The sequence below is a fragment of the Rhipicephalus microplus genome, chromosome X (assembly GCF_043290135.1).
Source record: "Rhipicephalus microplus isolate Deutch F79 chromosome X, USDA_Rmic, whole genome shotgun sequence".
NCBI lineage: Eukaryota > Metazoa > Arthropoda > Arachnida > Ixodida > Ixodidae > Rhipicephalus > Rhipicephalus microplus.
The window spans coordinates 397,693,561-397,765,649 of NC_134710.1; the positions used below are offsets into that span (position 1 = coordinate 397,693,561).

The 72,089-nt window shown below is 46.1% G+C and overlaps 2 protein-coding genes across 2 annotated transcripts; both read right to left on the minus strand.

The window, feature by feature from the left end:
* Positions 1–927: 927 nt before the first annotated feature.
* Positions 928–19,419, minus strand: LOC119177934 (uncharacterized). The gene is made up of 8 exons (XM_075880177.1): positions 19,149–19,419; positions 17,298–17,392; positions 16,377–16,587; positions 13,856–13,914; positions 12,151–12,255; positions 7,677–7,982; positions 3,060–3,291; positions 928–1,097 (listed from the first exon to the last, which is right to left on the minus strand). The coding sequence occupies exons 1-8, from the start codon at positions 19,222–19,224 to the stop codon at positions 988–990; spliced, it is 1,194 nt and encodes a 397-aa protein (XP_075736292.1). The 5' UTR covers positions 19,225–19,419; the 3' UTR covers positions 928–987.
* Positions 19,420–32,148: 12,729 nt separating this feature from the next.
* On the minus strand, positions 32,149–57,100 carry LOC142775444 (uncharacterized). Its single transcript, XM_075876842.1, has 3 exons — positions 56,630–57,100; positions 56,282–56,542; positions 32,149–32,211 (listed from the first exon to the last, which is right to left on the minus strand). Exons 1-3 carry the CDS (start codon positions 57,098–57,100, stop codon positions 32,149–32,151), a joined length of 795 nt encoding a protein of 264 aa, XP_075732957.1.
* Between the last annotated feature and the right edge of the window lie 14,989 nt (positions 57,101–72,089).

Below are 72,089 nucleotides of genomic sequence, written 5' to 3' on the forward strand. Positions count from 1 at the left end.
ATAATGCCTCGCCATCGTGTGGGGTGTCCAGAAATTTAATGTGTACCTCTACGGCAGGCCATTCGTTTTGCAATCAGACCACCAGCCACTGAAATACATCAACTCCGCCCGACAAATCAACACACGAGTGCTACGCTGGAGTCTATTCTTGATGGACTACGACTTCCACGTAGAAAACATTCAGGGCTCAGATAATGTCGGTGCCGACTATCTTAGCCGAACATCTCTTACTACTGACTAGGCTGTCCGATTACTCGTATAGACACACAAAGAACTCATGACGCGGGTAATACGTTGTCTACTTCCCTACTGAAACGTTCCGTAAGATGCGGAGACTGCAGGTACGGAATTATTGGAATATGGAAAGACGTATGATACGGACTCCGCATGATACGTCTTTCCATAAGATGCGGGCTCCGCATCTTATGGAGAGACGTATGATGCGGACTCCGCATCTTATAGAAAGATGCGGAGAATTACTGAAGATGCAGAAATTACTGAAATGTGTGCATGTTACGGAAATATGTGCATGTGTAAACTTCTCAATATTGCACGAATTAAGAGGAAATAGGAAAAATGACAATTATGATGGGTGAAAAAAACTATAGTTTTCAAAGAAACAAAAGTATTAAATATACTGAATTAACATGCTGGATGTCATATCCTAGCTGCATATTCAAATATTGCAATATATTAATGCAGTGTCCTATAATTATATACAAAGATATATATATATATATATATATATATATATATATATATATATAAACTTAAATTAGTTATCAAATAAGAAAACCACTCACAGCAATTATAATATTTAGTATTCACTTTCGAGCTAAGTCTATTGCCATTTCTCAATGTTCACAGCACTGAAATGAGGTGACCCAGCACCATCATTTCACGAGTTGGATCAAAGTGCAACAGGAATCTTAAAAAATGAAAAATTTTATGAATCAAGAAAAATTACAAAATGCGTGCTTTTGTAGATTAGAACTTCAGCACTTTGAGGAGGTCAGCAAGGTGCCGATTGAAATTTCTGCGTCGCTGCGCATCCGGCACCAGGCTTGCGTGCGCCCGGAGGTGCTCTTCATAGGCATCTACATACAATAAATAATAAAGGCTTGTTATGTAAGGTAAAAGCATGCCTATCGCATAGAAAATAACTAGGTAGTCCCAACTACTTTGAACGGTGTGTACACGTTATCAAATATCTTTACAAAACAAAGAAATGTTTACCGGATACTAACTAAAAATTTAAGAATTGCAAGTGAAAGCAATAAATGTAACAATTAGTGCTGTGCACACGTACATTTACTGCCATTAAAATTTACAGTTTCTCTACAGTTATGGCATCTTGCACGAAGGCTCGGCGAACAGCAGTGGAAGGCTGCCATGCTCAGCTAAAAGCCCACACTTCAGCAGGCTATTCCGAGCTGTTAGAGTTGCTTCATCCTGTCACAGCCCTTTTCCTTTAAGATGGGATAAAGTTGTTTCTCTCTCTTGTAAACACTGTGACTTATGCAGCATCCAGCTTCTGCAGCATGCAGATGCTAATGAAGCTGCATGGCACCAAGAAGGAAGAGAACAATTAGCAAGATTTAAAATTAATCACATCATACCCCAAAATATTTAACTCTTTGAATAATGAAATGCAGTTACTATCACCACCAATCTTTTTTCTAGCGTATTCAGAATATGAGAAAACGTCATTACACTGCACACAGCTACATGTGCAGTTTCAATAAAAGCATGATTAAGGCATCACAAAGAGACAAATATTGCGCATATATTCAAGACCAGTGGCATGGCCAGTGGCATAGTGGGCTCACGCCCCCCCCCCCTTCCCACAAAATATTGCAGCTTATGCCCCTGTTCAAGACATAATGGAAAGTGAGAACAGCATATCGTAAATTAAAAACTTTCTACAACAAAAGCAATTTTTGATGTGATCTTTGGCCACTAGAATCAAATTCATGACAGCCTTGGAAACTCGAAGAATCAAAAGGTCTGTGCATTCATGAACACTCATATGATATACCCAATAAAAAAGTTGACTATAGTAATAATAAATTACTTATTCAAGTGTCTTTCAACACCACTATACTCAATCAGCACTGATGACATAGCAGTGCAAAATAGCAGGAACACTATTGCAATTTCCAAATCACAATCTTAACAAACTTCGAAAAAAATGCTAAAAATATGATTTCTTAGGATGCCACCTTCACGCTGGATTGAGAGCATATGCAGTAGCTACCAATTTATTCACAGCAAAGAATTTGGACACACTTGTTTAGTTCAGTGCCTTTGAGTGGCATCACTATTCATTCTATTGAAATAATACATAACCACGACCAATAGTTTTGAATGTCATACACTGTGTCGTTTGATTTTTCCCTGATTGGCTGCACGATCAAATGCAATGTTCAAGGCCATTGTAAGTGATGTCTGCATTTCACCAGGCTGCCAGCACTAAAATGAGCTGGTAATGACTGAATAGCTGGTGCCAAAATCAATGCATCCACGTGGCAATAGTCAATCAACAGTTAAGCCAATCAAAGGTTAAGGCGTTGTTGGCTGCACGTAATGGTTGTAGTATTTTTCATTTAGTCATCTCTAACCAGCTATCCTAAAGTTGTTTGTAGGGCTATGCCTAATCGAATGTAAAATATTTCAGTCTTTCTACTGTATAAACTGCTTCAAAAGTAGTCAACTTCCCCTGAAGTTTGTTCGTAAGCACTTAACCATACATAACACTATTTCAAATCCCAAATGGCTCTTCACAGACCACCGACATTCGTTGCATCAACATTTACCTGCTGGTATACTACTTTTTCACGAAAATTAGTGCACACCATGTTACATGTTTGGAGTGAGCTGTGTTGTTGGTATGCCGCTGAAATTACAGCTCATAAAGGTCACGCTGAACTGTACAATAAAATTGCAAAATACTATAATAATTCAAAAATAACACATTTTTATGGTGATTTAAGGACATTGTGAATTACACACGGCTAACAGTTTTTTACAACAAAAAACAACAACAAAAACAGGCTTACTCCTCAGAACATCCAACTTCCTTGGGGTCAGTGCCCGCTTCTCCACGCTCGGAGGACCGCCCTCCTTGTGAAGGAAACGGTGACATGGGGTGCCCGCTATACTTCTGTTGTAAAGGTTGTGGACACCCCATATCGCCTTTGCAGCTTCCCTTACAAAAAGGGAATCCTTTGGCTGGGCCATCAGATGTTTCCATCTTTCTTCTGGTATGGTTATACCATGGCCCAGGTTTCTCTGCATAAACAAATGAACAGTGTCCTAATGCTGAGAATTCTGCAAGCAACACTAGTTGTGCAAGATCATTTCAATGTTCGTTGAAAAAACCGAGCTTCTTGCCAAAAATATTTTTGATACAGAAGTAGAAACTTTCATCTGACATGTATGAAAACCTGGAAATTGCTCATCCCAAAACTGTGCAGTGAATAAAATGTCATAATTTCTGAGCAGTTCAGTAACACATGCCTATAACAGGCCAGAGGCAACCTTTATACCCTGAACAGAAAGAGGGGAAGCAGGTCTTCGAGACTAAACGTTGGGGGGGGGGGCGGTTCACACTTTGAAAATATGTTTGGATTTTGCCACCTCTGATGCACCAGCATTCTTCACAAGTCTTAGATCAGTATTTCAACTGATATCATCAAGCTGAACTTCTAGCGATGTGCGCATAAAAAACGGGCCTTTTCAGGGCCACATTGTTGCTGTACGTTATACATTCTCTACAGCAGCCACCTCAGTCCGATATGAAAGAGCCACGCTTTTTCTAGAATATCCTCCTGCATTTGTTTACTAGACTCAAAAATCACACCGTGCAGATGAACTCATCAACACTGATGCCAACTGGAATTTCAATTGCCATGGCAAGTGTCATCAAGAGCGCCTACTAAATATCTGTCCCATACAGATACTTAATAAGGATGGGGGCACTGCGACGACCCCATTCCCCCCAAACTGGAACCCTGTGCTTGCCTTTGATTATACTGCTCTCTGCACGGTCATTCAGAACAGGGTTTTCCCCCCGCCAGACATTTAGTGGGTCTCATTCCTGTTAGAAGTCATAATCGGCAGAGAATAGCTGATGTGCCTTGTCTTTTTTTGTTCTGACATCTACCGTCGAACCCCGCTACAACGAAACTGATGGGGCGCGGAAAAAATTTCGTTGAAGCGAAAATTTCGTTTTAGTGAAATCGAACAAAATATAGCTGATCTGAGCTAGAAAAACAAAGAAACATTCATTCTCAAAATTCAAAAAATGGCCGCAGCTTCCTATTCTTTCCCAGCAACATCGCGACGCGATTAACACCCATGCATAGCGATGCCATGGTGAAAAGCAAGCTGAAACAACGCCTAAAACCGCCTTGGTGAACGAACCAAACAGTTGCATTAACACGTCAACACCAGCAGCTGTCCGCTGTCAAAAGTGCCGTAATTACTCGAATCTAACGCGCACCTTTTATCCGGTTAAGCGAGTTCATAAATCGCACGCGCATTAGAATTGAGTATGAACAAAAAAATTACGGTCAATCTATTGCCATCGGCAAATCCAAAATGGCCGCCCCCTACGTGCGTCGGCATGTCGCGTCGGCCATTTCTGCCTGTGTTTCCCCTGTGCGGCACTTCGTACGTGTGCTGAGGAGTTCGTCATCTAGTAGTGCATTAGCATCGACGGCGTGGAAGGGCCGACTCCAAAAACTCGAGCGCACCACGATGCCGCTTTTAAAAGAAAAGTCATCGCGTGTGCAGAAACGGACGGAAATCGGAGCGCATCGCGGTCATTCGGAGTTCCCGAAACGTGCGTGCGGGACCGGCGGAAACAAAAGCAGATTGTCGACAGCAAAGCTTCACGCAAAGGCTTCAGTTGACCACAGCAGGGTCGGTTTCCGCAAATTAAAGAGCTGCTCGGCGAGTATGTGCTTGAGCAGCGAGCGGCACAGCGGCCTGTGACGACAGAACTGCTCCAAGTGCGGGCTATGCAATTAGTCTTAGAAAAAGGTCTAACGCGGAGCCAGTTTAAAGCGACCAGGTGCTGGCTAACTAACTTTATAAAAAGGAAAGGCTTTTCCCTCCGAAGGGGAACATGCATATGCGAAAAGATTTGCGGAGGAGTACGATGAAAAGCTTCACAGTTTTCAGAGGTTCGTCCTAAACTTGCGGCGCAACAACGGCTACCTGCTTGGACAAATCGGGAATGCCGATCAGACGCCTTCTTACTTCGACATGCCTGGCACCACAACCGTCGAGAAGAAGGGGGCGAAGCAAGTTAGCGAGCTGACATCGGTCCACGGTAAACTACAGTGACGACAATGCTCTGTTACACGTCAGATGGGCTCAAGCTTCGCCCGTACCTCATATTTAAATGGAAGACGCTCCCGAAACGAGTCGTTTTTTTGAGTGGTGTGATCGTGCGGGCCAGCGAGAAAAATGGGTGCGCGTCGCAATCAATGTCTTACGTTTTTTTTTTTTCGCGGTGGAAATCGGGTGCGCATTACAATCGAGGGCGCGGTAGAATCGAGTAAATACGGTATCTGAGAACGCCGAGATGGAGGCAAGGTATCGTGGAGCGACGACTTTTGCATTGTTCTATGCCATTCTTATCATCCATCACCCGCGGTTAGCAGATTTTGTTGATAATGCAGACGAACAGCCACTCTGATTAGTTACCACCCTGGCTAAGCGCGAATATAATAAGCTTCGAAATTGCAAAAAGCATCGTTCCGCAGTTGCACTGAGCAGCTGCACGGCAGGAACCATGAACTGAGCGACTGAGCTTCAGCTTCGGATCGTCTGCCGCTAGGAGCAAGCCAGTGGCAAAAGCAGGGCAGTCTTATTGCCATCGCTATCGAGCAATGGCGGTTCCATATGCTTGCTGAACAGCGGCAGTATAACGGCGGTTTCTAGCGGTGCCAACGCGTGTTCTAGACTTTGTTAACGCATTTTCAGGCTCTGAAAATGCATCGAAATGTTAAAAATTGGGTTTACTGCATAAAAGTAGGTGCCCGAGCCTGGAATTGCATCGTGAACTTCGTTGAAGCGGGACGATCGAAGAAAAAGTGTTTGTTATGGCGACAATATTTATGCATTGACTCCTATTGACTGCTGACAGGGAATTGTGAATTTTTCGCTGCAGCAGAAATTTCAGTGGAGCGCCGTTTGTTGTAGCGGAATTCGACTGTATAACATAATTTTAATCAGTGATGGCAAGACACTGCTGGCGGTCATGAATACAAAACAAGTTTTACTACATGCCACGTACATTGGAAGTTTGTGCACACAGTGTCAGCAGGGAAACATGACAAAGTTCTTTCTCAGTTGTGGACATGTCATTAGAACGCAATATCATTTTGCTGTAGTACTAACATGTGTTAGACACTGAAATGATAACACGTGAACGCCTATGCAGCATGTGGTGTAATGGTCGTTTTCCCCTTGAACAGCTCACTGGTTACAGAAACTCATTCACTAACTTTCTTGCTAATAAACTTCACGCTACTTGCAACAATTTATGAGATAAAAGTCACTTGTCATTTATTTGGACATTTTTGTGGCACTGTCACTCATCTTATTGAAGTACAGGGGGGTCAAAAGTTCCGAGGCCACGCTCCCATAGGAATACATGAGATAGCGACCTGGAAACTTTTGACCCCCACCTTCGCCCTTTACATATGTAAACTCACAACAAAAATTCGGATGCTCCACCGTGTGCCATTCAATTTTTTTGGACTGCGGCTGCCTGATATAATGTGATCTTTCATGTCATGACAAGCAGCCAGCGACGCTTACGATAGTGTGGCTGACCCTTTGAACTTAGCGGGCACTGCAAAAGAGCCGAAATGACCGAGTCTGAAAAAAGGTATTCACAAAAAAGCCCCTTTTTCAGCTCAGTGGCCAAAAAATCTTGTCCATCTATATTTTTACACACGCACGCTTTGCACAAGTCGGTCTTTATTTCAGCCAGTGTTTGGCCATCCCTGTAGAGACTGTTACAACTTCCACTCTAGGTGGACATGATGGTTGTGGAGTGGACAGCACATCATCATCATAATGTCCACCTATGCAAGTTTGAGTACTTGACAAATGATCGTGTTTTCAAATTGACAAACTCCCGAACAATCTTAGATTTAGGTCAGCTGTCGTTCACCAGATGGCCAAACACAGGCTGAAATACTGGCAGACTTGGTAGTGCATAAGTATGTGTGCCAGAAGCACGTGAGTGCAGTGACACATTTTTCCGGTCAGTGGGCCAATAAATGTTGAACAAGGGTGTCAATATAGGATATAGTTGGTATTTCATTGCGATGTACAAAAATGTCTTTCCTAGTCATCTTCACTCTTATCAGTTTCATACATGGGCGTTACGCCCAAACCTCAAATAAAGGTGCTTTTTGTGGTGAATGACTTTTTTTTTGACACTTGGTTATTCAAGCTTTAAAACGGTTCCCCCTCCCACCCTAGTTGGCAGCAGTTATGTCTCATGCACCTGCACAATACGTGGCATTTATGTTTGCAGAGTTGCATGCAAGGACTAACAGGAAACAAAGATTACAGGCAGTCATGCTTGATAAGTGGTTATGTTCTGTGAACTCAATACTAGCCATCTATAAAGATATGACAGAGAACCTTACCTCAGTAGCCTCTGTTTCAAGTACGCACTGATGCGCAGCACTCACTGGTGGCTCTGCTACCAGCAGCATGGCTTCAGGTTGTGCCACCAGAGTTGGAGCTTGCGGTGGTGGCATTACAGCTGCTGGCGGCCCTGCTACAAGCGGCATGGCTGTAGGTTGTGCCACCAGAGTTGAAGCTTGCGGTGGTGGCATTACAGCTGCTGCCGGCACTGCTGGAAGTGGTGTTGGTAGTGCCGCCGCCGCTGCTGCTGGAGCTGCTGCCGCCACTGCTGCTAGTGGCAGCACTTGTTTAACAGCAGGAGGCGTCTTTATTGCAGTGAATATTGGAGATGATAGCGCTTTAACATAGTGCAATACAAATACACGAACTTATAAAAACAAAGTCCTTTCAATATTCATAGTTTTGAAAGTATAAAATACTTCACACATACAGATCCAGTAACGCCAATAGATTTTTCAGACTTGTTCGATATTTTGGACTTCATTAAATGTGTTGTCAATATTACCATAGCACAAAACATTTTTGCGTCTAATTTTTCAAACAAATTTTACCCTAAAGTTTAATTTTTTTGACAAAATAGCTCGTTTTAAAGTGCCGCTCGATTTTGAAAGCCACCATGTTAGATTTTTATTGGCTTGGTCAAGTTTGTTGACTTCCAATGGAAAGTTGCATTGCCTCCAAACTGAAAATGTGCACATCTTCCGATTTTCGAGGCAGTGTCCTATCTTCCTTGGCAAGCAAAACTGCATAGGGAAAGAAACTACACCCATAGGTTTTTCTTTTTTGAAGGATTATTTTTCACATCAAGAAAGGAGAGTAATAGTTTTTCTGGTTGTCTTTGACATGTGGTCCTTTTGGAGATTTTTCAAGTTTTTGAGCCGTTGTGTGGGTCACGTGTTCTCAGCTAATGCAGCAGCTCAGTAGAAATGTAGTTAACGTGAATATTCTGAAACATGCTGGTTCAATCGCGGCCACGGCAATAGTAGTTAGATGGAGGTGAAATAGTGAAGGCTTACACAGTATGCAATGACAGTGCTGGTCAAGAACCCTGACTGCGTCGCTAAATCTCACAAAACAGACAAGACATTGCAAGCACCTCTTTGCGGCCTGCATCAAGTTTCGTTTGCTTGGTGGGATGGAACTGCCAACTGGGTTGCTCACAACGGTCAGCGGCAGCAATTGCCAATGCGCTGACATTACCGTAGCCCAAATAAATCCAATTCTGCTTGTCCCGAAGCACAGCATGAAGCCTGGTGTCATTGGGGGTCTTTTTAGGCTATTCTAATCTAAATAACTTAATTTTCATGTATTAACTATTTTTCAGGACTGTTTGATATTTCACAGACCCTGCAAGGTCCAGAAAATTGGTCAGAAACTGAACTCGGTTAACAAACACCTAACCAACTAAAACCCACACATCGATCAAGAATGACTGAAAGCAAAGTATGGGGTAAGCTAAAAATATTAATTCTGGCAAAGAGCTAGAAACATGAAAAGGGCAGAGGAGAGATACGTACAGCGGTGCACTGGAACAGCTCTGCCTCTTCCTGTTGAAAAAGACTGTTCCCTCAACCTCTCCTAGGTTTATAGCTTTGCAACAAAATCACCATATTCATGGAAATCTCGACAAAGTCTTTTTTTCGAATTTTTTTGCTATAAACTCCACGGTCGGCTTAAATATGAGGATTTTCGAAAACGTGGCATTTTTAATTGAGAAAAGTGGTGAACAACTAGCAGTACCTAGACGGTAACATAGCTGCTAGTAATCAACACCCGGCTTATGTACACACGTGACACACATACATACACACGTACACACATACACAAGTGCCTCAAACAGGCTGGCTGACGTTTTGATAGGAGAACCTATCTTTGTCAAAGGCACTTTGTCATCCTTGGCATGTTAGTTTCAAGGGGGTTAGTAGTGACGTCATCTTTTGGTGGTAGCATATGTCCCTGTTGGTAATCTCGGCCTGAAAAGAAAAAAATCTATAAAGCAGCAGAGTGCAGCCCTCGCTTTCTTTCAAGTTAGGTTGCGATGTACCAAGTGCTCGCCTGTCAGAGGTGGGGGCCGGGAAGCAAAAAAAGAAAGTGAAAGAAGAAAAGAAAAAAAAAGGAAGAAAAGGGGGATGCAAAGTAGGAGCGAGCGGTGGGCTACAAAGCGGCGGCCGCTACGACTAAAGGAAAGAGCATGAAATACTTCGGAACCAGAAGATGGGTGCCGCGTCTAGCCGCTGCGAAAGGTTGCCGACGACAGCGGCGTACGCCTATTCTCAAACACTTATAAATGGGAAAGACAGCAACGAAGCAGTTACTAAGAGGGGGACAAGCAGGCAGCATACATTTAAATGTCAAGATGATGACAGTAAGCGATGCCGAATGGAGTCTGAAGAGCACGTGTTTAATGGAAAAGGTCCTTTGCAAAATAGGGGGGGGGGGGGGCAGGTGTCCGTATAGGTAGCCCGCTCAGGGGAAACGCCCTAAGAATTCGGCCTCACATTGGCTAAGGAAAGGGGGAATTGAGAATGAAAAGAAAATGAGCCATAAAGAGTTAAAAAAGAGGAGGAAAGAAAAAAAGCGGCATGGGGGAAAAGTGGGACTTTGGTGTACACAGATGGAAAAAATGCTAAAGAGAACTTTCTGGATTGATAATGACCTTGCCGACGCGTGGTATAACTGGTTTTAGAAGCAAGAAAAGAAAAAAGAAAGCCTACATATCATGCTATCATTGATTCTCTTTTAATTTTTAATTTTAAGTACAGATATACATGCATCCATCCATATATCATTACAAAAAATTTTATTTTCAAGAACCTTCAAATCACTGCTTCCTTTTTTCTTTCCTCGCTTCTAAAACCATGATAAAGAGTGCTTACCAGGGCAAAGGACGGGGCGGAAGGGGACAGGAGAAGAAACGAGACAGAGCGTCAGCGCTCTGTCTCGTCTATTCTCCTGTCCCCTCCTGCCCCGTCATTTGCGCTGGTAAGCACTCTTTATCATGTTATACCAACATGCCCAATCCTACTGTTTCTAAAACCAGTTCTACCATGTATCCTCAAGCTCATTGACAATAGAAAAAGTTCTATGCCCCCCGCCCCTTTCGCTAATGACCTTTCCCAATAAACACGTGCTCTTAAGACCCCATCCGGCATCGCTTACCATCTTCATTTTGACATTTATATTGTTACGGGGAAGATTTATTCACCGAGAGCTGGTCTTGCTAACGGCTTAAAGAGCGCACAGTCATTACACGTATCAATATGTATGCCGCCTGCTTCTCCCCCTTTTAGTAACTGCTTCGTTGCTGTCCTTCCCATTTATAGGTGTTTGAGAATAAACGCACGCCGCTGTCGTCGGCAACCCTTTGTGGTGGCTAGACGCAGTGCCCATCTGCTGGTTTCGAAGTATCTCATGCTCTTTTCTTCGGTAGTGTCTGTAGCGGCCGCTGCTTTGTAGCCCACCACTTGTTCCTACTTTGCATCCCCCTTTTCTTCCTTCTTTTTCTTTTCTTCTTTCACTTTCATTTTTTGCTTTCCTGCACCCAACCTCTGACAGGAAAACACTTTGTACATCGCAACCTAACTTGAAAGAAAGCGAGGGCTGCACTCCTACTTTATAGATTTTTTTTCTTTTCAGACTGAGATTACCAAAAGGGACATACGCCACCATGAAAAGATGACGTCACTACTAATCTCCTTGAAACTAACACGCCAAGAATGACAAAGTGCCTTTGACACAGATAGGTCCTCCTATCAAACCGTGCCAGCCTGTCTGAAGCACATGTACTGTTCACCCCCATTACCCCACTACCTGTTACCATCTGTTGGCTCCCATCTTGATTTTGGATACAACAGGACTAGCGGCTTATGTTTCTTGAGTTCTTAGCATCATGAACCAACTGCTTTCTTTCTTCTTCAGGTTCAATCAATGTTTTCCTTTTGTGAACGCCATCTTCACCGTTTCATTCTGCTTACATTCGAAGTAATTTTTTTTCCTGGGCTTCGGACTTTAGCGGGTAGACTTAAAATCAGGGCCGGCTTAGATTGGTGTAAACGCAGTAATACATATGTTCAGCAAATTCAGGCAAGAATTCGCTCAAGAGCAAGTTCTTTAGAACGGGCTATGTTTGTTTCTTTCTCTATGCAAACTCATGAATACAGCAACTTTGCTATGTGCAAGAGTTGGATGAGCCAACACTATTCTCATGCACATACTTGGTTAAATACAACACTTGCGCCACAATGCCTGTTTGAAGGACCATATTCTTGCAGAGGTTTTGATGTGCAACTAACACTGAATGAGCCAGTGCTTGCAGTGATGGCATATTATCACTGTGGCAGAGAGACAGTCATTTATAAATGTCAGTGCATATCATGCCACAGTCCCATGAAATCCGACAAAAGTAAACGTATGAGCTCTGTGGGCATATTTGCCCCAGCATAAGTTCACTTTTGAATAGCCAGTGATGCATACCTGATCTTGAAGACTGTGTGTCACCATCTGTCGCACCTCTTCAAGATGAAACTGGTCATCTAAAGGCCCTCTCAAGCACATGGCTTCAAGATTTGAATCCATTTCCTGTAATGAGGCCTTGCAAGCTTAAAAGAGGTACTGACATAAAAATTTAATTGTTCATTTGATTTTGTTACAATGAGCAGCTATCCACCCAATTATCAGTCTGGAAATGTTCCTTGCAGTCTGTTAATCGGGCTGTTATTGTTGAAGACAATTTTACTGCACCCAGCTGCAGTTTCAGTCAAACAGCATGTAGAGGGGCAGAACCGAGAGTGGTTTGTAAATAGAGCTGGCCACGTTAGCACACAAAGCAGCGACCGACTCTCCATACGTGGCCTCACCAGCACACGACCACCAAGTAGGTGATAATGCCCATGAGAAGCATAGCAAGTAACCCAAAGTTGTGGTGCAAGAGTGTCAGTTGTTTCGATTTAGGCCAATTTAATGTCAATGGGCCAAGTTGCTTCACTATGAGATGCACAGTACACCTGTCCTGCAGAACTAGTATGCAATTCCTTTGGCACATCCACTGCAGCTTTACGTGCAATAAAATGAAAATCAGTGGGTGTGAAAGCTCGCTTTATAGGGCTAGTGAACAACCCCAAGGTCCAAAAGTTGTAAAGAGAAATATGTTTGCTTTTACTTCGTGAACATGCTGCCGCAAGAATTTTGTGAATAAGTGCTGTATTAAGGAAGCAAGAATTTTGTGAATAAGTGCTGTATTAAGGAAGTTACAGGGGCTAGAACATCGCGTTCAGCTGGTTTAAAATTTTCGTGCAGTCTCGCCACCCGTCTCCTTCAGAGGAAGCGGAAGGCGTGGTCTGTCGTAACTCCGCCCACTTCGGCATTCCGACAACCCGTCAGCGATTTACGTCATCAGCTAACTGGATCAGTCCCAATGCACTTCCAATTGCTGCGACACCTGGTTCTTTCCCGCTTACCCAGGCCGATACTTCTCCGCAGCTAGCCCAGTCACTCGATTTGCAGCCGACAACTATTTGCAGCAAAACTGCGTTCCGAAACCCGGACATGACATCTGGGAGCAGCAACACAAAACACAAATAATGCGCTTAATGTGGGTGTGCCTGTCAAAAGGGGGCGCGACGATTTGCTTACTCTCAAAAACTGGGTCAGTGAAGTGTCCCGGTTACGTTGCATGGAGCCTAAGGGCAGTTTTGCAACTCATATGATTAAATATCTCTGTCTATGCTGTGGGTGGGAACAGGAACTGTCGTTGATTTCACTACTGTTTGTTGAGACCTGATTTAGACCAATTAACGAGCTGCATGCTGCATCACATCGCTGATAGCCGAGTTATTGTTACTGTGTGTGCAAGGAGATTGGTCAAGCATAGGAATAGAGGGCGGGAATTGTTTTTCGAAATGAAGGCTGTGCGCGGCACGCCGCTCTGTAATACTCAGAAAACGGGATCACTGCGGTCTACTCCACGAATTACCGAGATTGTTTGGGGGGTTGTAAAAAAAAGTCTGCGCCTGTTGACTGGCCCTTTAAGAAAAGTCTGTTAGAACACCCATTTTTTCGAGGCCCTGGTAAGTAACTTTTTCAGGCAATGAATGCTTCATCCTTTCGTCTCAACACATGCGAAAAGCACACTTTTCAATGATCTTGAATGCGATTTCAGAATTACTGAAAGTGCACATACCTCTTGAATCAGACTGGCCGCCCGATGGCTGCAGCAGCACGATTTCTCCAGCAATTTTTCTGCATAAATATTTCATAAACATAAGTAGGATAACATCATTTCTGCACATACACAGGGTTCATAAAGGTTTGAAAGGAGAAAATTGAAGGATATTTATGGAACTTCATGGCCCTGTCAAACGTTTCTCAGGGACTTAAGGGAACAGAGTAAGCCCTGTATTTGCCATGTAGTCGAGGTGAAGTTTATGTACTTTTTTCTCCATAACCGTAAGAGCTGGAGTAATTATTTTATTATTGTATTAATGAGCCATTCTTATTTTTACTAAAGCAAATTTTTCACTGAAAATTGTAATGCTAACTTTTGGGAAATTTTTACTCCAGGTGCCTCGCTATCACACAATAGCTATTAGATGTCACACTGCACAAGAGCACTTTCTCATACAACAATTATTGTGCTTCAGCATATTCCCTTTTACGTTACCTAAATACTAGCCGAAATCTAGGATTCTAGATACGGTGGTTGTTGCGAAAAAGGAACTTAAGTACGAAAAAAGCATGTTTTAAGTAATCGCATAGGAAGTTGGAAATCTACATTATTTCAAGAGTATACAACGAGTAACAGCAAATTGACGGACCCGTTCAATAGGCATAAGTCAGATACACATCACCAATATAATTTTTTTCTTTTTGTGCTGAAACGTCTTGGCTGGCTACCTTTACTTGTCTCCTGGTATGCAGTCGTGTTGTCAGCACAGTACTGTCAATGCAGTTCAAGGGTGCGTGGGTCCTACGTTGTGCACTGCCCTGGTGAAATTCTAAAGTAGTTCAACACATTGACACGGGCTATATTGCCATCATTAAAAGTGAACACGTACAGACTCAAGGGTGCATATTTACAGTGTTTGATGCCCGAGGAAAACGTTTTTTGGAGTCCACTCTCACACGACAATCCACTGAATCATTATGGTTTTGAGTTTTCCCATAGAGGCATTGAGCAAGTATTCTGGATGAGCTAGTTCCAAATAATTTGGCTTAACAGCCTCAATACAGATGCTGGAAGGTGTTCTTTATCAACCAATGGTTCACCATTCAACTGCGCTTTGTTGATATAACACTAAGTTTCGGCATCGTTCGATAAGGCCGTGTCAGTGATTGATATTTTGAAGCCATGGAAAAATATGTGAACCAGACAGCTTTTCGCATGTCCTCTAAACTGGCTCTATTTCTTTTAATGACTTAACGACAATAGTTTTGGTGCTTTCCAATGATGACACCACTAAGAAGTCTCCAACTAGATATGTATTTCCCGACAGAAAGCTTGATGCCTTTGTTTTCTTGCGTTTTCGCAGTTCCGCACCCATTTTTTTTTCTCAATGTGCCAAATGCACTCTGGCTTGCTAACTGTAACTTCTCCATATAGCCGTAATGTTTGAACTGCAAGGAATCCCTCGCTACGTAAGATTGCGGGCATGGCAGGCCTCCACCGAAGTTGTGAAATATTGTCATATTTAGAATGAAAAAAAATTGCGCTAAGACAAATGACCGATTATAGTTCAGAAAAGGCTCCATATTTCAAATAATGCAAAAAGAAACAAATAATTTTTTAAAAATACTTTTACTTACCCTGTCCCCTACGGTACCCAAACAAGAAATTTTTTCTACAACCTTTCAAATTATCACTAAATTTGCTACACTTATAGAGTTTAACACAAAGCCCAAATTACTTTCGTAAATAGGGAAGTTTCTACAATCAATAAAGGGGTGTTACAACCCTTTAAATCCGAAATTGTAATAGACAACCAAAATCTACCGCACCGCTTTTGCAGCTAACCCATGCCTGCTCTGGTGAAGTCTGTTTAGGAGTACTGAACATTTATTCTCACACATGTGCTCCAGGCAACACAGGTCAGGTAGAGTCACAAAATACATGACATGCAATTGAAATCTAAAGACAGGGAGAACAAATGCAGTGATTATGAGAAAAGGGCTACCAAGAAAGTTGACTGTCAGTGTAACCTGTCATGCAAATAAAAAGTAGTGTTCTTGTGGGAGCATTGTTAGGAAGGATAAGCAACCACCACTCGTACATTGTACTAACCACATGCACCACTCGTTAAGACAGGGAAGAGAGAGGGAATACAAATGGAAGGGTGATCAACCTAGGCCGGCAGGCAAAAGAAGCATAAATGCAACAGGCATAAGTTTCGTAAGGAGATAAGTAGAGAGAGTAAAAGCAAGACATGATGACATGACGATTGAGGAATGAAATTAACGATAGTAGAAAGCATAAACAAACAGAATACAACTAAACTCGCACAGATGTATTAATTCTGAAGGGGGATCGAAGCTTGCTGTATTAATGCTAACCTACAACAAATAACGGATTGCACTGTGGACCTGTCTGCACTGGTCCCAAATTCAAGTGTTTTCATCACCTTTAGGAGCCTTCAGAATGAAACTTTCAAATTCAAGGGTTTGCAAGGTGTTCCAATTTCCTATACAAACCCTGCACAAATGCTTACCCATCCCTTTGACCACGACCTCTTGTAACTCCCGGTTCCGTTTTTTTTCGTCAGCAAGTTTCCTTCTCAACGATACAATTTCTTGCTCAAGCCTCGCCACCTTGTTGTTTCTTTCTTCACCTTCCGCTGCAGGCAATTCGGAGAAGGCCACCATCTCCTTTCGTTTGGCAGCCTCCTTTCTTTTCTTTTTTTCTTTTTGGCTCGGCTCTCCCTGCAAAATCAGACTGCATGACAACTCTGCGTGGCTGAAGAGTACTGCCTCGACATGCCCACATTCTTTACTATGAAAATGTGCTTGCTCGAAATTATTTCGATTCTATTAACACATATACAACATATGTTGTGATGTAGTCCAAGCCACCTATAATGAATTATTGAATGTATTGAGCACTTGTGAAATCCTTTGATTTTTGATATACGAAATATTTTATAACATATTCACTTAAATACCTCATTTCCTTCTGATTGAATATCATTAGAATACTACTTGAACGAACATCAGTTCAGAAAACTGTGCAAGCGAGCATGCCGAAAGCAATGGAGAGAACTGAGGTTGACAAGGGTGCAAGAAGGTACGCTTTTTATTGTGCGTCACGCCCTCAAGCCGAAAGCAATGGAGAGAACTGAGGTTGACAAGGGTGCAAGAAGGTACGCTTTTTCATTGTGCGTCATGCCCTCAAGCACTTTTGTTCTCTTTCCTCCTTACAAGACACAGCTTACTTTTAGTGCATGTGATCGTGAGGCAGTGCACAGGTATTTCACGGCATACCATCATGGCCGCAATAGCTATGCAAGAAGCTTTGAAGAACCTTTCTAATAGACCTAACATGATGATCGAGTTTTTTAGGTCAACTTACGAGTCTAAAACGAGGTACAATACATTTCATCAGAGTTGCCAAAAAGAAAACAAAATTTAGTTACCCGAGAAGGCGCAGCTTTAGGGACGTCGTCAAAGACGTGCTCTGGGAATCGAATACGCCTTCTGAACAGCTTCCGGGCTAGGTCTTCTTTGGACTCTGTAACAATAGTTCAATGAAGTTTCTCAGAGAGGAAGTGATGAGGTCATGTGCAGTTGTTTCAGGCAAAGTAATGTACAATACCAATGTAATGATGACACATAAGTGGCCAAAAGTCTGAATAATTATGACATGCAAAATCACAGTCAGGCACAAAGATGGATAATTTAAAAATAATTGGCAAGGGCCACTATGCAGTACAATTGTGGATTATGGACTTATTAAACAAGTGTAAAGGCAAAATTAACTGTTGCACAGTGCACAAATATTCCAACTTTTAAGCATACACACAAGCACAGTTTCCCTACAAATCATAGAGAAGCTGAAGTGCTCTTAGTGGTTCTCACCAACATCTCTATCGATATGACCATTTACCTACTTGCCAAGCTGTCTAACAATAGAGACAAAGGCAAGAAGTGAGACCGGCAGAATGAAGTGACATTCATTTTTTTTCATGTTGCACGAAATCCATACCTTTCTGTCAGACCCCTGTCCTTTATTTGTGATGGTCATATCCACAATGTAAGGGGCTTAGCACACCAGGAATATGCACACAACAAAGTATTCTTACATGCCCCTGGACTTGTTGCCCTATAGCCTGTTTCAATATGGCATCAGAAAAATATTGCTACAAAGGAATTCTTTTTTATATGTTTTCTTTCCTGTATTCATTTCTTACAGAATTTGTAATCAATCCAGTATATATAAAGAAGAAAGAGAATAACGATATGAGAGAGTAAAGTTGTTTCCAATGTGTGGCTTACGTGCATTCACTTCAACTGCCTTGATTGTCACATGAGAAAATTATTTGGTTTGGAAGGCAGCTTAGCGTCGACATGCACTTCATAAATTTACTTTGCAACTGTGGAGCATGTAATTATGCCTGTGTGGTTGGTGTGTACCTTGCACACAACTTAGCACTGATAGCTCACTGCGACATCATGCCCAAAAACGACAACATTTTAGGTCGTAAAGAGAACGATGTTGTTGAAAATGCGTGGTTACGAACGAATTAAAACATACCTATAAGTAGCAAGGCCCGGTTAGAGGTAAGGTGCATTTAAAATCCCACGCGATACGACTGCACAATGGGTTAGACAAAGGTGATATACAGAAATCTATTAGAGGTAAGGTGAATTTCAAAACCCACGCAATACGACTGCACAATGGGTTAGACAAAGGTGGTATACATAAATCTATAATTCACCAAATACATAAAAAATAGCTGACTGACGAGTCCGCGCTTTGTCCTGCGGGCTTACTAGCATAACAATGATCTGCGATTGCCCAACTTCTATTGGGCACAGGTATACGCCACTAGCCTTGAGAGTTTAAATAAAGGGCCTTGAATTTGTTTGTTTGTGTGTGTGTGTGCGCGCGCGTGCGTGCGGCACAGCCAAATGTTTCGTGCATGCACAAGATTCCTTGTAGAACATAGCGCGAACGGTGACGAGATTGACCAAACAGGACTAGCACTGCCTATTTGCGTTAGCCCAGTTAGGGCTTTCTCGTCATCGTTGTTTACGCTGTGTTCCACCACGAATCTGTACTAACAAACTCAACTTCGTACGCTTCTATTGCACAAGGCGTTAGCGCAGGAACCAAGAATCCACGAAAACAACTTGCACCATACAAGTAGCTGTTACAGTCGCAAAGGGCCGCTATAACTCAATGCACGAAGAGACGGTAAACAAAAAAATAAACATACAAGCAGTAATGAACAGCCACGCTTTACAGCAAGCTGCACGCTTCTCACCTGCTAATTCCACGACATCGCCAGGAAAGTAATCTTCAAGCTCGCCTTCTTCCTGCTTTTCTCTCCAATAAATCATTTTATTCTTGCCTGAGGCAAGGTCCGTTTCAGACGACGGCCTGAATCGCGTATCAGTGAGGCCGCCACGACGGCTTTCGCGCCATCTTTATATGCGACGTACGCATACATGATAATAAACAAAAAAAACCGACTGATCAAACAAAACACGCACCACCAGAGTCTCGGCGGGAAGAGGGGCTTGCAAGCAACGGCGTGCGCCAATAGGCCTAAGAGGCTATGGATGGCTTCGTCTGCTTTGAGCTTTAACGACTTTTGGCTTTTCTGGTGTCGTCTGCTTTTGTAGCTGCACCCTCTTGAAGAGAATGGGGTGCTCGAAGCGTTCGAATCACGAAACATTGATAAATATGAAACAGTGCCGATTTCTTTACTGCTTGTAATAAGTTGTAGCACAAAATGAAGTATTGTATTTCGAAGGTGAATTAATAATGCCACTCTTCTCATTCGCAAACCAGCAGAGCAACATGAAAGGTTTGCATCATTGCATGTCTTTCACAAGGCCGGGCGTGACAAGTTACCGGAAAGACGCAATAATTAACAATATACGAGGGCACGCATAAGTTGCATGTTCATTGTTAACATACTTATTCTTGCGTCGATAGCTGACCTGAAGTTGGGGCGACGAAATGCCGGCTGCAAGGGCAGTGGTCAATGGATGCGACATGCTAGAGCCATGGATCCATGTGCTTAGATTTAAGGTGCACACTCATGAGCCCAATATGTAGTCAAGACTTCTGGAGCCGCCATCTGTGACATCCCTCATAACCATATTGTGGTTTTTGGGCGTGAAACCCCAACATTATTGTATTATAAATACTTACAAGAAAAGGTACACTGAGACAGGGCTGAGTTGAACATTCCTGAATTGCACAGTTTAGCTCTATTACTTGCAAAGTGTCATTCGATTTCAGTTTCACCTTTGAGGATGTCTGACCAGACGTACAGTGCGGACATGTCTGTATACGTTGCACCAAGAAACTCCAACGTATCATATTATGTTGGTACGTAGGTAGTAAACTTTACTGATATCCTGAGTAACTCCCGTATTCATAGAGCAAGGACTGTGGGCTGCTCCTACGTTGGGATGGCAAGGCCAAGCCTCACCGCCACGTCGTGGGCCTGCTGGACTGTCTGAATCTTGGTTCGGCCCGCAAATACAAAGTGTCTTGCGAAATCTCTTCACCCGCGTGGAGCTGTAAGGAGGGACATGATAGAAGATCTCCGTGAAACGTCGACTAGATCAAAAGATAGCGATACGAGTGCATTGCGACCGCAGTATAACCGACTGAAGGCGTTATAGGTTTCAGTGGGTCAAAAGAAACACCCCACAAGTGAGCTAATGCTTCGTGACCCGTCGCGGGTCCAGCCCGCTTCGACTTTGGAGAGCCCGAGCACGACAATTAAGACTGCAATCATTAATTGCGAATTGACGTCGCAGCACGTTTATTTATAAGTGTTGAAACAAAAACAGAAAAAAAAACAAGTAATGTTACAGACGGCATTCGACAAGTGCTACTCATCTACAAGATCAGCTATAGTCAATGGTCAAAGCACATCAGAAGATCATCGGTGTTTTCTACCGTGGTAGAGACTATCGACGAAAACTGGGAGCTGGTACACGCGGGTGAAAAAAAAACTTTATCATCAATTCTGAATGATAGGATCGAAGTTTGGTTTGGTCGCTTGAATACATTCTGACAGTGTCTCAAAGTGGCGAATTCTATTTTCTGATAGCTGTGCAACGAGAGCAAGCAGGTATGCATGTATTATTTCCTCCCCTACGGCCCGCTCATTTCAGTAATAAAGCTTAGTTGTTCATCAGGACGTCTTGGGCGGCTAGTTGGTCCATTACTTCAAAGCACGTGCCTTCCTCCGTGCTTCGAAGGAAAATTGCGCAACTGAAAAAAAATGAAACACCACAAAGAAGGAACATTTAAACAGGTCGAGAGCAACAAAACAGTTTGCGCTCGACCTTATTAAGTGTTCCTTCTTTGTGGTGTATTTTTCTTTAGTTGCGCAATGTTTACTTTGAACTTAGTTGTTCAGTTACGTCAATAATTTAGAGCCTTCGGAGGGCTCTCACACAACCATTCAAATGTGCTATTACAAATACACCGTGATATGGTCGATTTATTGCGCCTTTCTATTTTAATGTCTTAATATATACATCTGTATGCATCCTCATTTTTGCCTGCACGCGCCATAGTCCGCAACGTTTAATATTCACTAATGTAGTTTGCCCACAGATGCGGCACATCTGGGTACTTGAGTCAAATAATCTATCCATTTAGAGTAGGTCGTGCCTTATACATCCACTTATCTAGAGTCCCACTAGAAGGCAGAGTTCTTGAACTGCACGAATTGCACAACTGCGTTCAAAAATATAGACACGCAGTTGGTCCAACTTTTTAAATGTTAGCTGATGTTCGCGTCACCTAGACACTGCAATACAAAATGCAAAAAAACAAATAATTGTACAGAATACAAACAACAGATGGCGCAAAAATTGGTAATTACTTGTTAAAGGTCTTTTATTTGTTGAAATTTCGATACGTGTGAATGACGGGAGTTTTGCAACTAAAATGTACACTCTGCAAGGGCTTCACATGTTTTCCCGTGTGTATTTTCCGAGGCAGTTCGAGGCATTTGAGGCAACATAAAATTGACTGTGCGATGGTTCGGTCTCCTGATTTTAGTAGCAAAAGTGTCACAGGGACAGCCACTTAGTCATTTCTCTGCTGTAGCTACTGCTCCCAGAGCTCTCAATGAGCCCGCGCCTTTGCCTTTAAAATGAGCCAACGTTCACCCAGGATTCCTCGGAAGCGTTACCTCGACAGAGACGAGCCATTCGTACTGCCGCAGTCGACTGCGTATTGGAAGAAGCAACGAGAGCGCAGCCGCGCTCGTGAGTATGACTCCCAGGATGACCGATTTCTCGCAGAAACTCAAATATCCTCTGGTGACCCGTCGTCGTCATGTGACCCTGCATTGACCGCTGACGACGTGTCGTTAAACTCACATTTGAGTTCTACATCTGATTCGTTCGGTCCCGACAACAACGCCGGCTTGAGTCCAGAGGACGTGCGTCCGCCACAGGCCGATGACCTTGTTGATGATGACAGCTTCGACGCCCTCACTGATGCGGAAGGTGACACAGACTCCGAAGCATCAGAGGGAGCCCAGGATGAGCCTTCATCGATGGACGAGACATTCAGCGACTGTAACGACAGTTTCCAAAGTGATGGTGACGCTGAAATCGGCGACGAGTCTGAAGAAGTGCGCCCCACCTTTCTGGATGAGTCGGAGTTGTTGGCTGAAGACTTTGCCCACTTGGAGTCTCAGACTCTGCCAGGCTCGACGACAACAAAGGCAGCTGCAGTTATAATGATCATGGCCTTTGTCATAACGCATGGCCTCAGCTGGGTGGCCTTGGATGACCTCCTGAGTCTCATTGATGGCCTCTTTGGATTCGGAGGAAACACTCTTCCACGAACGAAGCACTTGTTCCGAAAGATGTGGTCGTCCAGAACGAAGAGCCTAGTCAAGCACTTTTTCTATTGTGATGACTGTGGCAGCCTGCTGAACTCCCAAACTGGCGCAAAAACCATGAGGTGTCCCACTTGTTGTGTAGACAATGACGTCTCTGCATTGAAGGCCAAAGGAAATTTTTTTATTATTCTAAATTTAAAAGAGCAGGTAAAATCGGTAATTGCTCGAACCAAGGATGTTCTTTTTAGAAAACTCACGCAGTTAAATGATGAGAACAACCTAACATCTGGGGCTTTCAATGACATAACAAGTGGGACAATGCTCAGATATTTGCGCAAAAATGGGCAAGTAGACAAGATGGATCTGACAATCACATTCAACACAGATGGAAGCCCTGTGTTTAAGTCATCAACATCGTCGATATGGCCCATTCAGTTCTTGATAAATGAGCTGCCACCAGATTATCGTATGAAAAACTGCTTAGTTGGTGGTCTTTGGTTTGGACGCCATCCAGACATGTCACTGTTCATGGGCAAGTTCGTGGAAGAAGTGAACAACTTTGGCCACCTAGTCTGGAGGACGGCATCCTCAGCCATCAAGTCTACAGTTCATGCAATCTGCTGCTGTGTCGACGCACCTGCCCGTGCCGCAGTTATGAACATGGTGCAGTTCAATGGCATGTTTGGCTGCCCCTGGTGCTACGCTTGTGGAGAGCATCATGAAGGTAAATTATTCTAGTAATGCACAATACATTCTATTAGATGCATAACTTTTGTGCCATCATAACTGGTGGTAAAGCTACTGTTACAATATAGGGAGCTTGCATGAACGGCAGCGACGCTACGCGCTCTGGTTAGGCAGCCATTTTTCGTCAGAGGCGGTTGGAAAGTGCAGCAGCGCAGTCGTGTTTGCGAGCGTTGGCGTAGCTTTCAGGCGTGATCGAGTGCGAGTGTGACGCAAATTTAACTCCAAGAAAAGTCGTGCACGATGCCAGCCTAACCAAAAGACTACACCCCAACGCTGTGCCAGGAAGACCTCGAGCGGTACCAAAAAAAGACGAGAATTTGCTCCGAGTGACCCATTCACGCTTTGTGCGGGCAACTGTGTAAGCAAAGTGCACTTGTGGCCGCGCGTCGACAGCTCTGATATTCATAAATTTCTCGTTCCGAGGGCGAGTTTGATTACCCGGGGGCTATAGTCGAGAAAGGAAATCAAGGGCCACAACTTTGTGACGAGTGGCTGGTTGTGGGAGTCCTAATTAAAGAAATTCGCTGCCGATACCGTGGTCGTCGACACTCAAGTAAGAGGTGTTAAATCACTTGATTTTGCCGCAGATGCTAATGTTTGTTTCCGTGCAGATTCAACTTCCAGTGTGTTAACAAGCCGCCTTCAAAGTCTTGTTCATGGGAGAGTGATGGTGAGGTCCTTGCCGCGCACTGCACATGCATGACCAGGAACAACGAAGCCTGCTCTCATCTCACTGTGCTGTTATTCTACGTACGTTATTCGATGCACATGCACGAGAATAGCGCTCCTCAATTGAACACGTCTTGTTTGAGTGACGACGACCGTGGTGTTGGCGGCGACTTTCTTCACCCACGGCTCCCGTGCCCGACCACTCTACACAAACTTGTGACCCTTGAGGGCTTTTCTGGGCTTAATCTGCTCCAGGGTTTTCAAACTCGGCTTCGGAACGAAAAATTCATGAATGTCGGAGCTGTCGACGCGCCGCCACAAGTACATGTTGCTTACACAGTCACCCGCACGAAGTGTGAATGGGTCACTCTGAGAAAATTCTCCTCTGTTCTTCGTACTGCTCGAGGTCTTTCTGGCACAGCGTTGCAGTGTAGTCTTGCGGTGACGCTGATATCAAGCACGACACTTCTTGGAGTTAACTTCGCTTCGCGATCACACTCGATCACGCCTGCAAGCTACGCCAACGCTCGCAAACACGACGACGCTGCTGCACTCCCCGGCTACCTCTGACAAAAAAATGGCTGCCTACCCAGAGTCCATAGCGTCGCCGCCGTTCATGCAAGCTCCATTCTGTATCTAGGAGTCTTCTGTCATTGAATACTGAAGTCCATAGGCTTTTTTTTTCAGTTAAGCTTCATTTGCAAAATTAAAAGTGATCAAGCTTAGCTTATCTAGTACACAGAAAATAAAATTGGCATGATGTGGTTTGTGGCTCAAAATATTGTTATGAGCCTGTGTGTAGATTGCATTATTTATATTACGTGATTAAATGCAGGCTTAGTTCTTGCTTAAACTTTACGACATGATTTTTCAGGAGGCCAGAGGTACATGAATGTTACAGCAGAGGAGCTGCGGACAGCAAAGGGCATGCTTCGAGATATGAAGTTCGCCATCGACGTTGGAGAGCCAGTGAATGGTTTGAAAGGGCCCTCACCACTCTCGTGTCTGAAGGGTTTTGACCTTGTGCTTGGTCAAACAGTCGAATACATGCACTGTGTTCTTCTGGGCGTCACTAGGTGTTTCACTGATACTTGGTTTGACTCAAGTAACAATCAAGAGCCTTATTACATAGGTTAGTATTGCCTTGTAGATTACAAGGTGGTTTGAGTGTAGCCTTGTGCCTTTGACTAAGTACAATGCATAGCTCATTACCAACAAATTCCCCCAACTAATCTGATTTAATGAGCAAGACAGACACAACACCCGTTCGTCGGGCAAGCTGTTTTATTCTGCCTCTTCTTTCTCCTCCTCGCTCGCCTAGCATGCGCGTCTGTGCCTGATAGCCAGTTTCGGTCTTCGTCATCACACTGAATATTTCCTGGAATTTTTTGAAGAAGCATGTATACCTGTTGCTAAATTAGCTATAAAAATGAACTGAGGATGTATGATAAATATCTTGTTTACTGGTTTGAAGTATGAATACAGATTCTTGAATGTAATTGTTTAAAAAAATGGCTGGTATAAATATGAACATGCTTTACAAGAAAGATTGCGTGGCTAAATCATTGTAGGTTAACAGTTCACGTGATTGCAGCAGTATTTAGAGAAAAGCTGTTGCTTTAAGTATTTAACAAAAAAGTAAGAGCATTTTCAGTTAATGTCTTATCGGAACGAGATATCGGTTGGTTATTTAATATAGCCTATGCATGGGCACTAGTTACACACTTTGCCGTCTATTAGCAACTGAAGTGCATGCTCATTTTCTTTTTAGAGGGACACAAAGAGGAACAGTGATGTTGCTTGAATTGACAAAGTGTATTCTGAGAATGTTAATGGCATATGTTTGACCACCATGAGTTGATTATTAGCGGAGAAAATCAAGGTTGAAGTATTTTTAAATTGTATTCCAAAATCTCCATGCGTCACATAAAAAATTTCAAAATGTACTTTAGGTATTTTCGTGGCATTGGCTCAATGAAATTTTCTCATACTTCATATGCTATGTCTGTGGCACCCACAGATAAACAATGTACTTCATTTTTATCTCTTGGAAGCTATGTAAGGCCCAGAATATGCTTACGAAATTTCGTATATTATGGAGTTTAGTGTGGGAATCTCAAGGTTGCATCGCCACCCCCATTTTCTCTTTTCAGGTTTTCTTACTAAGCGTCGTGTCGTAGTACGAGTGACATTTTTGGGATTGTGAAATTGTATTTTACTGATGGGCAAAAAATTGTTTGGCTCTTCAGTGTCCATATAAATTATTTGAAAACTTCATCTTCGTTGACATATAGTCATAAATAAAGCATATATTTGTGAAAAGCAACTTCAAAGGCCAACAGAATTGCTACTGTGACATGTTAATGTGTGTCCTTTCTTGAGATTTTTCTCCATTTATTTTCTTGCCACAGACATGTACATATAAATTCTGTTAATTGTTTAATGTGAGGTACACTGGTGCTGTGACATGAAATGGGGTGGGAAGTAAAAAAGAGATAAAAGTGACATCAACTGGACAAACTCTCTTACAGCATGTCTCTGGTGCCTGCAATTATTTGCCACTCATCCTTCTGTAGAGGGCAGTGTCCCCCTTTGTCCCTTTGCTTACAAAATCATCTGCCACATATATGAAATTTTATAATAAAGTATATAATGTTACACTGTATGCAGGGCGCCCAATAACTGTGGCTCAAGTGGACAAGAAGCTGCTCTCCATCAGGCCTCCTCAGTGCTTCACCAGACTTCCACGCTCAATCAAAGAGCGCTTCCATTGGAAGGCAAGTGAATGGCGGCACTGGCTCCTGTTCTACGCTGTGCCAACCTGTACAGGGATCCTGCCCCAGCGCTACCTTAACCACTTTGTGCTCCTCGTTGAAGCTGTGCACATACTTCTTTCAGAAGAGCTAACTGCGCCACAACTGCAACGTGTTGGTGAGTTGCTCAGATTGCTGAACTATAGAGATTGTAGGGTTGTCAGTTTTCATGTAGAGATCTTCAACTCCTCAAACAGCCAACCGTCGCTGGCCACAGTGCACACGATGGGTCGAGCTCCATCGAGTGCACCCTGCAGAGCACACCATCGGGCAACAAAGATGGAGCACATGAAACGTTTGAGGTGTGCTTCGTAACATGTCGCCAAACTACAAACCGTTCTTACTTACTCTCCTGCTCATCGACAATGTGCAAAGGCATGTGGAAAAATAGAAAGTATTTGACAAGCAATCACCAATAATCATAAACTTGGGCAATGTAGTTGTGTCTTCAGGGGTAGAGTTACAGCCACTGACGCGTGAATTCTGGCATTATAATTGATAGCGCGAGCCCGACTCTCACTGCAGCGACAAGCTGAAGTGATTTCTTTCACAAAATGCCTTACGATTCTTACACGACATTGCAGCTTACAAGTCTCCTATAGCAAAATTTTTGACATACTAGTCAGCTAGGGCAATATATGGTGTGCAGCTCACATTCACACAAAGCATATTGTAACACAGGCAGATAATGCATGCTGTCTACAAGAGGTTCAGTGATATAGACTAGGAATCTGATTGATATGTGGGGTTCAACATGTTAAAACCACCTTATGATTATGAGAGATGCCATAGTGGAGGGCTTCAAAAATTTCGACCACCCGAAGTTTTTTAACGTGCACCCAAACCTGAGCACCCGGGCCTACACCATTTTCGCCTCCATAGAAAATGCAGCCGCCGCATCCGGCATTCGATCTCGCGACCTGAGTGTCAGCAGGCGAGTACATTAGCCACTAGACCACCGCGGCAGGGCAAGACTAGACATCGAGTTTGATCAGTCACCGGTGCTACGTAATGTTAAAATAAAAGGTACTACATATTGTGAATGCGGGAAGTTGCCATTTCATTCGGTTGAGCCACTGTGATCTGTTGCAATTCGCATGTTTAAAGTATTTTAAATAGTAAATGCAAGAAGTTAAATAGATCTGTCTGTGAATGATTCTTAGGACTTGCTGTACTGGCTTAACATGTTTATGCGAAATCATCGAAATCGTTTCAGGGCCGAAAATGATGTAAAGTGAAACTTCCATCTTTCTGCATCGTCTCTGTCACTGTCGGTGCTTTCCAAATCTAGAACTCGGAGTGAAAAATCATCGTTGTCAGCAATGCTTTCAGCCCTAAAAAAACAATCTGAAGAAGCGCCTCCTTTGAGAGGCTCAGACTACACCATGCTGCCATGCTTGCACTAAGAGAAATATGCATGTGCTCACAGAACATTCTATTTTTTACAATGATTTTCTTTCATAACTGTGGCCGCATATGTTCATCTGGTGTCAAGAAAACCAAACAAAACAAAACCGGTTGCAGTATACAGTGAAATCTCGCTATACCCAACTTCAGGGGACCGTAGAAATTTGTTCGTTATTTTGAAAGGTCGTTATAGCGAAAGCTCGAAAATTAATCATAAATACTTATTTCTCACCGACCAAAACGACTTACCTTTACAACAGTGGGTCCTTAAACTCGTTTTCGTGAGAAAAAAAAAACAAATGCACAAGTAAACACCAAAAAATGCACGTTTACTTTAAGGAAGTCAGTTTTTTTTTTTAACGCGAGCAGCACAAACTTTGCAGCGCGAAGGCCTCCAGCTCATCCACATTTCTGTGGTGCGATTCGGTTCTTTGGTCACAACAGCCTGCTCTTTGCCTTTCAGTTGCCGAAGAATATTCATTGTCTCGCTTAGTGAAAACTGCTTCCGCTTCTTCGTCGCAAGCTGAGATGAACTCATTTGTAGTATCATCGCAGCGTAAACACCCACTTGCTTTGCGGACGCGATAAGTAATCACCAAAAAGAGATGAATACAACAAAAAAACAAGGCTTTTGAAAAACAACTGAAGTGTCATGGCTGTCATTGTCTCTTTCAAAGAAAAAAAGTGCTAAAAAAGAAAATTCCTCTCGATTCGCTTTCTGCTTTTTTGCTGTCTCAGGTTTTCAGTGCCCATGCTTCCTGCTCCGCAACTCCCACTTTGCGTCGCTGACCTTGCCTTCCCGTCTTGCCCTCGCCTCTGCGCCCGCCTGTTTGTAAACCTGCAGTGTCTCTGTTTCAACAAAAAGAAAGAAAACAGTCGTCCTTTTGTTTTTTTTCCTCGACACCGTCGCACGTCTTCCGAAAAGCAAGGCGTCCGTTCGCTTTCTCGTCTGCTTGCATACCACTCCGGTGGTCACGACAGATTCCAGAACACAAGTTCGTTGTACTGAGGCATTGTTGATATAATGTGGAACTAAATTAACGCTCGTTATTCTGAAAAGTTTGGTATTCTGAAGTATGCACGTAGTAGTGAAATAATTTTACATTGAAACTATTAGCAGTCGGCGCGGGATATTTTAAAAGTTTGTTAATCTGAAAAGTTCATTAATGTGGGGTTCATTCTACGAAGATTTCACTGTATGCTGTTGCCACACAAAAACAAGTGCTTTCAGGACGGCTAGTGCAGTGCTGGTCACTGACACATCGGCCTCCTGTTGCAGCCAACTTAATGGTGGCTGTGAAAGTAAATGGGTTAAAGATTGTTCCATTGAAAACTTGCGGAATCTATAATCTTAGAAGAATTTGTGCTGAAGCTGCACGTTACAATTATTTCTAAGTGTTTCAGTGCAACCATTGTTTTCACTTCCCGTTACGACTATACGACAAGGTTTTTTTATAGTTGGTGATGATTGCACCCATAATTTTCTTAGTTTGGTGCTGTCACAGTGTACCTAAAAATTTCTGAAAATGATTTTACGTGCATGATTGTTTTACAGCAAAAAATAGCAGTTGTCAATTTAGAGTTAGTAGAAGATTGTATGTATGTAATTATTGCTGAAAGCTGAAAAAACACACCATAGTTCCTGTTTTTCCATGAATAAGTGTAGATACCAATGTAATTGGCATTACAGAAATGCAATACCTAAAGTTAGTTGAGTATTTCAATTTATATTGTTTGGCTGATGAATTGCCCATTGCATCATCACACTAGGCTTTTTGCAGTGTTTGGTTTCATTCAGAACCATGGCTTACATTTAGTCTTGCACATTTATTATGCAGGTCGTCTACTGCAAGAGTTCGTCTCTCGGGCAAAGAACCTATACAGTCCACGCCTCATGACATTCAACTTGCACCACTTGCTACACCTCGCATCTGCTGCCGAGAGCTTTGGACCGCTATGAGCACATTCAGCGTTTGTCTTTGAGAGCGGTAATGGACGGCTTCTAAAGACGATAACAGGAGCCAAAGGGGTACCAAATCAGGTCGTAGAGAGGCTAGTGATGCTGCAGCAGCTTCATCTCGTATTAACATTGACTTCTTTTGAAACTAAGGTGAAAGATTTCACCTCCTCTCTTCTTGGTTATCCAAAAACCTCGGCAGTCACATGCGTTGATGGGGTATCATTGTTTGGAAATGCTGATCCTGTGCCCAAGCTGACAGCTGAAGAAATTGCTGCTTTACGCTCAGTGTATATGCCTGTAAGTGCTTGGTATGAATATTTTCGTCTTTCATTCAAGGGAACCATATTACACAGCAGGCGTTACACAAGGGCAAAGAAAAGTGATTCCAGCATTGTGCGAACTGCTGATACTGAATATTTTTCTATTGAAAGAATTTTCGTTGCGATACATGACTCCTTGCAGAATGGCGAAAAATTATTGTTTTTGTGCAAGCGAATAGTATGTATTGAAAGTACTGTGAAGCTGCCTAGCCACATTCAGGAGTGTTTTTTTTCACTTGTGTCTACTCCATGTGTGTTAAAGGTTTCAGATATTGCCTCACCTTGTTTGTTAATGGCTTTTCCAGCTGATGAAAAAATGTATGTAGGTGATTTGCCAAACTCTATTGAACGTGACTGATGACAAACTGAATATGCCTCGACAATTCCCAGGGCAAGTGTTGCAAGAGTGTTAGACGGACACTAAAGGCAAATAGTACATAAAGCCAGTGTGTACTTTTGCAATGCCTTCCAGAAACCTCTCAAATAATAACAATAATGTCACAGAGTCGGGATGTCGACAAAGAAGCAGACAGTACGATGACGGTTAAACTGTTTATTTGGGCGAACGTGTGCCTGGTAAACGGAAAGTGGGATCACAGTAGCAGACCTGCACTGATAGCGGTAAACGAATCGTCAGCCATCGATCAACTGACAAGCGGCGAAGCGCGTTAGCATTTATACACTTGCCATCCAATCGTCTAGCGTTATCGCTAGCAGTGACCAGGCTCCAGAATAATCTGTGTAGTTCGACGAGCGGGCGTGATCTTATCAAAATGACCTACTATAGTCTTGAAGCTTCTCGAAGACTGCAAGCATGATTGGCGCTGAGAACTACGTAGTGTATTGGGGCGATAACAAAACTTGAGAAAAGGAAAGTGGCATTGCCCCCCTCTGAAAAAGGCATTGTCCTGATGCTTTAATGGAAGATGAAAGTACAACAATGATGCAAGAAAGTACAAGTAATAAATTACGGTACAGCAATAATACAACAAGTTACACTGTTTCAGTTCGTTAACGCGCATGAAATGGCTTGAGGCGCGCGACATGGATGACTTCAGGTCGGGATCGGCGTCGTTGAGAGTTCGTGATACCGTCGGGGACAATTTCGTAATTGAGTGGGCGGAGACGTCGAATTACCTTGTACGGTCCGAGGTACCGTCGCAGAAGCTTTTCACTGAGCATGTCAGCGCATTGGCGTCCAAACCCAAACACGTTCACCGGGCTGGTATTCCACGAAGCGTCGTAGAAGATTGTAACGGCAGTTGTCGGTTGTCTGCTGGTCGTCGCCTGACGACCCATAGAACGTTGGAGGTCCCTTCGGCTGCCGGAGAACAACTGGGGCAGGCTGCACGGGGGCGGTCGATCATGGTTGCTGCAGTTGATGTTGGGATCCGGGGCTGCCGGATCTTGACAAATGTATGTAGGTGATTGATGTATGTACGTAGGGGAATGATGTAGGCTGTTTCAAGAAGGGACCCCTACTCTGGTTGCAGTCCCCTCTGCCTGCAGCTTCTTCACTGTTAAGGGTTGCCGTTTTTGTTTTCTTTGCCGCTTGGGCTAGTTTCCTGGCTTGAAGGGGGTGTCTGAAACACCAAAAAGCAGCACTTCCACCAGATGTCACAGGGTTGTGACGTCGACAAAGAAGCAGAGAGTACAATGAAGGTTAAACTGTTTATTTTAGCGAACTTATGCCCGGTGAACGAAAGTCGGATCACAGTAGCAGACCTGCACTGGTAGCGGCGAACGGATCGTCAGCCGTTGATCAACGGACAAGCGGCGAAGCGCATTGGCATTTATACATTTGCCACCGAATGTTCTAGCGTTATCGCTAGAGGTGATGTAGGCTCCAGAATAATCTGTATGTACTGTTTGGTGTATTGTTTTGTGTACTGTTTGGTGCTCATGTGCATTGGTATTTTTCACCAGGATCTATATGCAAATGCTGCCATAAATATAGAAGGTTCTAATTAAACATGTTTTTTTTTATGTGTGGTATGTGTTAAATTGCCTCATTTGACTGAATTCTTGCTTTCCTATTATTTTCATTCTGCAGTGGTACTTGCAATAAATGATTGTGTTTGACATTTGTATATTCATTTGCACAAACTGTGAACATCAATGGCAGTGACATTCAGAAAAATTGAATTGTTCGTGCAAACAAATTTTTATTAAAAGAGCTATTATATCTTGCTTACGCTGCTAGACGTAAATTTAGATGTATCTTCCAGACGGGAGTTAGTGCATGTTGTTTGGTCACTGAATGAGTCTGCTTGTTTAAGCTCAACATGCGTATGTGTGTACGTTTCTTATACCCCTATCACGCAACAAATTTTATGTAATTTACAGCAAACACCATTGGTTTTTCATGTCATTAGATGAAAACATATCCTGTCGAATGAGTTTATGAAATATATTTGCATTCGATTTTGGACCAAATGCATAGTGCCCATGGCAGGGACCAGCAGAGACATGGCTGTTAACTCCTATAACGTAACTTTTATAATTCGTAAATACCTTAGTCTATATTAGATCATCTTATTGGTGGTTTTATTTAGAGAGATCAAGGTTTTTAAAAGAAATCTACGACACCCTGCCGTAGTGGTCTAGTGGCTAAGGCTGCTGAACCGCAGGTTGCGAGATCGAATCCTGGCTGCGGCGGCTGCATTTCTGATGGAGGCAAAAATGATGTAGGCCCGTGTGCTCAAATTTGGGTGCATGTTAAAGAACCGCAGGTAGTCAATTTCCGGAGCCCTCCACTACGGCGGCTCTCATAATGGTTTTGGGACGTTAAACCACACATATCTATCAAAAGAAAGCTACGTACTACAGTTGCTTACGCCTGTCATATTTTTTTGTGTTCTTGTGTCGTGAGTGGTAATAGTTTGACTGCTTAAGTTGTGGTGATTGAGTGGCTACATGAAATTGCTGCCAGTCTCATTTCTGCAGCCAGGGGTTGGTTGTTGGCCATGCAGAGGCAGCACCATGATTACTTTACCAGGGGGGCACCCATGATAAGTGAGTTTTTTCAGGGGGTAGGGAGATGGAGAACTTAGCCATTCTCTGTGTTCCCTCTTGGGGGTGGGGCAACAGGGTGGGGGGAGGCACACAAAAGTTTTGGGAAGGCTCCAGCCACCCCATTCCCACCCCCAGCTGGCATATATGTTCCTTTTCATCTGGTACGTGTCTCAACTGTGCACCCCTGCTCATGTTTCTTTTCAACCTCGTTTCTGTCGTGAAGCGGTGGCAAGTTGTGTATAGCTGTATTTATATTGTAGGAGCACATTCTATCAATAAAAAATTACTTTCAGGCTACATGCAATTAGTTTTCATAGATTTTCCTTTCTTTTGTCGGTGCTCAAGAGGGCTAAGCTCATGGTCGATATTTTAAAATGACCTTTCTCTTCCAATATTAATGAGAACAGTTTCATTAATATTGACAAGTTCATTCGCATTGAATTTAGTTCTCATTAATATTGTATGTTTCTACCAAAAAACGAGCCCTTGAAGTTATGCTTTTTTGCTTGATTTAAATCAATTGTTTTCATGTGACAGCATGCAAGTAAAATGAGTTATTGTTAATCATTGTGAATGACTAATTTTCCGTGTGACAGAGTTTAGCACCTGGTCATCTGCAGAGGTTGTATTCATTCTGGAAAAGGGCGAACAGCGGTGACTGACAACACAGGCTAGCCTGCGTTATTCTTTTGTACTATATATGTCACTGTGCATTAATTTATAACTATATAGAGCTCGGATTTCCTGATGAAAATGTGAGAACAAATGTAGATATTTCACATTTTTGCAACAATCCACATGCCTTTCATACACTATGACACGTTTTCGTAAGCACCTTACAAAATCTGTATATTTCTGTAAGACCTTACATATTCTGCATTTTCCTTGAGAAAGCTTCTGTACACTCCATACACTTTCCTTATCCTTCCATATCTTCCATAAGGAACTCTCCGTATGTTCCATAAGTTTCCTTATTTTTCCTTATTTTCCATAAAACTCACTCCATCCACGCCATAAAACTTCCTTATCCTTCCATATACTCCATAAGAAGCTTTCCATATATGCCATACCTTTTCCTTATCTTTCCGTATACTCCATAAAAAGCTTTCCGTATACGCCATACAATTTCCTTATCCTTCCTTATACTCCATAAGAAGCATTCCGTATATGCCATACAACTTCCGTATATTTCCATAAAACTCCATATTTTTTCCGTATGTAGCATAAGGAAATGGTTCGGAGTCTATATATTTTCCGTAAGATTTCATACGGAACGTTTCAGTAGGGTTTATGAACATGCCTACCCTTCCTATCCCACCGTTTCGCTGTTCTTGAACTGGGGGGAAGTTGTGGTAAAAAAACGCTGCCCTGGAGAGTGTGCGTCATTCTTTGACGTAGAAAATCGGTGTGCGGGGCCGATTTAGTATTTCAGGGTGCGCGGGAATAATCATGATGGTGATAGCGGTAAAACTATAAGCTCGCCTATGCGCGTGCTCGTGCGCGTACCACGTGAAAAGCTCCCGAGCCACGGGGACAGCTCGGCTAACCCCAGAGAGCCGAGAGCAAGGACAAGTTCGGGCCACGCCCCGGCTGCTCGTTCTGACCCTCCGTGTCCGGGCCTCGTCTCGGCGTTGAAGTCCTCGGGTGCGTCTTGGACTGGGCGTCGCCCCACCTCACCCCCACGTTGGTCTGAAGCAACGTTCGTCACGGCCAGCTGCTGTTCTGGTCCCGGAGCGAGACGCTGTCCCAGGTCTGTTCGCGGCAGTCGGCGGTACGCTGTTCTCGGTGGTGTACAGGCAAGCCCAGGCGTTGACCACCGTACTGGGATGCCCGTTGCGGTTATCTTCTAGACCGGGCCCCGCCTCGGTACGAACTCCACAAGCACAAGGCACACCGCCTCCTGACTACCCGGGAGCTCAAGGTCAAGCGCAACGTTCACGCCCCAAGAGTAGGATGTGAGTGGACGAACAAGAACATTAACTCCCTTTCGCGTAGGACCGTGAACACGTGTATATATGTGGGAGTTTATGTTGTGTGTATCCCTTTGTCCGTCTTCGTGTATATAAAAGTCTCTCGTTGTCCTAGAACGTCCTCTGTCCTCATCTGGCTAACCTGGTCCCACACTTGCCCACAGCCTACCTTGATGACCTCCTTGTAGCAAGCTCATCCGGCCCTGAGCATGAAGCCCACCTGCGCACCCTGTTCCACCGCCTGGATGATTACGGCCTCGTAATTATTCCCAATAAGTGCCTCTTCAGCGTCGCTACAATTGAGTTCCTAGGCCACCTTGTCACTCCAAAGGGTATCCAACCACACGCCAGCAAAGTGAAGGCTATTCAAGACTTTCCACCCCCGACTTCACTGAAGAGACTCCGAAAATTTCTGGGCCTACTAAACTTCCATCGCCGCTTTCTTCCAAAGTGCGCCACATTCCTAAAGCCCTTGACCGACCTATTGTCTAAAAAGGAAGACCCGGCTGCGCCACTGGAGTGGCCCAAGGACGCTGCATCTGCCTTCAGCACTACCAAGAAGGCTCTGGCAGACGCTACCATGCTCATACATCTCGTCCCTGATGCCCCAATTCGTCTCATCACCGATGCATCAAGCGTGGCAGTTGGCGCCGTTCTCGAGCAGCACGTATCCGGTTGGCAGCCCCTTGGGTTTTTCTCGCAAAAACTGAAGCCACCAGAGGCAAAATACAGTACATTTGCCCGAGAACTCCTCGCGGTATACCTCGCCATCAAATATTTTCGTCATTTATTGGCGGGCCGGGACTTTTACGTCGTTACAGACCACAAGCCTCTGACGTTTGCCTTCCATCGCAATCACAGCAATTACACTGCACGGGAGATTCGTCAACTATGCTTTATTTCCGAGTTCACTGTGGATCTCGGACACGTACATGGGCCGGAAAATGCTGCTGCTGATGCACTATCCCGCATCGATGCCTTATCGACCCAGCCACCACTAGACATGGAAGAGCTAGCAGCTGCCCAAAGCAACGGTCCTGAGCTGCATCGTCTTCGATCTTCATCCACGTCTCTATCGTTCACGGAGTGTTCGCTTCCATTTTCTACCTCATTAATAACGTGCGAAACGTCTACTAGTGTCCCTCGGCCCTTCATGCCTTCAGCTTTTCGTCGTGCAATTTTTTGATCGATTGCACAGTATGAGCCATCCTGGTATTCGTGCGACCGAGAAGCTAGTCACATCTCGTTTCCTTTGGCCAAGCATCAATGCTGATGTCCGACGCAGGGCGCGAACCTGCCTTGAGTGCCAGCGCGTTAAAGTTCACTGTCACACTGTCACGGCAACACCCCGTTTCGGCCTCTAGACGCAAGGTTTTCTCACGCCCATCTCGACATCGTCGGTCCTCTTCCATCATCGCAAGGACTCTGTTACCTGCTGACATGTGTGGATCACTTCACCAGATGGCCGGAAGTGTTTCCCATTACCGATATTTCAGCACCAACAGTTGCGAAGGTTTTCACAAACGGCTGGGTGTCGCGCTTTGGATGCCCTTCTGTCGTCACCACTGATCGCGGTCATCAGTTTCAATCGGCCCTTTTCACCGCACTTGCTAATATCCTGGGCATTCGACACATCCACACAACTGCCTACCATCCTTCCGCCAATGGCATGGTCGAACGGCTTCATCGACAACTGAAAGCTGCCCTCACTGCTCACCAGCCAAGGGAAAGTTGGATCGACCACCTCCCCTTTGTACTTCTGGGCATCCGATCAGCATTGAAAGTGGATCTCGGCTGCTCATCAGCCGAACTAGTCAATGGCGTTTCCCTGCGTCTTCCAGGAGAATTCTTCGAGCCATCATCGCCACCTTTCACTCACGATGCCTCCACGTACATTCGAGAGCTGTGCACCACGTTTCGGGACCTTGCTCCTGTGATTCCTGCCGACCGACACCCCCAGTCTGTCTTCGTCAGTCAGGATCTGCATGACTGCAGTCACGTCTTCGTTCGGCGTGACCAAATACGGCCACCCCTAACACCAGCCTATGATGGCCTATTCCGCGTACTCCATCGTACACCTAAGACGTTCACGCTGGACATAATGGCCATGAAGACGTCGTGGCTGCTGATTGACTGAAACCTGCGTATATCGCCGCTCTCGCGGCCGCGGGGTTTCATCAATCTAAAGTCCAAATGCCAACATCCAAGCATGTCCACTGGGCGACTTCTCTGGTGATTCCTACGACTCTCGCTCTACGGGGGGGGGGGGGAGCCCTGTAGCGCCTCAATGCGCCGCTCGTGAAGGAAGAAGAAATTGGCATTTGGGCCGCGCGGCGGGTGCAGCGCGATAATAATAAAAAAATCAGTTCGAAAACTGAACGCTGTCAGGGCTGGATCTTTCTCGTGTTAGCTCCGACAGACGCATGTACGGACGACCAAAAAACGAACGGATACCTGGACAAACGGACGGAAGCATGGACAGAGGGACAGACGAATTTACAGACTAATGGATGGAAGGGCAGATGGAGAGAAGCACGGACGGATGGCTGGAAGCATGAACGGACAGAGAGATGGACAGACGTCCAAAATAATGGATGGTTGGACGGAAGCATGGACGTATACAGAACAGATGAACGGAAGGAAGCACTTATGGATGGGCGGATGAAAGTACAGACATATGGATGACAGGACTCACGGATGGACGAATGGACGGACGGATGGACGGAATCAGGAACGAATCCACGGAGAGACAAACGGATAGAAGAACAGACAGAAGCACGGATGGGCGGACAGACACACGGGTGGATGGACGCAAGCATCGACAGACAGACAGACGGATGGATGAAAGCAGAGACGAATCGACGGACGCACAGACAGAAGCATGCACGGACACGCAGGCAGACCGACAGACGGAAGGACGGACGAGGATTTCACCCGTGTATATTTCACTCCATGTATAAGCTGCGCATTTTCTTACACGATTCTCTACTGTGTAGGTGTTCAGTTTGGGTTTTGGTTTCTGCAGTGGGGCTTCGCCGATAAAGCGGTGCCCAAAGGATATTCGCCCCTGAAAAGTTATAATTGAACTATGTGCTTCTTGCAACGGCCTAGTTTCGGTCTCTGGCTTTCAACCAGGAAGTTTAGAAGTAAACAGTTCCTGCAAAGCAACATCGGGGGCCTTGGGCCGCTAATATATTTAGTGACATACGTGTCCTTTACGTTTATTAATAGGGGGCATTATGACTTAATAAAGAGGGGGAGACTTTGCCCTCTCTAAATTATTGATTGAGAGATGGTACCACCCTTTCACCCGCCCCTCCACTTGTTTCATAGGAAACTCAGTCGAAACATTTTGTAAACAACGTGTTCAAACAGACTGGGGCTGTCGCGAAATATTTGCGAATGGAAAATTCCTGTTTCAGGGTCCTATTTTAGGCACAAATTGAAGACTGCTGCTCGGAATGCAGAGAACGCCAAAAGCGAAAGCCTTGAGCACTCACTCACTCACTCACTCACTCACTCACTCTTGGCGGTGCTTTTCGTGCCTTTACAGTGAACTCTTAAAATAAAGGTAGTAGCAGTTAACAAGAGGCACTAATTTCAGGGCGGCGTTCCTATATATAGTTATTGGACGCGAGGACATATCATGGCACCACCATGCGGAGGCCTTCCTGGGATGTAAGTGAAATGAACTTTATTTGGTCCTGCAGAACTGGTCAGACACCTTCCTAAGAGGGGTCTGCCGCAGTTGCTGGCCGCGTCCATGACGGCACTGGAAGACCATGGCCCTCCGTACGTGGTTGGATTGTTCCTCCGCCCTCCCACGCGCAGCCCGCAGCCGCTTTCGCGTCTTTATTATTATTATTATTATTATTATTATTATTATTATTATTATTATTATTGTTGTTGTTGTTGTTGTTGTTGTTGTTGTTGTTGTTGTTGTTGTTGTTGTTGTTGTTGTTGTTGTTGTTGTTGTTGTTGTTGTTGTTGTTGTTGTTGTTGTTGTTGTTGTTGTTGTTGTTGTTGTTGTTGTTGTTGTGATTCACTGAACAAAATTAGTAAAATGCTGGTGCAGCTTCTTCCCTGACAGTATGAAGTGCTAAATAAATGCCCCGGAAACGTCTGACGCTTCTCACAATACCTCACTGCTGGCGTCGTCTGCTATGGCCAACTCAATGAAAAAACTATGGCGGCCGAGCGCGCCGCCCATGTTAAAGGTGACGATGAATTCTGTGTCGAATCATCAATTGGTTAATAACGGTAGACACCTATCTTTGCAGCAAGAAGTGCGCGCAACCACACTACTTCATTCATTGTAGGTTTATGTCTAAAGGCGAGCCACGGTAGGCATTACAAGCATACGCAAATTACATTTATATTTAGCGCACATACAGCGCAAGCGCATTCCCCGCTTTAGGGGAAGAAACACAGCATTCTTACAGCCGCAACCTGTCTGGTATGATTGCGGGAAAACGTGAGTATAACGCACGCGTGTTCCTCAGTCATACTTTCAACTCTTCCCTGTGGCACGCTGCCAATATATATTGCGCAAAACTTCTACGGTGGTCCCAAGTTGCAAACTTGATCGCCATCTAGCCACACATCGGTGAAAATTGTGAATGCTTGGTTCGCTTCGGGAGCTTCTACAAAGAGATAAGTCGTGATTTCAAGAAATGCGATCAGCCAGCCGCATGGTTTTACGCCCTTGAGCATGCTGCGAGGCCTGGCTTTCCGTGATCTAGACGAAAATTTTTTTGTTTCAGTAAACTTGTTTGTGTCTAACATTGTTTTCTTGCAGTTTCATTCATCAGCTGTGTAATATTTCGCGCCATCTCTTCGAAAACAAAGCAGTTTTCGAGTCTGACCACGTTTTCGCCTGTAGATCAAAACAAGATTAAAAGGAAGTGACAGTGGCTATGGGCCCACTCTACAGACGTAATCTGTAAGCAAGGAGCCCTGTGAGCTGAAGTCGCGGATGGCAGGAGCATTGGCACACTTTTTTTGTTTTTTTAGACATCTAGAATTGAACTTTGTGGCAGGCAGGCGCATGTGGCGACAGTTTTTTTTGTGTGTGTGCGTGTGAGCGATATACCATGGCAAAATTTGGAAGGAGGGAGAGGGGGAAGGACCTTGGTGTGCCATCCCCTGGCTACACCCGGATGGAAACACGCGTGGTCGGGTACACGCATGGGGACGGACGCCCGGGGAGTATACGATGGCGGTGGCGCCCATGGGCTCTTGGACGGCTGGCTGATGTCGTCCCGTAGCATTTCAACAACTTGTGTCTTTACGGCCTCGCGTTCTCGCCTCTAAACCCTGCCGGAGTGGTCTGGCATTTTTCTTGGTTATGATGCGATGTTTCGCGATTGGCGTCTGCCGAATTTTTGACGACGATGAAAAGCAATCTTCGTATTGCAGCAGCAGGGTTCTGAGCTGTTCTCGCTTATGGTTCGGAAGGCTGGGATTGACGTCAAAAGCTGAGGGAGGGGCTTGGTTTCTCTGAGCAGGTTCCGCAGAATCGGCGAGGGTGAAAGCACTGGTGGCTTCCACGATTTCTTCGATGTACGCGACCGTCGTTACTTTGTTCAGATGTTTGTAATCATTGCTGAAATTTTTGAGCATAACCGTTGCTTTGCCTCCCCACAGCTCTGCAATTCCTCTTGCGACGCAAATATTGCTGGTGACCAACAAATGCTGACTGCCTTCAACGACGCCTTTCAAATCAGGTGATTTAGGGGCGCCGACTGAAATAATGACGCTAGAGCGAGGCGGAATGGTAACTTGTTCTTCCAGCACATTCAGTACATGGTTTCTTGACGGCGTGCGTAGTGGTAGTGCTTCTTCTGTGGATAACGTTATTGACTTTGTTCTTAGGTTGATGACAGCACCATGGAGGCATAAGAAGTCCATGCCAAGGATGTCATCCTTCGAGTAACGCTGTAGGACTACGAAGTCTGCAGCATAAATACGGCCGTTAAGGATGACTATCGCTGTGCAGGTTCCTGCTGGCGTTACGACATGACTTCCGGCTGTGTGGATTTCGGGGCCTTCCCAAACTGTCCTAACTTTCTTCAACTTCACAGCAAACGACCAACTAATGACGGAATAGTCGGCTCCAGTATCCACGAGAGCGGTGACACTGTGGCCGTCGATAAGAACGTCGAGGTCGCTAGTTCGCCGTCTCGCGTTGCAGTTAGACCGTGGCGTCGGGTCATGGCTTCGTCGGCTTGTTCCGCTGCTTCTATGTTGCGTCGTCAGGTCACCTTCGGTAAGTGAGGTTTCGTCGTGAAGACTTGGCCTGGTTGGCGTGGTGTTCCGAAAGCTCCATCGCGGCGTCATCGTCGTCGGAGGATCTTCGGTAGTTCGTCGCACAGCAACCGCACCTCCATCGGATGCTGCCCTTAGTTTCACGGATACGGGCTAGGAGACCAGACGCGCGTTGGGCCAGAATACTGCTGGTGGTGCGGTGACATGCGGCGGCTGGGCGATGGCGAACGGGAAGGACTTCGTGGTGTCTACTGAGTTCCTGTCAGGTAGTCGTCGATGTCGTGTGGCCGTTCCCCTGGCTGCGGATGTTGTGCATTGACGGCAAAGCCACGCAGTCGCATCAGTCGGTACTGGCAACGGCGGTATGTGTGCCCGGCCTCGCCACAGCGGTAGCAGAGTGGGCGGTGGTCAGGGGTGCACCAAACGTCGGTTTTCCTCGGCGCACTGTGCTGTGCCGCTGGCGAACAGTAGGATGTCAGTGAGGGTGGTGGCGGCGGTGGCGTCTGGCGACGGAAGTGCGATGGGGCGGTGTTTTGGCGTGCGCGTGGAGGAGGGGCGTGGCGGCGGGCTGCAGCAGCATAGCTCATGACTTGCAGCTGCGGCTCTTGAGGTTGAGGAACGCTAGCGATTGCTGGATCAATACACTTTTTTGCAGACTAGTTGGTTCATACTTGAAAAATTGAATTGCTGCACAAACTTGTTTTCCTTCAAGTTTGTGCAGCAATTCAATGTTTCAATGATTGCTGGATCTCCTAGCGTACGACGTCCGCGATGGATTCCACGTGAGGCTCCGCGGAAAGAAGTAATTTTCGCAGCTCCTCTTGCACGATTGCTCGGATCGTCTCACGCAAGTCAGTGGTTCCTAGCGCTTGAATGCCGGCGTAGCTTGTAGACGAGAAGCTACGGTTATATTGCCGCGTGTGCATCTCGAGCGTCTTCTCTATCATAGATGCTTCTGAAATGAATTCGGCAACCATCTTTGGCGGGTTTCTGATCAGCCCGGCGAAGAGTTCCTGCTTTACTCCTCGCATGAGCAGACGGACATTCTTCTCCTCGGACATGTCCGAGTCAGCATGGCGGAAGAGTTTAATCATATCTTCCGTGAATAGCACCACGTTTTCATTTGGCATCTGCATGCGGGTTTCGAGGAGAGCTGCAGCCTTCTCCTTGCGCACCACACTTGCGAGTGTGGTGAGGGAGCTCGCGCGAAAGACGTCCCACGTTGTAAGGCTTCGCTCTTGATTCCCGAACCAGGTTCGAGCAGCATCTTCTAAGGCGAAATACACACGCCGGAGCTTGTCATCGTCTGTCCATTCATTGAAGGCGGCGATGCGGTCGAACCTTTCGATCCAGCTCTCCGAGTCTTCCAGTGGCGAACCACGGAAAGTTGGCGGCTCTCTGGTTTGCCGTAGCAGGAGGGGTGTGGGTGGAACCGGCGTTGACATGGTCACCGTGGTCGACGTCAACGTCTTGGTTTGCTTAACCTTGTCCAGTAAAAGCCCGTACTATGGTGGCAGACCTCGTTGCCTGCGGATAATTCGCTGCTCGTTGCTGGCGTCGGTGTCTTCATGGCGTGGGTTGGGTTTACGGCTTGACGGAGGCGTCCGGTACATAAAAAAAACAGCACCTCCACCAGATGTCACGGGTCGTGACGTGGCCGAACACTTAAGACTTTATGTTGGGATTTAACAGGTTATTTGGGTGAACCTCTGCCTGGTAAACGGAAATTCCGATTACAGTAGCAGTCTTGCACTGATAGCATTTAAGAGAATTTTATTTCCGGATATATCTTACACAGCTTATGTGCACACATAAAAATGGACAATGGTGAACAATGCTTATGTACAATGCAAGCTGTTATATACAGCGAAAGAACTTATAGCGTATGCAGTGACGTACAATGCAAAAACTGTAGAACAAAGACAGGACATTCATGACATCGAGAAGAATAAACTTAAATAAACATTAAGGCTATATGAACAAACAAGGGGAGGTCATTCACAGTGTAGCGTGATATTTTGCATTCACCTGTGAGGACAATTTGTTCTCGCGCTCATGAACAATATTGCACAAAACGACATGTTTCTAAAGAAGAAAAGAAAAATATACACTGTAATCTCATGCCCACCTCCTCAATAGGGGAGGAAAGGCATGAACACTGTTGTTTTTTACGATAATAAATCGCGTGGACCACCGTCGGAGGAAAGTCTCCTCTCCCAGCATGACTAGTTCTGTGTTAAAATGCATAAGCATTATGTTTCTTAGCCGATGTAGTAGGGGAAACATGGCTCTCTGGGGGCGTCGCCTCAGGCAGGCCAGTCCCCTTCAATTCCATATGAAGAAGGCTCCGATAGCCACTAAGAGTACGATTAAGTTATCCCTGTGGCTAGACTTCCACTGCATACTTGTTTGGAGCATCCTGGTAACCATGCGCCAAAAGGTGCGCGCTACTATACATTCATGGAAGACATTGTTTAGTGTTTCGACGCAACCGCATTGCGGGCATGTGGCGGAGGGCGCCACGCCCCACGCCGCAAGGCGGTTGGCCATTGGTAAAGCCCCCCATTCCGTGAGCCAGTTTAGGTCACAGACCTCGGAGGGGAGAGACGTGTTTGCAAGAGTCCAGCGTCTTTTCACCCGGCATTTCCGGCGTTGTTCTTCAGATAGGCTTTTGAATGATATTAATTCACTCATCTCGGTGGGGGACATTTCCCTAAGTTCTTGAACTGGCAAATCGTTTCGCCATTGTTGCAAAGATTTTATAACATGTGTGTATTCTTGTAATCAAGCGGAGGGTGTCGGTTAAATGTGCTGGGAAGCCATAACACTCAAGCACAGCGAAGAGATAGCTCCATTCTACGCGATCAAAAGCCTTTTCCTGATCAAAGAAAACAAAAACGCAAGATATTTGTGTTCTTGTAGCGTACGTGAATAAATCGCGAGTCAGCGCAAGCGAGGAATAGATCGTACGACCTGGGACACAGCATGTTTGTATGTTGCTTACTATTTCCAATGGAATGGTTGTTATGCGGTTTGCAAGGATGGCTGTCAATATCTTATAATCCGAGTAAGTAGGGAAATGGGCCTCCACACCCTTGGATCGGACGGCTCTCCCTCGCTTTTAAGCAAGAGTATAACTCTGCTCTCACGAAACGTAATCGGTCTGATTCCGCCAGCAAGAAACACATTTAGCATTGTCAAAAGGTGGTCTTGTATTGTTTCTAGGAAGGTTTTTAGAAACTCAAAGGTATCCCGTCAGGGCTGACGGCGGTGGTTGTGTTCAATACGCTGAAGCACGATGCGTAATTCATCCAGCGTCACTGGGCTCCACAGACCATCGCGGAGTTCCTCCGGTACGCTGGAAATTCCTTCGCAAAACTCATTAACTATGGTGGTATAGTTCACGTCGTTTGTGTTCTGCGCCCTGAACAGATTCGAAAAATGTGTTTCAAAGACCTTCATTATGTCTCCTGCTCGTGTGGACTGTTCACCGTTAGGCAACTGAACGAAAGGAACATGCAATTTTTCACCCAAGGAGCCGTTGCGAGCACTTCGAAGAACAGCTGGATCTGAAACCGGTCGTCCGCTGATAAAAGACTGCGCAGCCGTGCGCGAACTAAGACGTTGCAAAAGTTCGTAGCGCACCTTTAACTGATCGAGATAGTCGTGCATTGCGAACGTCAGCGTCTCGCCTCTGCGTACAATGCGCGCTTTTCGTAGCGTGTCGTTTATCTCTATCGTCAGGCGCGCTTTCCTTTCGCGCCCCGCTTTGATAAGCTCGGCGCGCCAACTGTGTTTCAACGCGTCCCAGTTACGTGGTTCAGGCGGCCTTTTGCATCCTTGCTCTAGTGCATTGCGCAGTATTGCTACGCTCTCCGGGTCGTGCACGAGTGTGGTGTCCATTTTCCAATGGTTTCTAAATGTAGTGGATTGTTCGAAGAAAAGTTTTACAGACACTGTAAAGTGGTCTGTAATGCACGAAACGTCCGCTGGGAAATGTAGGACCTCGCAACCAAGGACATGTGTGGCTAGCATTTCTGGAAAATAGAAGCGGTCTAGCCGGGTCATGTTGGGACTCCGTTGCCATGTTTCAAAGAAGTCATTTCTGTGAGTGTCGACACACGCATCCCTGAGCTTCAAATTGTGGATGAGTTGTCGCAATGCGCACCCTCCACTATATTGTCTGCTTCGTCTGCGTCCGCTCGCATCTCTGTCAGTGTCCTCATCACAGTTAAAATCCCCTACTAAGAAAGTAGGGTAGCTGTCAAACATAACTGAGTCGAGTGAGTTGAAAAAATCGACCGTGCCCCCACGTAGAGCGGGGGCATATATTACGAGCGCCCTTACTCGTCCGCCGTGGAGGTCAAAGTCTACTGCTAGTGTGCGGCCGTCAAAACCATAAACACAGTGTGCTCTTCGACGTAACGCTGGTGTTAAGAAAACAACTCTGACTCCGCACATCTTTGAATCAGTCAGCGAAAAAAAGGCTTCGACTCCAAAATGTGAACAAAAGGATTGCACATCAAAAGAGGTTCCCAAATTACATTCCTGTAAGAAGAGGATGTCGACATGACGTGAACTTGCGAAGTGCAGGACTTCTCTTTGCTTATCTTGGCATCTGTAACCGCTGACGTTTATGGAAAGAAATTCACCGTAGCCATTTTGAAAAGGGAGAGTGCGCGCAAAATTCAGAAAAACTCCTTGCAGAGGGTGGGGCGAGCGCTCAACGAGTGAACATGACTAAAGAGAGAAATGCTCTGACGTCGTCAGAGCATTAGCGAATTTTCGGGGCGTACTACTCTCCGTACAGCCTTCAGAGTCCGTGGTCGATGGGTGGGCTCGTTTGGTGGCTGGACGGTCTATTTCCTTGGCGCTGGCATCGACACTCGCACCGGCGGCCGCACCTGTAATCTGGTAAATGGGGTTTGACAGGCTCAGTTTTGCGGGCCTGAGCCGAGTACTTGCTGGCGTGGGCGCTCGTCGTTGTCAGTTGCATAATCACCGTTGTGGTCTTGTCTGCGCTGATGACCGGAGAGTCTGCACGTCCCGTTGTTCTGGTGCCGCCTTTCACCGAAGCTCTCAACGCCTCGGAGGTACTGGTGGTGCCATCTGTTTCAGAGCTGTAGGGCTCGTGGTCTCTGCTAAGTACGGGCACTCGGGCTTCGGCTTTGGATGAGCTGTGTTCTTCATAGGCAGCCGGTGAAATGTCGCTGGTCTCGGACGGGGCGTGAAGGGTTGACGAAGCTTTCTCAGACAGGGGAGGCAGGTCTCCTGCGTCTTGTGGTTCAGCATGGGCGTCAATGTCGCTTGTGTCAGTGTCGCTCGCAGGCTCGAGCACCGGATAATCATTAGCAATGCGAGCGTGAGGTCAGTGCACGCTTGTTCTTCGGTTGCCGCTGCTGCAGTCGCTGCGAAGGACTTCGGACGTACGCAGTCAGCTGTTGCATGGCTGCCCGAGCACTTGCGGCACGGTTCTGCGCACCCCTCTGTGGCATGTCCAAACACGTTGCAGCGCGTGCAACGGGGCGTGGTACAATCTTTGGTGATGTGGCCAGCAATCCTGCACTTAGAGCCCACTTTCTTGACACCCCGGTAGTCACACATGACATTGTAGCCTTGAACTGTCAGAAAGTTCGGTATTTGGCTTTTCATTTCCACTCGCGCCACACGGACACCTGTGCCAACCCCAGGGTGGCCCTCGAACACTGGCTCGTGGATATGTTCCACGTTGCCGTAGGCGGAGAGAGCAGTTGCTAGGGCTGCGTCGCCTACCCACAGCGGTACCCGGAAGACTGTGACGTGGACTACTTCAGGACCTACGCTGACTAGTGGAACTGATTTGCCGTTCAAGAGAATGGTGGCCCGGCTCTTCAGCTTGGTGGCTGCATGTGCGTTTGTGGCTGCGGCTGCGGCGCCGAACTTTGCACCTCCCATGTGCTGGAGGGACTTGATACCGGCTGGGCCGGTTACTGCTTCGAGGGCATCTATGATGTCATCGACGGTGCTCCCCTCTGGAGCGCTGAAGTTAAAGCAATGAGCTTTCGGTGGTGGCGCTGCGAAAGCCATCGCACTTCCGTCCTGGCCCTGGCTCCCGCGGCTTGCGCTGTGGTGCCCGGGCGTTGGCTCACGATGAAGGCCTGGACAGAGCCGGGGGGTTGTCCAGGGGTTTGCTTGATGCTCGATGAGATGGGGTCGACGACTGGCAGCGTGCCTGGTAGTGGGAATCCCGGCACCAGGTAAGCGGCAAACGCAGCGTCGGCCGTCGATCAACTACTGACAAGCGGCGAAGTGCGTCGGCATTTATACTCTTGCCATCTAATGCTTTAGCGTTATCGCTGGCGGTGACGAGTGTTCCAGAATAATCTGTACAGTTCGCGTAGTGGGCATGATCTTATCGAAACGATCTACTACAGTATCGAAGCTTCTCGAAAACTGCAGGCACGGTTTGCGCTGAGAATTGTGTAGTGTATTCGGGCGATAACAAAGCTTGAAGAATGGCACGTGGCAATATATATATATATATATATGGCCTGCCTTCAAGCAGCAGCTTCGCCAAGTATTCGGCACGCCAGCCGTTCGATCCGCTCTAGCGACGAGGGCCCTAGATAATCGCCAACAACATCCCGGCGAGTCATACACATCTTATATCGAGGATGTCCTTGCGCTTTGCCGGCGCGTCAATTCTTCGATGTCCGAGTCGGACAAACTGCGCCACATCCTGAAGGGCGTCGGAAGCATTGCCTACAATGCCCTTGTTGCCCAGAATCCTTCTACTGTCACTGACGTCGTGTCTACGTGTCAGCGTCTCGACGAACTTGATTCTGTTCGCCTTCAGTCGGGCAATAGTGAACACCGTACCGCAGACTGGGACCTGCGTGACATGATACGGGAGATCATACGAGAAGAACTTCAATCAATGGGCATCTCACAACCTTCTCCATCTGTCACACAGCCTTCAAGCATGGCCCTCCGTGACATCGTAAGGGAGGAACTAACATCATTCACCGGTCCAGCCTACGTCCAGCCACCTCTGTCTAGCCCTTCAACGTACGCGCAAGTTGCGGCCGCGCCTCCTCGCAAAGTAAACTCTACTTCACCGCTGCCATCATTCATGCCGGTTCTGCTGCACCACCGGTCCACTTCCGGCCAATCCCACCCGACCCTCCGTCCGTCCACTTGAGTGCGCAATCTCCCGGTGTGCCGAACGCCCTCTACTACCCGAGTGGGCGCCCGTCTCGCCCAACATGCTTTTACTGTGGATATCGTGGCCATATATCGCGCTTCTGCCACAAGTGCCAGCAGGACGAGCGTCGCGGGTACGACATGCGTGAACAAGACTTTTCCAGAGGGGATTCTTACGCTCGGCGTTATTCATCTGGACAGCAGCGGTCTCAATCTCCGCCCGCGTCGACTGAGACGCGGAACACATACCGTTCAAGCCGACGCCGATCACCTTCGCCCTTCCGTCGCTCCTCCTCTCCTCTTCGGCCAGCCTCGTTTACTACTGACAACCGGTCGGAAAACTAAATGATGCAGTTTTCGGAGGAGAAACTGCACGTAACAGTAGGACTCGTATTCCTCCAGCACGCCCATTCAACATGGTTTCTGTTACGGTGGAAGGAGTTCTCGTGGACGCTTTGGTGGACACCGGTGCTACAGTTTCTGTGATTAGATATGATTTGTGCAAACGCCTGAAAAAAGTAATGACACCTTATAATGGACCCAATCTAGTAGAAGCCCAGGGGAACGCTATCCGCCCTTTTGCTCTTTGTACTGCTCGTGTGTTTATTGATGACATTTTGCATTACATCGAGTTCACTGTGCTTACCCGGTGCTCTCACCAGCTAATTCTAGGGTGGGACTTCCTATCTTCTTCTTCAGCCACTATATGTTGTGGTGAACGGATTCTGCACCTAATCTATGGCCAATCTATGGTTCACCAACCACCAAGCCAACATCCCCACCTGGTTGGTTTTCAAGGCGACCATGACCTCGTTTTTCGGTCGTCCAGCTATGCGCAAGCTTCGCCTGAATTTGGCCTGTAGGGACAATTTCAGCTAAACGGTGAGAGCTTCACGAGCTACATTGAAGATGTGATCGGCCTCTGTAGGCGAGTGGATGCGAGGATGACGGAGGCTTACAGAATAAAGCCTATAATGAAAAACATTGATGACGACGCTTTTCATATGCTTGTGGCCAAATACCCACAGACCGTCACTGCCGTGATTCAGCTCTGTCAAAATTTTGATGAGCTGCGCAAGCAGCGAATTCCTACACGTCGCGCTCGTACGCAAACGGCAGATATTTCGTCTTTGGAGTGGAAAAGAAGTGGCTCCGACTACACCGTATTGATGCCTCAAATTCAACAGTACATCGGTGAAGAAGTTGCTCGACAGCTCTTGCTTGTGACCACCATCGACGAGACCCCCAAGCACTGGACCACTCACTTCACCATGCTATTCAGACGCAAGTTGCCGAGGCTCTCCCTTCGCCCACGTCCCCAATATCAGGTACTGCACCGCTGACTTATGCAGAAGCCGTCCGCCGGCATCCTTCCCAACCGCCACTCCCTTCATACAGTCTAGCCACCAACTACTACAGGTCGCCTGTTTCAGTTTATACGGTAAATCAACCCTTCTCGCCGCATCGAGCACCTGTTAACTTTTGGCGTACTCCGGATAACCGGCCTGTCTGCTGCAACTGCGGTATTCCAGGGCATCTCGCGCGCTACTGTCGTCGTCGTAGATTCTATTTTAATGAGGCTCAGCATTCCGGCAACGTTCCTCGGCTACCAGAATCACATATTACACCTGATGCACCTGACCACCGCTCACGTCTACCAGACTTCAGCCCACGTCGACCTCCTTCAGCCCGTCTTCGGTCTCCATCTCCCATGCTTCGCCATTCCAACCACGCCCAGGAGAAAAACTAATCATCACAGTTCCCGAGGCAAGAACTGCGCTACCGACGAAATTTCCAAGGCCTCATCTTTTGCCCCCTAACGAGATTGTCGTGTTCGTGAACGCTTTCGCCACAACTGCTCTTGTCGACAGAGGTGCCGCTATTTGTGTAATAAGTGAAATGTTGTGCCGCAAACTGAACAAAGTGATGACTCCACTGGTTGATATTTCCTTACGCACAGCGAGTTCGCAGCACGTCCAGTCTTCTGCCACGTGCACTGCTCGTGTTGTGATTCAAGGGGTGCTGTACATTGTTGAATTTGTCGTCCTTCCGCATGCGTCTCATGAGATCATCCTGGGATGGAACTTTCTTTCCCCTATACATGCGGTTGTCGACTGCGCCTGTGCACAACTCGTTTTGTTTCCGTTCAGCACGACATTCATAGATCTTTTTTGCTCGCCTAAAAAGGTGACCGTCGCCACTGACGTCATCATCTCTGCTTTTTCGGTCGCCATGCTCTCTATTTTTTGCAACTCTGTCCCTGATTCAACTGCCCTCTTTATACTGTCGCAAGAATGCGCTCGTCACCGGAGCCTTGTCGTCCTGTTTGCCGTCATAACGCTTGCCAATGGTTCGAGTGCTGTGTACGTGTGCAATCTGTTCCCTTGTCCCGCTACCTTATTACATGGCGAATGTATTGGGCATCTTGACGCTTATGATGCCATCCTTCCTTTCAATGCTTCTTCCGATACGACACCGATGTCCGTGGATGCTGTCACGGCTGCCACCGCACCCTCACTACCTGACGAAGACGTTCTGTCGCGTAGCCTGGACATCGGGCTTACGCAAGACCAGCGCAATCAGCTTATTCAACTACTTGACCGTTTCCGTGCCTCCTTCGACCACGGACAACCTCGCTTGGTACGCACGTCAGTTGTCACTCACACTATCGACACCGGTCATCATGATCCATATCGTCAGCGCCCCTACCGCGTCTCGCAGGCTGAGCGTGACGTCATCACTCAAAACGTTGATGAGATGCTCCAACGTAGTGTCATTCAACACTCGCACAGTCCTTTGGCTTCGCCAGTGGTCCTTGTGCGGAAAAAAGATGGTTTCATTATGTTTTGCGTGGATTATCGGCGACTAAACAAGATCACACGCAAGGATGTTTATCCCCTGCCACGCATTGATGACGCCCTGGTTACCTTCAAGGTGCGGAGTTTTTCTCTTCACTTGATCTGCGCTCTTGATATTTGCAAGTGCCAATGGCCGAACCAGACCGTCCAAAAACGGCGTTTGTGACCCCAGACGGCTTATATGAATTTAATGTAATGCCCTTCGGTCTTTGCAATGCGCTGGCAACTTTTGAAAGGATGATGAACAGTGTCATCAGGGGCTTAAATGGCATATCTGTCTTTGCTATTTAGACAACATAGTTGTCTTCTCTACAAATTTTGAAACTCATCTTTCCCGTCTGGAACAAGTTCTCCAGTGCCTTACATCAGCCGGGTTGCAAATGAACTTCAAAAAATGTCATTTTGGTGCCCGCAAACTCACAATTCTCGGCTACGTCGTCTCAAAATAAGGAATATTGCCAGACCCTGCCAAACTGCGCACCGTTGTCGAGTACTCCAAGCCTACCACCCTGAAGGAGCTCCGTAGCTTCGTAGGCTTGTGCTCGTATTTTCGGCGTTTCATCCGCAATTTCGCTTCTACAATCTCCCCCTAACTCAGCTTCTTTCCAGTAGCGCGGACTTCTCGGGCTGGAATTCCTATTGCGATGTCGCAATCACGACGCTGCGCTGGATACTCACGTCTCCACCAATTTTCCACCACTTCGATCCCAATGCACCTACTGAAGTTTATTTATTATTTATTTATTTATGACATACTGCAGGCCCCACAAGGGGCCCAAGCAGGAGGGGCATAATCACTCAAGTATAAACAAACCAACAATACAAGGTAAAATACAGCAACTTCTAAAAAGAAAAAAAAACATACTGTCTCAATTTTCTATATGTTCAATCCCATCAATACTACAGACAACAGATATGGGCAGATCATTCCAGTCAGATATGGTGCGTGGATAGAAGGAAAATTTGAAGACGTTTGTTCTGGCGCTGTAGGGGGTCAGGGATGCAGCGTGTCGATGTCGTGTACGCCGAGAAGTCAATGGCTGAATAAACTGATCGGGGCTAATGCCGAGTTTGTTGCTCTTAAGCTGGTAAAGAAATTTAAGCCTTTTATTTTACGTCGTGCCTGCAACGTCTGGATCCCGTGCTCTTTTATGAGAGTAGTAGGCGAGTCTGATAAACGATATTTTGAGTAGATAAAGCGAACCGCTTTGCGCTGTATCATTTCAAGAGCCTGAATATTTTTTTTGCTAGTGCGGGTCCCAAACTGAGCATGCGTATTCGAGTTTCGGTCTAATAATCGATGTGTATGCAGGAAGTTTAACACTTGGAGGAGCTAATTTAAGTTTGTGTCTGAGAAGGCAGAGCTTGCGAAAAGAGGACGCACAGACGTTGGAAACGTGCTGATTCCAACTTAGGTTGTTTTTAATGGTGACACCAAGGTACTTGTAACAACTGACTTCACAAAGCGGTCGTTCAGGAAGCTCATAGGAAAACGACAAGCTGTTCTTCTTTTTAGTAATTTTCATGAAGACCGATTTTTCGGCATTTAACTTCATATTCCACTTTGTGCACCATGCCTGTATGCTAAGAAGGTTAGAATTTAATTGAATTTGATCCTCGTGGCAAGTTATTTTGTTAAAAAGAATACAATCATCCGCAAATAGTCTAATTTGTACTGGGCTGGTAATCACATCAACAATATCATTAATATATATAAGAAACAAAAGAGGGCCTAGTACACTACCTTGCGGAACGCCAGATGTGACGGGTAAAGATTTGGAACATTTATCATCAATACTAACATATTGCGTGCGGTCAGATAGATAAGAAGAAATCCAGTTTGTTATAAAGGCCGGAAGTCCAATTGCCTGTAGTTTGAGCATAAGTTGCGAATGTGGAACAAGGTCAAAGGCCTTTCGAAAATCCAGGAAAATTACGTCGACCTGGCCAGTCTTATCAAGGACGCCGGCAAAACTGTGAACAATAGAGGTTAATTGAGTGACAGTAGAAAATCCTGTTCTAAAACCATGTTGGAAGCAGGATAATAAACCGTTATTGTTGAGAAACTTGGAAATGTAGTTAGCTATAATATGTTCTAAAATTTTACAGCAAGATGATGTTAATGAAATGGGACGATAATTACCAGGAACCATGACATTGCCTTTTTTAAACACGGGAACAATGCGTCCGACTTTCCAATCAAAGGGTAGGACACCAGAAGATAATGATGTGTTGAAAGTTGCCACAAGAAAGGGTGATAATGCTTCAGCGTAACGGGAAAGAAAAACGTTCGGTATCCCGTCAGGACCAGGTGAAGACTTAGTTTTTAGGTTAAGCATCATAGAAATCACACCAGATATAGACACAATATCAGCATTTATTCTGCAATTGGAAACAATTTGGGGCATAGGCTCATGTACTGTCGAAAATACACCGTGGAAATAAGCGTTTAAATGCTCAGCAATGTCTGTCTTATCAACGAGGAGCGCATTATCGTGACATAATTTTTCAATAGGTTTTCTTTTGTTCGACAAGAAGTTCCAAAATTTCTGCGGAGCAGATCGAATCAAATTCGGCAACTCGTGCTCAAAATAACTTCGTTTAGCGCTTGCTACGGCTTGATTAAGGGCTAATTGAGTGGTTTGAATGATGTCACGAGAGGACACTCCTCGCTTCAGGCGTTTTAATTTTCTTTTCAAGTGTAAAATATCCCGTGAAATCCAAGGGGTTAGCTTACGCGTCTTTTTTACCTTGTCTGGAACAAAATGTTCAATACAGTGAAGACACATGTTCTTGAAAGTATCCCACATTTGGGCAGTGTTAGAACCGTGGAAGTTGCTTAGGCGGAGTTCTAAATAATCTAACACAGATTCATCATGGGCACGGGAAAAATTTTTGACGCGAATACATTTAGCTCGAGGCACAGTACACAATTTTTCCACAGAGCAAGAAAAAGACACCATATGGTGGTCAGAAAGACCATTTTCAATGCAGACATATTAATTTTGTATTGATTGACTTACAAAAACAAGGTCAAGTACAGAAGCACAGGTCATGCCGACACGTGTTGGTTGCTTCACCACCTGGCGCAAATCATGGCACATCATTATATCTAGTAGATACGAGGTTTGCGGGGATTGTCCGACACTGGCAAAAGCGGAGTCCCAATTTACGTTAGGCATGTTAAAATCGCCCACAAGAAATATTCTGTCATGCTTGTATGACGCCATGTGTTAGTGTAAGTCATGCAGAAACCGAGGAGGCGAGTCAAGTGCACGATACACAGCAAAGATAAGAAATGAACGCCCACAGAAGGATACCTTCAAAGAAAGGCTTTCGTGGTCGTCGATCTGATTAAGAAGCGTCGCATCAAGAGCACATTTTACGAGCACAGCGACACCGCCTCCGCTACGATTTCTATCTCGACGATACATCCGATAGGAGGAGGGGAAAACGACATCATCGCTGATATCGTCACACAACCAAGTTTCCGTGATAACAACAATGTGCGGACTATTGCCAAGAAGAATGGACTCCAGTTGCTCGGGTTTATTAACGATGCTGCGTGCGTTAATATTTAGGAGGCGCAGTTGTTTAGAATCGGGGCGTTCAGGTCATGTTTTATGTTTACTGGACTGGGAACTGGCAATTTTAATCCTCGAGTTTTTGCAGTCATCCCATACATACCTATCCCGATCAACCATAAGTTTGTCATGTACAAGATTAACCTTCTTGCCTTGTCTCTTTTCTTCTTTGGCGCTGTTCCAGAGCAGTTTACGTTTACGGAGTGTTTCCTTAGAATAGTCATTTTGAACAGAAATATCTGTACCCTTTAGCTTACCTAATCTACCGGGCTTGCCTAATCTGTGAATTCTACCTACTGATTTGCATTTGACCTCAAGTTTATGTTCAAAAACCTCAGTGAGTAGAGCTTCTTTCAGCATGTCCTCGGTTTCTTCCGGTGGCTCAGGTATGCCGAAAACAACTAGGTTGGACCGCCTGCTCCTGTCTTCAAGATCAGTAAATTTAGCTTCAAGCGTGGCCACTGTCACCTTCAGAGCATCAATACAGGCAGTACGTTGTTCCAGTACAGCGAAACGCGAGTTCCAATCGGAAATAATTTTTTCCATGTTTTCTTGTTGCGCCTTTATCGCAGCTATGTACGAAGGAATTTTGTTCTGACCATCCAGTAGCTCCTTCAGCATTTTCTCGACAGGCCCAGGGTTCACCTCAACATCCCCACACAGAAGTAATGAGCATACGCAGTAAACGTCATACGCAATACAAAGGCACTGATGGGGGCACGGCAAGACCAGAAGACCAGGGCAATCGCTCCTTATTGTACAGTAGTGAGTACCCACCTGCACAATGCGGAAGAATGGCGTTTTAGGCCACATGTTCGCTCCGGGTCCGCCGTGCCCACTGGAGCTGAAGTTCTGGATGCCAACTTTTATAGGGGATGCAGACGAGGTCACATGATGCGAAGGGGGCGGAGCAAGCTCGATGACAGGGTAGCAATTACTGGCGATGCAAGGGCCCATCTTGGGTGAATCCATACGGCACGTGTAGGCTGTTGATACGTCGGTTGCGCAGTGCGTTCCGGCCAGACCGAACAGGAAAACCTGCACAATGCAGAAGAATGGCGTTTTAGGCCACATGTTCGCTCCGGGTCCGCCGTGCCCACTGAAGCTGAAGTTCTGGATGCCAACTTTTATAGGGGACGCAGACGAGGTCACATGATGCGAAGGGGGCGGAGCAAGCTCGATGACAGGGTAGCAATTACTGGCGATGCAAGGGCCCATCTTGGGTGAATCCATACGGCACGTGTAGGCTGTTGATACGTCGGTTGCGCAGTGCGTTCCGGCCAGACCGAACAGGAAAACCTGCACAATGCGGAAGAATGGCGTTTTAGGCCACATGTTCGCTCCGGGTCCGCCGTGCCCACTGAAGCTGAAGTTCTGGATGCCAACTTTTATAGGGGACGCAGACGAGATCACATGATGCGAAGGGGGCGGAGCAAGCTCGATGACAGGGTAGCAATTACTGGCGATGCAAGGGCCCATCTTGGGTGAATCCATACGGCACGTGTAGGCTGTTGATACGTCGGTTGCGCAGTGCGTTCCGGCCAGACCGAACAGGAAAACCTGCACAATGCGGAAGAATGGCGTTTTAGGGCACATGTTCGCTCCGGGTCCGCCGTGCCCACTGTCATACGGATGCTAGCGGTGTCGGCCTTGGTGCCATTCTCACTCAACGCAAGGATGGCTGCGAAGAGTACGTTGTCGCCTATGCCAGCCGTACCCTAACAAAGGCAGAGTCCAACTATTCCGTCACGGAAAAGGAGTGCTTAGCTATCATTTGGGCTATAGGAAAATTTCGCACTTACCTTTACGGACGCCAGTTTGATGTTGTCACAGATCACCATGCCTTATGCTGGCTAGCGTTCATGAAAGACCCTACTGGCCGTCTCGCTCATTAGGCTTTACGCCTTCAGGAATACGACATCCATGTTGTTTATCGTTCAGGACGCAGATATTCAGACGCCGATGCCCCATCCGGTTCTCCGCTGCCTCCTGATCTTGCCTGCTTACCATCTGCCATCTGCAACTCTTCATCGCTGAGCATCACCGACATGCCAGCCGAGCAGCGCAGCGAACCCTGTATCAATTCTCTGCTGGAATTCCTCTCTCACAGTTCGGTAGAATCGACTTCACGGTCCCTCTCTCGTAAAGCAAGACACTTTGCTGTCCGTGAAGGCTTGTTGTATCACCGCAATTACGAGACTGATGGCCGTAGGTGGCTCCTTGTCATGCCCCGTCATTTGCACTCGGGCATCGCTGCCTTTCACGATCACCCCCAGTGTGGCCACGCTGAAGTATTCAAGACCTACTGTCGTCTTCGTCTAAGATACTACTGGCGCGGCATGTATCGGCACGTTCGCCAGTACGTTCGGTCATGTGCCACGTGTAAACGCCGCAAGACGCCTTCTCGCAGCACTACTGGCCCTTTGCAACCCTTAACCTGTCCAGCGAGACCATTCGACCGCGTTGGAATTGATATTTATGGTCCTCTACCCAACACTCCTCGAGGCAACCGGTGGATTATCGTCGCCGTCGATCATTTGACATGCTACGCTGAAACACCTGCGCTGCCTGCTACCACTGCGAAATACGTTGCGTCCTTTCTTTTTCACCATCTGATTTCGCGGCACGGTGCACCTCGTGAATTACAGAGTGACTGTGGATGCGTGTTTCTCTCAAACACCGTCGACGAGCTGCTCAAGGAATGTCACACTGTTCATCGGAAAACCTCGGCATACCATCCTCAAACCAATGGCATGACAGAACGCTTTAATCGCACCCTTGGACATATGCTTGCCATGTACGCGTCTGACGACCACACTAATTGGGACCAAGTGCTCCCTTTAGTAACGTACGCGTACAACTCTGCGCCACAAACAACCACCGGCTTCTCTCCTTTCTTCTTCCTGTACGAACGTGAACCATCATGCTCCACGGACACCATTCTCCCGTACAGACCTGACGTTTCCGAAGCGACGCCCGTTTCCGAAGCAGCTGCTTATGCCGAAGAAAGAATGTCGTCAACTCGCTCGCTCGTTTACCGCGCAAGGCCAGTGGCACCCAAAAACTGACCACGATGCATCTGCATCTAGTGCCCACTATAACCCAGGAATGATGGTTCGGCTCTGGGTCCCGTCTACCCCTCCCGGTCTTTCCCCAAAGCTTTCGCCGAAATACCATGGCCCCTACCGTGTGGTGCGTCAAACATCTCCCGTCAACTATGAAGTGGAGCCCATTGATCCACCTTCGGACCAACGCTCCCGTGGGCGTGAAACGGTTCACGTATCACGCCTCAAACCATGCTATGACCCCCCTGTCGTGTCATTTCCTTAGATCGCCAGGTTGGCTCTTTTCTGCGCTAGGAGTAATTGTACCGGAGCATAGTGGCACCAGCTCTGTGCCAGCGTGAAAGACGTTGACGTCCGTGTGTGGCTCGTGCTTGCCAGGTGCCTGCCTGTACCAGCTTCTTGCGGCTAACGCTTCTTGATTAATAACAAGTGTTTTTTTGCGTGAACTCGCTCGTTGCAATATATATATATATATATATATATATATATAGATAGATATGTGTGTGTGTGTGTGTGTGTGTGTGTGTGTGTGTGTGTGTGTGTGTGTGTGTGTGTGTGTGTGTGTGTGTGTGTGTGTGTGGGTGGGTGTGTGTGTGTGTGTGTGTGTGTGTACATTTAGCGTAGCTAGCGTGCACGGTTAAAACTACTATGAAGTTGGTTGGTTGATCGATCAAAACTTTTATTGGGGTCCTGAAGGATTTCACTCTCGTTTTATAGGGGTAGGATTGTGGGCCGCTCCCACGCAGGGACGGGGAGGCCCAGCCTCACCGTCGCATCGTGGGCCTTCTGGACAGCCTAGAGTTGTATGAGAACTGGACTCGTGAGAATTGAAGGAAAGGAGTTTAGGGGAAATTCTTCATTTTTTCTTTGTAATGAGGGGCACCTCCAGAGCATGTGGTTAAAATCACTGTGATTGCGGCAGTCCGGACAAAGTTCTGAAAAATCGGAGTAATGGCTATAGATTACGAGGCTAGGGTATGTTCCCGTTTGAAGCATGTGAATAGAGATTGCCTGTGACCTAGACAATTTTCCAACCGGCAACGGAAAGGACCTACGGCCTCATTGATAGTGCTTCGTGATCTCGTTAAAGGTAGTCAAAATGTCCCTATAATGAAGGTTGGGGGCTGATTACTCTGTCTGAGAAGCAAAAGTCCCGGCGCGGTAAGTGAAGCCTCGTGCCTTAGAGTGGGCTAGCTCGTTGACATTGGGAAGGCGCCCGACCTTCAAGCCTAGGTGAGAAGGGTCGAAATAATAGTGTGGTGGGTGAGTTCCTTGTAAGGGAAAGTTCTAAAAACTTCTTTGCACACGGAACCAGGAGCGAAGGACCCTAGTAGCACTATGAAGTGAACGAAACAAACACAAACAGCGTTCTCGGCTCGACGTTGTGTTTCACAGCACCGTCTCGGACACACATTTCCGAATGTTCTTGAGAGGCGCCCAGCCAGCGAATGGTCGAGAGTGAGGCGCGAGTGGACGAGAAAGTGGGGCATAGGGAGGAGAGAAAGCGAATGGCGAGAGAAGGAGTGGCGAAGCACTGCACCTGTCATTCTTGACGGCCATGCTGTCAGCGTTTTAACAAAACAAACGGTACACAAACACTGGCAGCACGAACGCTACAAACGCGTTTTAAAAGCACTGCATTGAGGCTGTGGCAAGTAACGTTCAAGTCAAAGAGGTGAGGACTCCGGTTGGGCGAGGACGAGCGAGCGCGCCCGCAGCTGCTGCTGACAGCTGCCGACGCCGAAGCGTGACATGGTGGTGGCTCGGGTTACTTGGGGCGGGCGCGCCCACAGCTATTGCTATACGAGAGGGCGGAGGACAGATCCAAACAGATCCAGATGGATCCAGATGGACATAGCCCCACTATGAAATGCATTCCCATTTAGTGCGAGGAGCCCCTTTAAGGCGTGCAGTATCGCGTGGCAGAAGCGTAGAATCACACGAGGCGTCAAAATGTGCAATGCGCAATGAGTTGTTAGTCCACCCGTACAAAGCGCACAGGCACAATTAATCAAAATTATCAGCAGCAACATCTACACAGTGTGCAGCTGCACATGGGCGCGTATAGCCTTACGGATGGCTACTGGGTACTCTGGCAGTTGACAAAAGGAAAAGCTGCGTCCTAATGGGCACATGGCGAAGTACTCGTGGTCGGCAATGTAGGATTGTTTTAAAAAGCTGATGTTGTGCACACGGACGTTCTTTTTCTAGCAGTCCGTTTAAACTGTCCACCGAGAAGCGAAAGCTAACTAGCGTATACCTCGATGCGAACGTAGCCCGATAGTACACTGTAACGTTCCACTGTTGAAAGATAAGTTGAAGCATCCTCCGTGTGTGTGTGTGTGTGTGTGTGTGTGTGTGTGTGTGTGTGTGTGTGTGTGTGTGTGTGTGTGTGTGTGTGTGTGTGTGTGTGTGTGTGTGTGTGTGTGTGTGTGTGTGTGTGTGTGTGTGTGTGTGTGTGTGTGTGTGTGTGTGTGTGTGTGTGTGTGTGTGTGTGTGTGTGTGTGTGTGTGTGTGTGTGTGTGTGTGTGTGTGTGTGTGTGTGTGTGTGTGTGTGTTTAGCTGAGTCCTTCAGAGTGGGTTTTTGGGTATGAGTGGGTTTTTAGCTTAGCCCTCCAGAGTGGGTATTTGCCATTTTTAGTAAGAAAACCTTCAAACGACAAACGCGCATTCTCTTGATCCCCAAGCCACTGTACCGCGATATTCAAGGTGATTTATTTTTCTTTTCATCATAAACTTCCATTTTCTGTTGCGGGTGTAAGCGCCACCACGCAGCAGATATCATCATCATCAGGCTTGACTCTTGGTCAATGCCCTTGGCATCCCAGGAGCAGAGGCATTGCAGAGGCATCATTGTCATCAGATGCATGCCGATCCCCCAAAGTGGGCTGTGGCAGGTGGCTGCCTTGGAGCAGGGCAAATCAATCAGGACAGTGCCAATGCACAAACCCTCATCCACCGAAGTGCGGACGCTTGTCGAACGCGACCTCACCCAGCAGCAGTCGCGTCTTTCGGATTCACCTCGGGTGGACGATTCGGAAGACCCACCGCCAGCCCTGCCAGACTCCGGGTGCAAGCAGGGCCTGGAGCAAGCCGACGCATCCTACGCTCCAACGGGGACTGCAAACATCCCAACGCTGGTGCGATACACGGTAAGCTATACCTCTTCCCATGTTTTGCCCGAATGCACGCTGCGCGAACAATGCCGCTGGTGATCCTTCAATCACTAATATTTAACCACGCTGTCAGCATCCTCCACATGCCAGGCGTTCCTGGCAGACCTATTCGACTGTTTCTGGAACTTTTCTGGTACTCTGGCAATAGATGTTGTTAAGTACATTTCTCTGCAATTGTAAAACGCCACTCTTTTGGTCATTGCCTTAAATATTCAGCTGCGTGGACTGCGTCAACTCAGAGATTTCACCAAGCGATGTATCTCGGACGCTGAAAATGCCACATTTACCCGATTACGCCTGTCCTATTGGCCAGCTGGTCTCTCCTCCATCGTTTTCTTCTGTCCTCACGCTCATGCGTGCGAGCTTCCGAAACCCAGCGCCCCTCTTTTTCTTCCACTCGGCCACACTTTTTGAGTAATAAGGATTCGCTGACAGATGTCTCACGGTAGTCGAACTACTCACTGACAGTTGTTCCGTCCCAGCTGTAAAATTGACAAAAGAGGTATTTGATGTTGGAAAGCTATTTGAAGCACCTTAATTGCTACGGGAGGCAGCGAGACTGTGTCGTGATGGTCGTCGTGGGCCATGCATAACAGCAGCGTAGGCAGAAAGTTTTTTTGGAGTGGGGGGCACCTCCTTGGTCTGAAGTGGGGCTCAGCAGGAAAAGGTAATTTTGCAATCTGTATGCCAGGGCGAAACCAATTTGGGGGGGAGAGGCAACGGGCCTGGTGTGCAACGTCCTATAGCTACGTCACTGATACGTGCCACTTGATATGGCGAGCTGCCAGAAATGCCTTTGGCAGACAGTGACAAAGGTATCGTCGCGCAAGCAATTTCCGCAGGTGGTAATATGAGTCGCAGTTTGGTGATCCTGCTTTGATTACCCTTACTCGCACAGCCTTGCTGAGTAGGCCTAAGTAGGCCCGGTCTAAGTAGTCTAAGTAGGCTGTCATGCTGAGTAGACCTTTTCTTTCTCAGTCAGACTAAGAATGCGTGGGAACTCGACATGCTGTGATACGCAGTCAGCGTGACGTGACACACTAGCTACGATCAACTTTCTCGCGTAGGCTGTTTATTCTGAGTTTCGTTGGGTGAACGGTGTTCTGTGGTGCATCAGTAGCGCATCGCTACCTGTCTCACCGTTATGAGTTCCACGCCTAACAGGGGAACTCTCAACAGTGGAAATCAGGCAGCGAGCCATGGAGGGGAAAATGGTACGCACAGCGTTGAGGGAAAAGACGAGAACCACGTGGGTGAAAGAATAAATGCTTGTAAGGGATCAAGTAAAATGGGCACATACACAGGCTTGCAGTAGAAAACAAAGCTAACTGGTGGTTAATAAAAAGTCACAGTTTCGCCGCAGGGGCGAAGCAATGAATGTGATAGCAGCTTAGAATTTAATGCTAAGAACGGCTAGCAGATTGAAACGTTCAACGCACTGCTCAGCACAAATGAAGCACGACAAGAACACACACAGGACGAGAGCTAACAACGCTTACAGCTCAACGCTTAACGCACTATTTAAACAGAAACGACGCACGAAACGTAATCACAGGTATTGATATGAGTGCGAACTAACGAGTGCCCCACTTGTTACCTTACTGTGATTGAAAGCGCGCTCTTTTCGCAAACCGGGCCTGCCCAGCGAGCAAAGTGACCTTTGTGGCTCAGACAACTAACGCAATCGTTCTGGTGAAAGGCCAAGGTACATGATTCTGCCCACCGAAGGATAAGCGCGCGCACACAAGTGACTACCCCCCCCCCCCACCCCCATCTGTGGACAAAGTACGCGTTGGGAGATAAGCGCGCGTTGGCGCATTGCGACGAGTTGGGTGCCGAGTGCGGGCGGATTTTTTTTTCTTTCTTAAGTTTTCATATATATAGATACGTATACACATACGGTTCAGGATGGCGGCGGCGACTGTTCATATCATTGCTATCGCATTATTACTGAGATTGTATTCCAAAAGAAGGCAAGCGTGACAGGAGAACCTGATCGTTAAGTGGATATATACAATTAGGAAGTTTGTGGGCATAACGTAGCCATAGCAAGGGTAGGTTCCGGGTTAATTGAGAAACATGGGAAACGCCTTCGCCTTGCGTTGGGCCCAGTCAGGCTAATGATGATGACGAAAACTATGAAAAGCGGCTCAATCACGTATATACCCCCTTTGACTATCTTAATGGGAATCGGTAAGCGTAACAAACCATACTCTCTTGGTGTGCTTCAAATCGGCTGCACCTAGAGTAAGAGTAAACAGAACACAGAACATGCCACGAGATAAGCAAGTTTCGCTGAGTGTAGTTTTCTCAGATCGTAAGCCTTAGAAATGAGAGCTTGTACATTTTCAGAGCTTGTACAATTTTTATGGGTATGCAACAGCTACAGCGTCATTTCGCATGGATGCGCCTACGTTGACGTCTAGTGGCACATCTACATCACAACGACTAACGCTCATGATCATGTTTTAAGCGCTGTAGCAGCTAAAGATGTTAATAATATGCCTGGAGACAGCATATACCTTGAATATAGCGCAAAGATAAAAAAACAAGCATATAATAAACTCTAGTACTCGAATAGATTTGATCGCAAACGGACAACACACAAGAAGACAGGACGACTGTGACCACTCACTGCCAACTGGTTTTATTCGGAATTCGGAACTGGTACTCGATATGCACTTCTTCAAAGCACCGTTAATTAAGTAGAGGCACGGCATGCTGTGCGCGTCAAAGCCGAGTAATACGGTAAACACAGCCTCTGCTCTACGCTACCGCACTGCGCTTCCGCAACACCATGGAGGCCGAGAAACGCGGGAGGCAGAGCAACACGGGAAGCATATCCACGCTGTGGCCAGCGTTGCTTGCTGACACCGAGACAACCTACCTGCATCGTCCCCAAATAGCCCCCACGGAACTCATTACATAGTTTCATGAGTCTTTCACTCTTCTGCTCATAGACGGGGGCACCACTCCACTCCGTCAAGAGACGGAGACAGGTGTACCAGGACTTTGGGTGGCCCGAAAGCCCGAGATCAATCAAGCCGGTAAATCGGGCTCGGGTAGGCTGACGTATTCTCACCTCGGGCCCGGGCTGGTCCGGGCTGCTTTGTTCGTTATCGTGAGGGCCTAACAAATAACAAAGCCCGAATCAACCCCTGGATATGGGCATTGCAGCAGAATTGTTTTTCAGATTGCAACGATAGCATACAAGATGGGTGTTGGGATAATCCATGGCAAAGACTGGCAACCTGCGGCGAGCGGGCCACATTTCAGCTTCAAACACAATATATGAGAGCATCCCGCCCCCTTACATTGTCATATATACGTATCTGAAGGCCGACACGGCAGCTTTGTCCTCGAATGGTGTTTTCTTTTCCAATCTATATTAGTAAAATTGCACACTTGCCCCTGCGTCCACAAAATAAGCATGATTTTCATTTCGATTTTGTAGATTCTCAATGCCCTGAATTTTCGCCCCTTGTCTGCAAGACTCCTCCTCCCCCCGATTTGCCATACGGCCCTCACTGTGTCCGCTTAATGCAAATTTGGCCCTCCACTTCAAAAGGCAATTGCCTACCATTGACCCATAGAACCAGGCTCCTGTCCTGTATCTGAGGTTCTAAACTCCTGATGGAACAAGCAGATCTTAATATTCCAAGCTATAGCTATACGTTAACAAAAATATGTTGGCAGTTGCGGCTATACCATTGCGACTGTGCGAGCAGCGAACGGAACTTCAGTTCAACGGGACATGTGACGCGGGAGCACTGCATTTCCCTGAACCCCGAATCATTGTAGACAGCTTGTCATTGGTACACGACATCTTCTAATATGCGGCTGTCATGGGTCCCTTTTTGTCTCACTTTTATAGATTTAATACGATGCCACATAATTGAAACCGATAACCCTTTTCCGCAACAAACCTTCATATTATCGGACCAGACTATGTGCTGGGCTCGGGCTGTTTGCACGTCGGACCGGGCGGGCCCGCAGCTCTAGTCTCGATGTCTGGCGGGTCTTCGAAGCAGGTAGCATGGATCGGGCCGGGCTCGTGCTCGGAAATTCGGCTCATGCGGGCGAAAAAGTATGAGAGATATAAAACGCATCTTGTGGAACTTCGCGCTTATACTTCGGTGGCGTAGTTGACAGAGCGCTGTGCGCCTATCATCACTGACCGAGAGATGCGGGTTCGATTCCCAGCGGCAGAAATTTTTCTTCTAGTTTTCATTCTTTCTCATTCGTTAGTGTCATTTTACCAACGTCGTTTCCATAACGGAAATATAAAACTCTTTAATGTTGAAATTATCATTTAAGAGCATAAATGTCCGCAGTATAACGCAAATAGTGCCACTTTCGCAATATTTCATCATATGTACTGCAAAAAAAACTGCGCATAGAAGAGTTCTGCGTGTGCATCGGTCATGCAGCGCAAGTTTACCGGTTAAGGCGTATACGTGCTAAAAAAAACTCATTCCATTTCGAATATTCCCCTCTCGCTACTACTCTGCTACTTTAGGAGCGTGCAACAAGACTTCGCAAGTAAATTACTCTTGCCGTTGGTGTTCATTTGAGACATGATATTCTGTTTCGTCGTGCGGCCGTCGGATTGTTCACGCAGCATGCGCACGACGGCTCTGCCCGGCACGGCCCAACCCACATACGGCCCGACGACACCAAGAGGCTCATCACGATCACCACGCTGGCACTGGCCGTGGTGTGCACCTTCACAATGCTGTCGCTTCTGCTACCGTCAACCAGGCCGCAGGGAGACGTGTCACGCTGGTGCGACACCAGCGACTGTCGCCAGATGCGACGTTGCTCGCGCGCTAGCTTAACCGCAGCGTCGACCCGTGCCACGACTTCGACGCGTACGTCTGCTCCACGTAAAAGCCTGACAACCGGTTTCCCCGGGTGTCCCAGACATCGCTGGATGACCTCAGCATCGCCTGGCTGGACGGCTTGCCTGAGCTGCTCGAAGAGGGAGCCAAGGTTGCGTCGCTGGCCGCTAAACCGCTGGCAATGTACTCCTCGTGCGTGGAGAACAGTGACGCCAACGAGGCGGACAAGGGTTTATTTCTCGAGTTTCTCAGGGCTCGCAAACTGACCTGGCCCGACCAACCACGTGGCGGCGTCCGTGCGCCTACTGTGTTCGTCGACTTAGCCATGAATTGGGAGATGACGTTGTGGATGCGCGTCCGCGTGTTGAAGCATCCGTTCACGCCCGGTGCACGGCGGTTCCTTCTACTACCTGGTCGGAGGAGCGACGTGCGGCTGTTCGCAGCGTTGCACGAGTACGTCATGTCTACAGGCGACTACGCAAGATACATATATCTTCATTTTACTTGTATCATAACGTTGTGCTTGCGACGTCATAGACTGGCGAACTCATTCTTGAGTCGACTCAATCGGACACACTCAGATGGAACCGACGTTTTTAGTATCTAAAAACGTTGGATCAAACCATGAGCTTGAGTCTGAGAGGGTCCGGATGAGTAATATTTTGGCGGGTCCGAGTGAGTTCGGCTGAAGAAAAGTTTGGCGAGTCTAACTCCGAGTGAGCCCAAAGAGCAAAATGCAATTCTTAAGTGAGTACGAGTCAGTTCCGCATTTTTTATCGACCTATTGTCGTGCCTACTCATCTTCAGCATTATTATAAGCCATACGTGAATTCACATTTGTACTCATACCTATCCTCACGCATTAAAGAGCAACATCGTTCATACACCATTTCGACATTTACTCGTCAGATGCGTGAATTACGTTGAAGGGGTTCCTTGACATCCTTCCCGCCAACTCTTTAGGGAAGTTCTTGATAAACATATGAGATGTTGTCATCTCGGTAAAAAATGTCTTTATAATTGTATGCGACCACTGGTAACTCGTATTCCAAGCAACTATATCAAAAGGCACCCAGACGAGAATCGATTACGTTAAATATCTGTGTTCCACTGCAGGGTCCCGCTACAGTCTTCGACTATGGGAGCCTGTATATTTTTCTATAACAACATTTTATTGTGTAAGAATTATAAATGACTGACCGACTAAAGCGTATTGACATCACAGTCAGACAAGCTAATTATAGGCTAACGGACTCGTGAGTCGATCCCTAGAACTCTAACTCAGATTGAGCTCCGAATCTGACTCCAATGAGTAAGACTTTGGTGAATTTGAGTCCGAGTTGGTGGGGCTCAGGCAAATTTTGGTGAGTCTGAACACGATTGAGTCCAAAGTGTAAAATATATTTCATGAGTGAGTCTGCATGAGTTCTACGGTTTCTTCCGACCTACGGCGTGCATACAGAAACTCATGGAAACATGTAAGCTCGATAAGATAGAAAATTGTTAAATGCGGAAAGCCACTGGAGCAGCATTTTGGCAAGCGCGCTTGTCTTCATCAAGACTGCAACATGACGTGGCGGTCTTGAAAAAAAAGCGAAGTATGGGTGATTCCACGTAAGATCGAACAAAGCATGCCCAGTCGACCCCTTAAATTTTTCTCACACTTTTATATATTGCTACACGATGAGTGGAAAGAAGAGATCCGCAATTGGTTTTGCCAAAAACATTTTTTTGAAGCACAGTAAATCTATGATGACGAAAAAATGGAGTGCCACGCTTACCTGCTGTGCTGTTTTTTTTTTCGACATTGGTGTTGAATTACACAAAATATAAAAATCTACCTACCTCAATCTCGTTTAGGTAAATATAGGCGTATTAGTGCTGATGTTAAATCATTTTTCGCTTATCTGGATAGCGCAGATATTTCTTTTAATCTCAAAATTCACCCAGAAAACGTCTTTTGCCTACATTACAGGACTTTCAAAAAGGGCCGACGACAGAACGGTGAAAATACCGCATTACTTTCTCAGCATGCTTATTCATGGAACTGCCAAAGATTATATTGATAAAAGTTTCTAACAAAAGGCACGATCACGCAAACTTCAAGAAACCAGCATGCAAATGAAACTTATGGCAACAATTAAAAACACTTTTGATATTTCTTAAACTTTCTACACTTATTTTCTTGCACATCAGCTTTCACAATCAATAAAAAATGTTTCATAATGTGGTTTCACTTGCAGTTACGACCCGTCAAAGTGTGCGACTGATGGCGTTGCGCTGCAAACCATGTGCACGCTTGCTACAGTACAGTGTCTAGAAATATACTCCCTAGTGTACTGTGCGCCAGCTAGGAGACGGCCCCGCAGCTGATGACTGCTGGCAGCGTCCGCATGGTGCGCTGCTGTGCGGGTGGGTGCATTTGCGTTCAATCGTTGATTGATATGTGGGGTTTAACGTCCCAAAAACCACCATATGATTATAAGAGACGCCGTAGTGGAGAGCTCGGGATATTTAGTCCACTTGGGGTATTTAAAGTGCACCCAATTCTGAGCACACGGGCCTACAACATTTCCGCCTCCATCGGAAATGCAGCCGCCATAGCCGGGATTCGATCCCGTGACCTACGGGTCAGCAGCCGAGTACCTTAGCCCTGCACTAGACCACCGCGGCGGGGCTTGCGTTCAATCGTTGCGCTCCACAAGCGCTGCGAACCCTGCAGGAGAACGAGCTGCGCGAGGCCAACTATTATTTTCCTGCATTTTCGGAGTGTTATTTTGCATAATGCTTTATTGTATAAGAACTACTCGATTGTTTTCACAGTACTGGCACTTCGCAATACCAAATGAAGATCATTTCGTGGCATACATTTCGCCATCCGCTACTGCCCGCAAAAAAAAAGACGCAGATGCCACGTAATTTGGGAATCAATGCTAAGAAAGGTGACTCTGTTGTAATTTTTTATTAGGTGAAACATTATGAAGTGGCGCTAAATATATGCGAGAAATTGCATAGTCAACACAGGAGCCAGCATTCGCGTTTCACGAACATTTGGCTCTTCTTGCAAAGTATTTCGAACACCCTAAGTAGACGTAGGTGATTAGATAGATAGATAGATAGATAGATAGATAGATAGATAGATAGATAGATAGATAGATAGATAGATAGATAGATAGATAGATAGATAGATAGATAGATAGATAGATAGATAGATAGATAGATAGATAGATAGATAGATAGATAGATAGATAGATAGATAGATAGATAGATAGATAGATAGATAGATAGATAGATAGATAGATAGATAGATAGATAGATAGATAGATAGATAGATAGATAGATAGATAGATAGATAGACGTACGGACACACAGACGGACGGACGGGCAGACGGATGGATAGACAGGCACATGGACAGACAGGCGGACAGATGGACAGACGGATGGACAGACGGATGGACAGACGAACGGGGAGATAGATACATAGATGGATGCTCAAAGTGGTTACAGTGCGCAAAGCAATTATATTTTAAAAATCATTGACAGTATAACCACCAGAGTTATTTTTTATGTGCTTTGTTCTTGAGAGCAATAATTATGACAGAAGACCTTTAAAGCTTTACCTCTTAGCCTGCATTTCATTAGGATTTGAGTGTAAACAAAGAATGATAACATGCTAATTATTAATCTGACACTCGCCGCATATGATACTCAAAATGTTGTGGGAAAGAGAGTCCGACGTTGACATGGGAGAAAAACTGTGTGAGTGAAATTCGAAAGGGTATTTTCAATTCTTTAGATAAATATGAATATTTGAAATTTCGCCTAAACAGCGATTTCATTCCCGACACCGTTCACCCTAATCCGAAAAGATAGCTTGGTGGGGTGACTCTCAGAATGCTTTTCTCACACGACAGCCTTCGGATTCTTCTCCCTTGATCCTACTTTTTCATTCAGGAAACCGTGCTGGATCTGTTAGTGCGGGGAACAGGACACCCTTTCCCTGTTCAACCGATAACTTCTTTGACACAGCGGCACAATACACGTCCTTTATTTGCGTTGCCGCTTAGCTTTTAACACCTCAGAGTGTTGCAGTGCACATTAGGAGCCGTCGAACTTCACAGTAAATCAGATGGCAGCTGTCACACACTGATTTTAAACGTGGCGAGGCTCCGGCAGCAACAGGACGAGAGGAATTTCGCACGTTCGTGCACCCTCTCGACACGCAGCGCCGCTTGTGGCATCTGAGTGCAGTCAGCACAAGCGGGGCCACCCTCTCTCGTACGGAATTCGGGCGCTCAGCACATTAGGCAGTATATTTCCACACACTGTAACTACAGTGTCTAGAAATATACTGCCTAGTGTGCTGAGCGTGATGACTGCACTCAGATGCCACCATCGGCGCTGCGTGTCGAGAGGGTGCACGAATGCGTGAAATTCCTCTTGTCCTGTTGCTGCCGGAGCCTCGCCACGTTTAAAATCAGAAAGTGACATCTGCCATTTGATTTACTGTGAAGTTCGACGGCGCCTAATGTGCACTGCAACACCCTGAGGTGTTAAAAGCTAAGCGACAATGCAAATAACGGACGTGTATTGTGCCGCTGTGTCAAAGAAGTTATCGGTCGACCAAGGAAAAGTTGTCTTTTTCCCCGCACTAACGGATCCAGCACGGTTCCCTGAATGAAGAAGTAGGATCAAGAGGGCAGACAGAAGGCCGGAGCCGAAGGCTGTCGTGTGAGAAAAGCATTCTGAGAGTGACTCTATCGAACTATCTTTTCGGGTTAGGGTAAACGGTGTCGGGAACGAAATCACCATATAGGCATAATTTCAAATATCAGTATTTATCCTAAAAATTAAAAATTCCCTTTCAAATTTCTTTCACACACTTCCACCCCATTCCTCCATTTCAACGTCAGACTCCCTTTCCAACAACGTATTAATATATGCTGCGAGTGTCGGATTCTTCATTAGCATGTTATCATTCTTTGTTTTCGCTGGAATCCTAATGAAATGCAGGCTAAGAGGTAAAGGTTTTGGGATCTTCTGTGATAATTCCTGCTTTCAAGAACAAAGCACATTTTTAAAATGACTCTGGTGGTTATACTGTCAATGATTTTTAAAATTAATTTCTTTGCGTACTGCAACCACTTTGAGCACCTATCTATCTATCTATCTATCTATCTATCTATCTATCTATCTATCTATTTATCTATCTTTCTATCTATCTATCTTTCTATCTATCTATCTATCTATCTATCTGTCGTTCTGTCTATCTAATCTGTCCGTCTGTCGATCTATCTATCTATCTATCTATTTATCTATCTGTCTGTCTGTCTGTCTGTCTGTTTGTCTGTCCGTCTATCCGTCCGTCTGTCTATCTGTTCGTCCGTCCTCTGTCTGTCCATCCTTCCATCCGCCCGTCTGTCCCTCTGTCTGCCTTTTCGTCCGTCCTTCCGTCTGTCTGTCTGTCTGTCCATCCTTCCGTCTGTCCGTCCGTCTGTCGGTC

Bases quoted from the DNA above. Each gene is read 5' to 3' on its own strand.
- LOC119177934 (XM_075880177.1), bottom strand. From the start codon at position 19,224: ATGATTTATTGGAGAGAAAAGCAGGAAGAAGGCGAGCTTGAAGATTAC. The intron at 13,915-16,376 runs GTAAGCATTTGT...ATATTTATGCAG, and splicing joins GGTCGTGGTCAAAGGGATGG to AAAAATTGCTGGAGAAATCG. The intron at 7,983-12,150 runs GTATGCATCACT...ACTGCAATAAAG, and splicing joins CACACAGTCTTCAAGATCAG to ACGCCTCCTGCTGTTAAACA.
- LOC142775444 (XM_075876842.1), bottom strand. From the start codon at position 57,100: ATGTGCCCTAAAACGCCATTCTTCCGCATTGTGCAGGTTTTCCTGTTC. The intron at 56,543-56,629 runs GTTGGCATCCAG...TGCATTGTGCAG, and splicing joins CGTCTGCGTCCCCTATAAAA to GTTTTCCTGTTCGGTCTGGC. The intron at 32,212-56,281 runs GTGGGTACTCAC...TTGGTGTTTCAG, and splicing joins CATTCTTCCGCATTGTGCAG to ACACCCCCTTCAAGCCAGGA.